Genomic DNA, 65,828 nt, shown 5'->3' with positions numbered 1-65,828 from the left:
AGAGAGGCACCCATCCAGGAAGAAGAGACACCCTCAAATAAAGACCACACAGGCTTCAAGAGCTGGAGATAAGCTGACCAGGCCCTGGAGTCACCTCAGTTTTTGATGTCTTCCTTTCTGTATTTAGCCTTCCTATATCCTTCTAATAAGGAGCAAGCCCTTCTTATATCCTTCTAATAAGGGTCAAGCCCTTTTCCCTTAAGGAGTCTGGGATGAGACTTTGCAATTGCGGGAGCTGCACATGCACAGAGAAGATGCCTGTAAAGTTGCCAGCCCAGAGCTTGGCACATAATAGATCCTTAGCCACTGGTGGCTACTGTTCACTAATCAGGGATCTGCTTAAGAGCAAGGGCAGTGTCTCATTCACCGGGAGTTTTCAAAAAGCCTCTCACATAGAAGATGTTCATCAAATGTTTACTGGATAGGTGAGCAAATGAGTGAATGTCTGTGTCTAAGCCTCTAAGGACAGACATCCAAATGGCATTCATTCATTTATCTATACAGCAAACATTTACTGAACATTGACTTGTGCCAAGATCTCGGGCAAGATGCTAAGGATACATCCATGAACACGACAATGTCCCTACTCTCATGGAGCTTACATCTGGTGGGGAAAAAGACGATAAAAAAGTAAGAGGATACATACATAATGTCAGGTGGGGAAAGTGTTACGACAAAAAATAAAGCAAAGCAAGGAGAAAGTGATTGGAGGGGGTGGGACTATTTTTAGAATTCTTCACCATACCTCCAGTAGGTGCTGACTCACTGTGTGGCCCTTGGTTTGCTTGCCTTACAATGGGGGTGCTGTTGGAGCGAACGGTCCGGGAGGGCCCCTCCTTACCTAGTGTTCCCAGTTTCTGCGGTTATGCAAGGCAGTGGCTGGACATTCCACGGCCTCTGGAAACTCCAGGCTGTCATTATCGGGAACTGGAGAAAAGATTTGCATGGAGTGAGGAAGACCAAAGAGGGTTGGCACCATTCTGGGAGAGACACCCCCACGCCCACTCTCTCAGCTGTTCTGAAAATAGTGACATGATTACCTGTTACTTACTTTGTGTGAGGAGCTTTTGGAGAGAAAGCTCCCCAACTCAGGACTCTTAGAGGGAGACGTCTGTGATCATAAAAATGGATATCATTTATGCACTGGGTGTTGTGCTTAAGCACCCTCCTCTCAACATGTGTGGCTCCCAAGTTACTAAAGAGAAACTGAGGCATAGAATAGTTAAGTGTCTTGTCTCCGTCACACAGCCAGGATGATAGCCCAGATCTCTCTGACCCTGAAGCCCGTGCCCATTAATCTCCAACATAAGAGGGAAAGGGATGTTTGCCCAAGGAGAGAGACAGATGGAGTGACAGGGGTCTCAGAGGAAGGAGAGAGGAGAGCTAGAAGGAGAAGGTGAGGAGGTTTTGAGAAGCCTTCCAGGAGAGGAGGCATTTGAGCTGGGCCATTAAGGGCAGAATTAGTTGTAGTTTCTTGGGCTGGTCACCTCTGGATGCTCCGGGTATGCACTTAGCCTGGGTTACGTCCAGCCTAGGAGGCCTAAAAAAGGGGGGAGGGGCAGCTTCACCCCAGTTATAGCCAGATCTCAGCTCCTTTTTGAGCCACCTGCTCCCTGTTGACTTCCCGAATCCCTTCTCTCTGCTTGAAAGGAAGCTGGTGGGAGAATCTGTATATGGCCCATGCCACCCCCAGACTCCTTCCACCTCAGGGGTAGAAAATAAGCAGGTGGCATAATGTAGGGCAGGCATGGACTTGGTGCCCAGTGCTTCACCTCATTTCATCCTCCCAACTGCCCCAAAGAGGTTGGTCTTGGGACACAGGTCCCCATGTCACTGAAGAGCAAAATGACTTTCAAACTTTCCTCCAACTGGCAAGTGTTGGAAACAGGATTTTAATCAAGAACTTCCAGCCCTAAAACCCTTGTGGATTGTGTTTACTTGGTTATCATTTTGTTTTGTTTTGTTTTGTTTTGTTTTACTTCAGTCCCATGTAGGGAATTGGGGACTTCGGTTAAATTCACCAAACCTTTGACTAGTACATTTTGTTTTGTGGGAGCCAGAGAAGAATCCATTGAGATGTTTTAAAGGGCCTCAGGATCTGTTCAAATTGTTTTTAACCTCTTGGTGGGTCAGGAAGAGAGAACCTGAAGTTTCTTACCCCAGAAATTTGCATAGAGACACAAACCCTATGACAGTAGTAACCATCCATGCTCCCCTTGTCCCCAATCCACAAAGCACAGGTTAAAGCCCCACAAATCTACAAATAACTACATTCAAATGTGTTTCATGACTTCAGAGAGATTCTTAGAACTTGGAGGAAGTGAAATAATTCCTTCATTTCAGAAGGTCAGGATAGCTTTTTATTTATTTATTTTATTATTATTTTTTTTTAGGATAGCTTTATAGAAGAGCTTCTGTTGCCTAAACTGGCACTACTCAATCTTTTTTGTTAGCGTGCTCTCCAAATGATTGTTGAAAACTATGTACTTCCTGGCACGTTTTTTAGTTGAGAGCTAATATTTTTCATCCAAAGTTTAAAGAGTTGCAAAGGTTCTAATTTTTGACATATTGTAAATTCATATACTCAGAAATAAATGTCTATGTCATTCTTTTAAGTGTATCCAGTTGAATGAAATACCCTAGCAATTTGATACCTATAATTATCTGTTAAAAAAATACATGAACAGGGGCATCTGGCTGACTTAGTGGGTAAAGCATGTGATTCTTGATCTCGGAGTTGTGAGTCTGAGCCCCATGTTGGATATAAACAAACAAACAAACAAACAAACATGAATAGGCTCTTCTCTAATGGAAATTTTACATCACTTTTTTTCTATTCAAACTCACATTTCCATTCCATGTTTCAGAACATAAAAGTTTTACAGTACGGGGCACCCGGGTGGCTCAGTAGGTTAAGCATTGGACTCTTGATTTTGGTTCAGGTCATGATCTCGCCATTTGTGAGATCAAGCCCCAAGATAGGCTCTGTGCTGATGTGTAGAGCCTGCTTGGGATTCTCTCCCTCCGTCTCTGTCTCTGTCTCTCTGTCTCTCTCTCTCTCTCTCTGTCTCTCTTCTCTCTCTCTGTCCTCCCTTGCGCTCTCTCTCTCTCTCTCAAAATAAATAAACTTAAAAAAAATTTTGCCATCAATTTTTTTTTTTTAAAAGTAGGCTCCTTGCCCAACATGGGGCTTGAACTCATGACCCTGAGATTAAGAATCACATGCTCTATAGACTGAGCCAGCCAGGTGCCCCACCATAATGTTCTTTTTTTTTTTAATGATTAAATAGCTTATTAATAGCTCTATCATATTTCCCTGCCTAAAAATATATATATGTAAATTGGATTATTTTTTTTTAATTTTTTTTTTAACATTTATTTATTTTTGAGACAGAGAGAGACAGAGCATGAACGGGGGAGGGTCAGAGAGAGAGGGAGACACAGAATCTGAAACAGGCTCCAGGCTCTGAGCTGTCAGCCCAGAGCCCGACGCGGGGCTTGAACTCACGGACCGCGAGATCATGACCTGAGCCGAAGTCAGACGCTTAACCGACTGAGCCACCCAGGCGCCCCTGGATCATTATTTTACCTCCTATGACCATAAGACTAGGTATTAAAAATTTATATCATTACAATTATCATAAGGATGCATTTGATTGGGATGCTGGATGGCTCAGTCTTGATCTCAGGATCCCAAATTCAAGCCCTGCTTTGGGCTCTGCAGTGGGTGTGGAGCCTACTTAAAATTAAAAAAAAATTCAATTGATCAAAACAATGTAAATATATTACAATTTTTTAAAGTCCTAAAAATGGGGCACCTGGCTGGCTCAGTTGGTTGAGCATCTGGCTCTTGATCTCAGCTCAGGTCATAATCTTTGTTTGTGGGTTTGAGCTCAGCATCAAGCTCTGCACGGGGCCTGCCTGGGATTCTGTCTCTCTCTCCCTCACTGCCCCTCCCCTGCTTTCTCTCTCTCTGTCTCTCTCTCTCTCTCAAACTAAATCAACTTAAAAAGGGAGATATATACCCGACCCAAAAAAGAAAAAAGTCCTAAAAATATTTTTAACCGTTTGATTAAAATATAACTGAAATAAAATAAATTACACAGAAAGTGTGCAATTTGACATATGTACACACTTGTGAAACCAGTTCTACAAATTATGATAAATAATTATTAAACAGGGGCAACGTTTCCTTACCAAATAGTCACGTGTCCCTAGATGAATATTGCATGTACTAAAGTGAGATAGGTTTTAGCAATAATTTTATTCCTACTTTAATTTTTTTATAGCTGTTAAGCAGTGGTGTGCCAAAGCTAGTTTGTACTGGTTCAATGTTTAGGAATTTTGTGGGTGGTTTAGGCATCCACAAAAGCTAGGCACCTTTGGTAACATGACCATTACTACAAATTAAATTATATAAACTCACAATTATATAAACTATATTAAAAACAAAGGAAATATGTACTCAAAACTCATCATTTCCTAATTATTTCACTACCTTTTATTGTTATCTATGCCCTTGATATTATTTGCACCTATTATTTTGCACTCTGTGTGGTACAAGTATTGCTCATCTCTAACCAGCGCTATGTTTAGTGACGTCACATTGGGAGCTTGAAATCCGCTATGGTGGGAGTATTTATACCACAGAAATTGGCAAATGGTACAGATTAGCACTTCCTGCTTTCCCCAACTTATTGTTGAACACTTACCAGCACACTACCGGCTGTAAGAAGTTGCTGGGAATGAAAAGAGTTTTGTTATAGTGATGTGTTGACAGATAACCAAAATCGCATAGTGATCTATCATCAAAAATTATTTTTAATGATCTATGTACTGACAATTAGATTAGGCCCTCCTTCAATTGTGTGGAAAGCAAAGATTGCAAAACCCATCTGACTTGCAAAAGGATTTCTTATTCTGACATAAAATTCACTCATTTGCTCAGTTTATTTCTCAATCCTAAGGAAGGGTAATGAGAGTAGCTGGAAAAAATTGCTTATCTTTAAATCCGTGGGGAAAAATATGATCGGCATTTGAAGCTTGCTTGACCGCCAAGGATCTCTGCCCTACATGAGATTTTCATCCTTTGATAATAATTAAGGGAGGAAAGAGGAGAAATCACTCCCAACTCTCTACTCCACAAAGTATATGAATTCACAGTATCCCAACAGAAGCCAAACACCCTGGTTATGAAGCCATGCTTCTGCCCTAGAAAGATACATAGAGAAATCAACCAGGGCAAGAGATAAATCTAGGTACCTTTGGTAATTTGATTGATTATCATAGGATGCTTCCCCCTAATAATTCCAACAGTATCTGCAGTATCTGTACTTGGGGTCTGTACTTGGGGGCCTGAGAGGATTTGCACACCCAACCCTACCCTCCCTTCTTGGGAGGATACCGGGGTAAGGCAGACACATAACTTTACAACTTTCATTATTTTTTTTTTAAGTTTGTTTATTTATTTTAAGGGGAGAGAGAGAGAGAGAAAATAAATCCCAAGCTGGCTCTGCACTGTCAGTGCAGAGCCTGACACGGGGCTGAACTCACGAACTGGGAAAGCATGATCTGAGCGGAGACCAAGAGTGGGGCATTTAACTAATTTAGCCACCCAGGCGCCCCACAACTTTCTTTTAAAATTTTTTTTTTTTTAACATTTATTTATTTTTGAGACAGAGGGAGACAGAGCATGAACGGGGGAGGGTCAGAGAGAGAGGGAGACACAGAATCTGAAACAGGCTCCAGGCTCTGAGCAGTCAGCACAGAGCCCTACGCGGGGCTTGAACTCACATACCGCGAGATCGTGACCTGAGCCGAAGTCGGACGCTTAACCGACTGAGCCACCCAGGCGCCCCCACAACTTTCTTTTAAAAAGGGTGGAAGTAGATCTGAGGCAGACTTGCAGACTAGTTCTCAGATCAAACTTTTTTGAAATTCAAAATCAGGAAAACGAATCCTTTAAAACAGGTCAGCCATCCTCAAGCCAAAAAGTTTGCCCATCGGTTGTTTTTGTTCAGCTTGCTGCTAAGAATGGTTTTTACATTTTTGAATCGTTGGGGAAAAAAATCAAAACAAGAATGATATTTCGTGACACGTGAAAATTATATGAAATACAAATTTCACTGTTCCATAAATAGTGTTTTAGTAGAACACAGCCACTCTCTTTCTTGCAAGTATTTGTAGCTGATTTTGAGCTACTGTGTTAGAGTTTGAGCATGACACGAGACCGAATGGGCCGCAAAGACTAAAACATTTAGCTCTTTACAGAAAAATTGTGCTGACCCCTTAAGGCTACGCAAGTCCACGTCCCATTTGGAATGTCTTCCTTATCCTCGGAAGGAAGTGTACCCGGTTCGAGGAGCGCGGGTCTAAACTGAAGACCCTGGGCAAGTCCTTCCCATCGAAGGTCTCAGTTTCCCCCAAGTATGAAATGGGGTTAGACACAGTGATCTCTGGGGGCCTGTCTGGGGGGAAAGCAAAGAAATAAAGGAGACAGGAACTCGGGGTAGATCGGGAGCCGGTCCCTCGGGGTTTCCAGCCGCGTGGGCGGGCCCAGTGCCCCGAGGCCCAGCTTTCGCAGGGGAATTCCGGGCGGGGTGCGGCGACGGGGCGGGGCCGGGGGCGGGGCCGGCCGCCGCCTATAAGAGGGGCCGCGCGCCCGGCCAGACCACTTGCCTGCGCGCCCTCTGCGGACCGCCGTGCCATGGCCTCCGCCCGCCTGCTCGCGCTGCTGTTGCTCCTCGTGGGCGTCCCCGCCGCTGCCACCGAGTCGGTAGGTGCTTGGGGATCCCTGGAGGGCGGCCTGGTGCCTCCTTTGTTCCTGGGGGCCCGGGCTAGGGGGGGCCTCAGGGGTCTGCAACGCCCCCAACCAGACGCCGAGGCCGGGGAAACTTTGCTGGAAAACTTGGCTCCCGGGTCACAGGGAGGCTCCGGGCCGGGGTGGTTCCCGCGCGCGAACGTGCGCCCCAGCCTGTTGCTCTTCCCGCCTCCCCTGGCCTCGGCCCCGCCGCGCGCTCCAGGCTCGGACGTGACTAAGCCGGTGTCACCTCTTCTCTCCCCGACACTCTCGCCCTCCCCTGGTGATCTTGGAGCCCTGGATCCCCCTGCACGCCCTCCGTAAGCGCCCAGAGCGGCGGCTCTAGAATCTGATAGGGCCTGGGCACGAGGGGCAGCGTACTCGGAAGGGGGAAGGAGGAGGGTTGTGCGGAACCTTGTTTCACACACCGGGGAATGAAGGACTGAACCCTGACCTCAGGTCTGGCCCCAACCCCGCCACTGGGCTTGTAACTTTGGGTAAAGCCCTGCCCCTTCTGAGTCTCAGTTTCCCCATCTGTACAACGGCAGGAGGGAGCCCGGCAGGAGATGGCCAGTGCCTCTGTAGGGCCACTCCAAAGTTGGGACTCTGATCTTCCAAGGGCAGACGGGAAGGATGGTTTGGGGTCAGCACTTCGCCAAGAGTTGAGCCTCTGCTTTCTTCGGGAATGCTGTTTATTTCTGCTGAACTGCAGAAGGGAAATTGGAGTACCCACCTTGAGTAGGGTGAAGGGGGGTGGGGGACAGAGGGCCTCAGTGAGCCCAGAGAAGCCCTCCTTCTCACTGCTCTCTGGTCCCTGTCCTAGTTTACAAAGTCCTGGGCCACCAGAACCTCCATTCATCCCCTGCCACCAGTGTGGGGGAGGAGGATGGCAATCTCATCTGGGAAGTTGGGGGAGCAGGAATTGCTTGGAGGGTCTGTCTGTCCTCCAAGAACCCCATTTTTTGCCCCCTTCATTCCCTTAATTAAACCCCCCTTTTTAGAAGGAGCAAGTCTGTGGAGTTTAATCATTACAGATTTTTTAATGGGGCTTCTGTTTCTCTGGGCTTGGGCAAGGGAAGTCTTTTCTGCCTGGCAGGCTTCTTTTGGGGAATCTGTGAGATCCTAATAATAACCCACCAGCACGATTGCAGGCATTTAGTGGTGATAGCAAACATTTAGTGCTTATGGTGTGCCTTATGATGTTCTAATAGCTTTCTAATGGCTGTTCCAATGTCCTATCAACTTGCTTAATTCTGACAACAACCCTGCTGTTTACTGTTCTTAAATTGGTCCTGAGGCTGAGGAGGTTAGCTAACTTACCCAAGGTCACACAGCTAATCAGGGGCTGAGTCATTCAAATTTAGGCAGCCAGGTGTCCAAGTTCCTGCTCTTACGATAAGCTGCAGTGTGATGCTTTCTGAGTGGCGGCCCTGAATCTGTTGAGATTTGGGGCTGGCCGGCCTCAACGAATTCTGAGGTGGAAGGAAACAGGAGACCAGAGTGAGGTGATGACTTCCCCAAACTGAGGGCAGCCAGACCAAAAGGTTAGTGTCTGAGCCAAGACTCCAACCTACACCTGCTGCTCCCTGGTACAGTGCTCTAAATTAGGCCCTGAAAGATGTGTTGAGTCCAGCAACTGGGGAGACCTCCAGAGGAATGCCATGTTGGGTCCTGTTGGCCTGGACAGTGTGGGGAAAAAAGAAAGACCCAGGAGGTCGTGAGGTCACTGCATGGGCAGTCACATGGCAGTCTCAGTTCAGAGGCTGCTGAGTCTGCAGGTGCTTCAGAGTGAGGAGCAGACAGCTGTGTCCTGGGGGCAGTCAGAAGGATATGGTTTGGGGGAGGGTGACCCATCAGCTGGGGGAGAAGTAGGCCCTGAGCAGCTGCTTCCTGAGAGAGGTATCTGGCTCTCATCCTGACCTCAGCACTCCCCTTCCTGGTGAATGTCAGGGACCTTCCACCTCTAATTGGGTCACAGGGCTTCCCCTTTTGCCTCCGCCACCCCCTTCCTTCCAAGATTGTGGCCGGAAAAATCAGACCTAGTCATAGTTGGATAGATGTAATGGAGGCCCGCCTTTTTCTTTTTGCAGGTGGAGAAAACAGGCCCTGGGAGAAGGGATTTGCTAATTGCGGTTATGATTTGTTGAGTTTTCCACATGCTAGGTCTGGGGCATTTTATCCTCACAAAAAAACCCAGCATCTCGGGGTTATATTATGCCCACTTTACAGATGAGGGAACTGAGGTCCGTCTCCAATAGTGCTGTTGAGGCCCCTCTCCAAGTTTAGGTTTAAGCCAAAGGCCTGCCTTCCCCTTGGGTGATACCCTACCCCCACCCTAAGGGCTTGGTGCCACAAGTTTTGGGAAGGGAACCCAGGCTGAGCAGACAGCCTCTTCCCTGGCTGTGGGACTTGCCATCCCAAACCAGTTCTTCCTGTCCAGCTGGGAGCATTCCCCTGAACTGCCTTCCTGCCACTCCTTCCCTAGCCAATTAAAGGCAGCCCTGTTTGGGGAGCTGGACCGCTCCAGAGGGGTTGCTGCCCAGAGGCACAGCCTTCTGATGTGGCACCAGGCCCAGTGGGTTCTGGGGAAATGTACTTTAGCTTAGAGATGTTTTCGGTCTCCTTGAAAATTCTCTCCTTGATTGCCCTGAGGTAGGAGTGGGGCAGAAGCCCAGAGGGTCTAGGACCCTTGAGTGGTCAGTGAGAGCTCTGTGGAATTCTTAAAAGCCTAGAGAGCTACTAAAGAGCCTATTTTGGGCCATGGTTTAGAGGGTTCTGTGAGCTTGATGTCCCCCATCTGTAAAATGGGGTTTGAAACAAATGACCTTGATTGCCCTTTTCAGCTCAAGTATTCTATTCATATCCATCCCCCCAAACCTACCACACACACCACTTCCACCCACACACACCCAGGGGGGAATTCTGCCCTATTCATCTTCAGCGAAATACTTAACCCCTTACTTAGTATGCAGGAAATATTTGCATGAATGAATAAATTCATGTGTGTAACTTCATTCGAAAGGGTGCATTGAGGTAATTTATCACTAACATGAATGCCTTCCAGGGAAACCGTGAGGTAGGTTTTATTATCTCCATTTATACAGGAAACTGATGCTCAGAGGAAGGTAGTGGCTTGCCAAGGTCAGAACCAGGTCTCTGATAATACAAGGTGTCTGGTTTGAGCGTCCTCTGAGAACTTTCCAGATGAGAAATTCCGGCTGGCTTTGAAGGAAGATACCTTGGGTTCTACTGCCTGAATTGGAAGCACGTATGCCCTATCTCTGGGTCTCAGTGTCCCCAACTCTATAGTAAGGAGGTAGGACCAAAACCCTCCCAAGGGTCCTCCCTGCCCTGAAAACACACTGATGGGGGGAGGGGAGCTTTCTTGGCCCCCTTGGTAAAGAACTCAAGAGGAGAAGAGCTGGGGGGTGGAGACATTCAGCTCCTGCCATCCCCAGCTCCTGGAAACAGAAGGCTTTTGCAAGGACTTGGAGTGCAGGGCCGCCCTGAATGAGGAGCTGGGAGAGCCAGGCTGGGCTCCCCGCCCCAGTTCCTTCTTGGGAGGAATTGGCTGCTAGTTGTTCTCAGCCTCCTGGACTGGTGGGTGTGATTTCCAAATGACCATTTAAAATTGGGGGAAGGGGCTGGACTGGGCCTGTGAGTCACTGGAGGAGAGCGGTGGCTGGCCTGAGTTACCCATTTCCTTTCAGCCTCTTGGCTAGTAGGATGGCTCTGATGAGGGTGTTGGAATGGGTTCCAGAGTTTTACCTTGTCCCCTGAGAGCCTATTAAAGATAGTCAGCGTCTCAATGTCCAGGGCCTTTGAGGGGATGCCCAGGAAATGTTAATACTAGGGCCTCAGACCTTCCCAGTGCCCCGTCCGTGTGGACTTTGACAGGGTGTGAATTCAGCCAGTTGTTTGTTTCCCTTGAAGCAGAACTGAAGCTGCCACTGCTCTGAGCTCCTAGAGCAGAGCTGGTATACAGTCCAGATGGGGTTGGACCCCAGGAGTCTCTGACTTGTCTGATGTCCTCCTCTCCCCTTACTTCCTGGAACTGGCAGGAGGGCACTGGAACAGTGGCTTGGGGTTAGGCAGACCTAACTTCAGACGTGTGAAGGCCACCTCTTCCTAGCTACATGGCTTTGGACATGTCACCCAGTCTCCCCAGCCTCTGCTTCCTGGTGGGTAAGAAGATCAGGGTTTTGGTGGGGCTGGTAGGAGGGGACAAGGCTGCAGTGAGTGCCTGGTAGGGAGGCCGCATTCCGTGTGATAGACATGTCAGCCATGCCAGGTGGCCCTGTGCCTTTGAGGATTCTACTCCCCGCCCCCGCCCCCCCCCCCCCCCATGGCCCCTGGAACACTTTCTTCCCTCCCACTCCCCAACAGCTGCAGGGTGGTAAGGGAGGAGTCGAGGGTGGGGCTGATGGAGTTCAAATCTCCTGTTTGTTTGTTTTAGAAGTGGGCTGTTTGCTAATTATCAGATGGGTTCATATTTAAACAAGAACCAGTTCTCAGCGGCCCCACCCCTCCTGCCAGGATTTGTAGGAACCCTTTGCTGAGCAGTTTGCAGCCTGCTGGGTGATGGCAGGGTTTGCTAAGGGTATGGGACCACCTAGACACTGTCCAGAAGGGGGTCACCCTTCCTGAGCTGGAGGGGCAGAGTTTCTAGTCCTACGGAGGCTGAGTGAATTGCAAGCTGCGCTCTGGGCTAGGAGAGGGGGTGTGGTAGTGGGCAGGAAGGTACAGTGTCTGAAAAGCCAGTTTTCATACACTTTCAGTGCACAGTGCCTAGAGAGGGAGGTGAAGGCCCGTGTCAACAGTTGGGGCCTGATTTAACTCCAGAAGGACTAGAAACCTGGCTTCTTGAGCTGGTTTGTTATTAACTCACTAGTGACCTTCAGGCGTGTTCCTGCACCTGGCCAGGCCCTTTGGCCCTGTCTGCTGGAGGCAGGGTGACTGGAAGTGGGTGCATTTCACAGCCACAAAAACCTGAGTCACCATCCCAGCTCTGCTGCTCACCCCGGGACATGCAGTTAGTTAATAAGTCACTTCACCGATGTGTCCTCTACAAAACACCTGTGTCACTCAACTTGTAAAGTGTTTGGCAAACTTGTAAAGTGCTGGCTTGATTTGGGTTTATCATTAGCGGCTAGACCAGGGTTCTTAACCTGGCTGGACGTTGGCTTCAGGGAGACGGTATCTGCGTGCACACTGAAAAATGTAGACTGATGGTTACAGTTCTCGGGGTTCAAAACTTTTTATCCTTACCGGAGAGCTCCAGGAGTCCCCAGGAGATGACTCTGTGATTTGAACACTTCTTCCCAGCTTTGGCCTTCTGCAGTCCCCTGCCCAGTCTATCCCTGCTACTTTTCACCACCTCTGTGCCCCTGGTTACTCACCACCCCCACCCTCTGGCCAGTCCCTCCTGCTCAGCGCACCCCCCCCCTCCTTATTCTGCCTCTCTCCTCCCCCACCCTGCAGGCCCAGAACTCTGCTGCCCCAGTTTTCTCTGGCACAGTAGAGGAGGCTGGTAGTCAGGTGACACCTGGGGTAATGGAAAGGGGAGGCAGGGAGAGGCTGGTATGTGTGGAAACAGTGACTTGGTGGAGCTGCCGGTTGCAGCCAGGCCTGTGGGACTGGCTGTACCACTGGAACCTCAGGGCGTGGGGGCAGGGATGACCCATGGCCGGTCACAGGCAGTGGGGACACTCCTTGCCTGGGGTAGGGGGGCGGGGTAGGGACTGGCTGGGAAACGTCTGTGGGACGGACCCACTAGGTCTGGAGCAGTGGCTTCTCCGAGTGGGGGGCGGGAGGTGGGGGGGTGCACAGCAGGGAGTCTGGGAAGGGGCAGGAAGCCAGCACCTAGTGCTGATCTAATCAGCCTAGACTAGAGGCTATCGACTCTGCTCCTGAGAACACGGGAGGCTTGTTTATGTCCCCGCCCGCAGATCCAGCAGGGACTTCGGATCTGCTGCCTAGATTACAAGCCCCAGCTTCAATGCACCTCTGTCTCTGCAGCCCTCAGGGAGCCAGCCCCCTCCCGCCTGTCTCCAGCGGTAATCGGAGCAGTGCCCGGCTTGGTTACCGGGCCTCGAGACAGAGGGAGGCTTGTCTGTTCCAGAACCGTCTTTTACAGGTGGGGAAACTGAGGCCCAGGGAGGGAATCTCCCAAGATCCACAAAGGAGTTAGTGGCAAGGGTGCTGCATCAGCTGCCGTCAGGGGGATGTCCAGAGCTGCAGAAGCTCCCACCTCTGCCCCCATTCCTAGCTGCACCCCAGGATCCTGGAGCCCTCGCTGTGGAATGGGCTGCCCTGGGGGGGTTGGTGAAAAGTTGGCCGCTGGCTGTGCCAGGCCTGGCTTGTCTCCTGTGTGATTGTGTTCAGAGTAACCTGACCTTGGAGTGGGCAGAGCTGACATTCGAACCCCCACCCTAGCCCCACCCCTACTCCCAGACCTGGCTTAACCCTTCAGTTACCAGAGTGCCAGGCTGTGGATTGGTGTGTGGTTTCTTATTGCCTTCTGGATATTTTTTTTCATCCTCAGGGCAGGTCAGGAAATACTCTGCGATCCCCAAGTAGAATGTCAGGCATCTCTGGTCACTGCCATTTACTCCTTTTGGAAAAATACAACACAGTTTCCTCTGCCTCTATCTTCTTAAGACAGGTGCTCCAAGTTGTGTGACCTTGAGCAGGTCTCTGCCTATCTCTGGGTCCTTTGCAGTCTCCAGGGACCTGATTGGTTGTTGAAAAGTCTCTGGTCTCAGAAGCAAAATGAATACTCATTACAGGGTTATGTCCCTTCATGATTTGCAAACCACCCCCCCCCCCACCGCCATCCACTGACCACCTTTCTAGCAATGGAACTGCTTCTATAGCTTTTTCCAGGTCTCTCTGACCCTTTGACCACTAATCCCTTTAGCCAGAAGGAAGGCAGGTGGGGATTAATAATAGCTACTACTCAATGAGCACCTGCTGTGTACTGGGCCATATGCCGGGTCCCTCGCACACACTAATGCATTTCACTTAATCGTCATCGTCCTGCAGGGTGCTCCTAGCCCTGGTTACCAAAAGAGAAAACTAAGGGTTCAGGGTTCAGTATACCCCAAGGTTCCTGGAGTTAGGAAGTGGCCATGGCCAGACTGTGCTTTGCTTGTGAGTAACCACTCTTCTGGTGGGGATCCTTTGTTTCTGGCGAGGTGTAGAGCTCTGATTGTGGCTTCTGGGTTTGCTCACCCTGGGGGATATCTGGCCCTTCAAAAAGGCAGGGTGGGGGAAAGCAGTGACTAACCAACGGCCCCTTCTGGGGATCTCCTGTCCGGATAACAGGTGGCTTCAGTAGTTGGAGTCCAGTGTCCTTGCCACTCCCTGTTGAATTTGGCTTGCCCAGTTGTCCTTCTGGTCTCACCTCCTGAAAGAAGGGTCAAATGTGTCCCTGACCCTGCCTCTGCTGGGGAGGAGCCTGGGGGCAGGAGGTGGGTGTGGGGGGCTCTCCTCCCTCTTTTCCTCCCACCAGCTCTTGGTTAACCAGGCCTTGACCCTGCACTCCCTGGTGCCCCAGCCAAGTTTTTGTTCTTTTGTTGAATATCGCTTTCACCTTTGTTTGCTCCTTGGTGGAGCCTGGCCCGGCACTGTGGGGTTTGGGTGGAGAGGTGACTCGGGGGCGGCAGTGAGAAGTCTGGTTGTAGCTGAGGCGTGGTCTTGAGAAAGATCTAGGTTCAAATCTCAGCTCTGTTGCTTTCCAGTTGTGTGACTTCGGATAAATGACTCCCCCGCACCTCAATTTCCTGCAAACATGTTACAAGACTCGTGCCAGTAAAATGAGTTCATAGAGAAGAGCACCGCGTGGTGCCTGGCACGTCGTGGATACTTGAGCTAGTCACCCCAGCCCCTGTGCTTTTCCCTGGTGACGGAAGCTGTAGGACTTTGGGGTGGGGTTGGCGACCTTTTCCTAGCTTCTTTTCATGCTTATAGCATAAGGACTGGATGCGGAATACATCTGGAGTGACAGCTGCAGCCTGTGGGTTTGCTGAGACCCTTACTTTTGCAGCCCAAACCCTTGAAGCAGGGAGGGAGGACAACTCCAGCCTGGAGCCAGAAGACCTAGCTTCTAAGTCCAGCCCTGCTGCCAACAGTTTGGGTGACCTTGGCAAAGTCCCTTGTCTTTTAATTTGTTTGCTGGGTTATAAAATGAGACCATTGGGCTCAGTGGCCTCAGATACTTTCTACTGGCAGGTGTTAGTTCCTTTAGAACAAAACAGCACCTGCCCCCTCTTCTGGGGATAATCTGGGGAGGCGTCCAGCATCTCAGCCCCCAGGCACTCACCCCAGGTGTCCACCAGCCCTGGGGTAGACAGGGTCTGTGAGACCCAGGCCCACTGCCTTATTCTGCTGGTGATTTCTGTTGTGCTCTGGGAGAAGGGAGGCCTGAGGGCCCAGAGAGGGTGCCTGTGCGTGCACACACACGTGAACACACATTCCCCCGGCAGGGATGGGGTGAGTGGAGAACAGGTGGGGTAAGCTTGGCTGGGATCAGGGTGGGGTCCCTCTCTGGTCAGGGCTGGGCTTGGCTACTGGGTGGCCTGGTGGCTTCTTCAAAGCCACCCTGACTGAATGGGCCTTGTCTGCAAAGTGGGTGAGGCAAGGGAAGGGCTGTTGGCATTCCCTCCCCTCTGCCCCTCTGCACATGAAGGGATGCTTGCCCACAGTCTCATGGAGCTTGGGCCTCTCTTGCTGGCCTCGTCTTAAAGGGTTCCCACTGGGGAATTTCTCTCTTGTCAGGAGTCAGGGGCAGAGAAGATGCTTCTGGAGTTGAAGGTTTTGTTTTCTTGTGTCCTTCCCTGAGCATGCCCCCTGCCCCCCGGGCCTCGTGACTTGTGACTTGCTGGAGAAGGAAGCGTTGGCTCCTCTAATGCAGTCTTGAGCCCTGGAATAGGTATCTGACAACAGGGTCTGATGCCTCCTGTGCCCCTGGTGCAACCTTAGACAAGTGTATCCTCTCCAGGAACCTGGTATAAAAAGGAAGGGTGAGGGCTGAACTGGGAGTGAATCTGGGTTTCAGTGCTGACGGGGCCTGCCTCCTCTCTTAGCCTTCCTTTAGCTACTGTGAAACTGAAGTGGTAACTCTGAGCCAGGCAGCATGCTAATCCCAGGAGTTGTTTCGAAGCACCCCTTAGCACTTTCACACACCCAAAGAAAGGCAAGATGTAGAAACAACATTCTGTGACTCCTGGGGACCAGCGGTGGGGAAGGTCTCTGCCTGAAGCCACCCAGTGCTGGGACCCCAGCCCCTGACTTGACTTGGAGCTCAGACTCCCACAGCCAGTCTGGTCTCCAGGCTTGGTTGACCACTGGCTGAAGTACCTTCTTTCTCTCCTGGGCTGGATTTGACCTCCACGCAGCAGGGCTCCCTCCTAGCTCAGGTGGTCAGGCACTCTATAGACGCGTATGTTCATGCAGGTGTTCTTGTGTGTGTGGTTAAAAGCTCAGGTGACCCATGCCTGGGTTCTGGTCCGTTGTGGCCACTTTTTACCAATGTGACCTTGGGCAAAAATCTATCAGGAGGACCTACTTTAGGCTAAGTGCTTAGGAGGTCCTGCTCTCAGAATCTGGGCCTGGGGGAATTTGCTTTGCGGCAGGGACCTCGCCCTAGGGACAGTTTCGTAACCACCTCGGAGCCCTCCCGGAGGAGCTGCCAAACTAAAGCCACAGGCACGGGGCTGTGGGGCTGTGTGCGGGGGCTGGGCTGGAGTTCCAGCACTAGTAGCTCAGCAGCTCCTGATTCCCGAGTCATGAAGTCATCCCGACCAGGGCTTAACCCCTTCTGGCTCCCCACCCCCGTGTGTGCCAAGTATTCAGCGAAGATTCTCCCATCCGGTGGAAGAGGGCTGCGTGCCCGCCGCCTTCCCCCTGGTCTGACCCTGCTCCTTTCCGGGAATCTAGCACATGCCCTCGCGGTGGGTGGAAGAGGGTATGACAGTCAGGTTCTGCCCTCCTCTCCCCAGAAGCCCCCGGAGGAAGTACAGGAGGAGCCCGGGCCTCACCTGCAATGGTTACCTTGTCCTGGGAACAGATATTCCTTCTCAGGCTCCCCTGAGTCACTGGCAGTCTCCCTCAGGTGAAGGACAGCCTGGGGCAGTCAAAGACAGACCTGACCTGACTTCTCTCCATTCTGAGCTGTGCAGCTAACTCAGCCACGTGACCTTGGGCAAGTCACTGCCCTGTTCAGCATTCGAATTCTGTCCAATTCTGTGAGATGGAAGGGACAGGACCTCCCTGGCTTCTGTGGTTCTGAGCAGAGCCCCAGTTTCCTACAGGCAGGGGCTCTGGGAAAGAAGAGAATGTTCTGAGGAGGGGTGTGTATGGAACTTCATGAAACCCTATCTCTTTTGGCAAAAGTAGGGACTTTAATATTTGAGTTAATTAGCAAAAAAAACAAAAAACAAAAAACAAAAAAACTTTGCCCAGGACTGCTGTTCTGTGGGAAGCCTTTGCCCCAGAGCTAAGGAGAACGGCAGTAAGAATTCAGAAGGCTTCCTACCCTTGTGAGCTCTAGGAGATGGGAACAGAGAGAGTAGCTGACGTACTTGTAGGACCCTGGAAAAGTCTTTGCCTCCCTGGACCTTGATACTTTCCTTTGGAAAACTTCTCAGTGGAAGTAGGCTTAAGATCCTGCTGTGATGTCCTAGACTGGGTCCCCGTGGGTAGGGGCCAAGGACATTTGTGGGTGATGGAGTGGATGGTGCCCCACTCTGTGCTGGTACAGAACAGATCCTGTGGGAGATGCTTATAAAGCTGGATATGAGAGTGTGCTCGTGTATTTGTGAGTCACTAGGTCTGTCCAGCACCTGGACTGAGGCCTCCCTGAGGTGTGGGTGAGCCAGCCCTGTCTGTCCCAGCCCAGTCTGACTCAGCTGGGAAAGGTGTCCTGGACTGGGAAAGACCAGGGCCAGCAGCCCTCTCCCTGCCACAGGCGAATCAGTGGTGACTATGTCTGCGCCCTAGAACCCTAGAGTGTCCTACCCTCCAGCCTGTGTGGCTCCTGCAGTCAGGCAGCCTGATGCGGACGCCTCCTTCTTCCACCCGCTACTTGTGTCAGAGGGAAACGCCCAGTTTCCTTGGTTGTAAAATGAGGTTAAAGACATGCCTTTGGAGTTAATAAGAACAGGGGCTGGCACGTAGTAATTGCTTATAGTAAATAGTACCTAGTAATGTTTAACGTTCTGATTATTACCAACTTTATTATTTTTATTAGCCCAGGATGAGAAAGAGATTTGCCTAAGGTCACACAGCAAGTTAGGGGGCCAGGAGGAGAGCAGGACCCAGGTCTCCAGGTCCTGGCCTGCTTATTTTCCAGCACCCCAGGTTACCTTACCGAATGCCCACTTCATTGCCTTTTGGGGCTCTGGGGCTGTTGTCAAGCGCCAGGGGGCTACTGATGTGTCTTCAGAAGTGGCTGACGTAACTCCTTGTTTCACTCTAGATCCGAGAGACCGAAGTCATCGACCCCCAAGACCTCCTAGAAGGCCGATACTTTTCTGGAGCCCTCCCAGATGATGAGGATGTCGGGGGGCCCGGGCAGGAGCCCGATGACTTTGAGCTGTCTGGCTCTGGAGATCTGGGTATGGAGGGTGTGGTGGGCAGGCTTGAGGTCATGGGGCTGGAGGGAAAGTGGCCTCACAGACCATAGGGGGGTGAGCATGTCTTGAGACTTGGATTTGTATGGGGGTTTTCCAGCAGAGCTCCTCCCCTCTCAAAGGGGAAACAAAAGTAACTATCAAGCCTTTCCACCCCTTGGCAACCCTCCTTGGGCGGGTTATTTGTTGCTTTGAGTTCATTTGTAGCTGTAGGTTTTCTGAGCACCAGCCTGGACCTGTCTGCCTGTGGCTGGGGGCCTGGTGGGGGTGGGGCTGGAAAGAACCGATAGTGTTTTCTTGTGAAAAGGAGAAGGGCCAGCTCCAAAGCCTGGGAGCATGTGTGGGCAGAAGTATGGGTGGAGAACAAGCCCCTGCTTCAGAGGGGGATGGGAGTGTGTCAAGGGGCCCAGGCCTCTGGGGGCTGGACCAGGGGCCAGGCCGGTTCATGGTCTTCAGTGACTCCTATGTACAGGATGGTGTGATCTTTGAAGTTTGAGCTTTGGAGTCCCATAGTCTTGAGTTCAAACTGCCTCTCGGTGACCTGAGACTTGGTTTCCGAATCTGTAAAATAGTGAATCAGTGAGTTGGGGATGGGACTCTTGGCACATGCTAAGCACTCAGTGAATATTTTAATGTTGCGATTTCTAACATTTAATGTTACAATCTAGAGTCGGCTCAAAGGAATCCCTTGGGGCTCTTGTTCAAATGTAGACTGATTCTATGAGCCCTGAAATTCTGCCTTTCTAACCAGCTCTTGGTCCCTGATCCAGACATTTTAGAGCAAGGGTTTGGAGCTGACAGAGCATCTGCTCAGCCACCTGCCTGGCATCCTTGTGAAAGGACCGGGGAGTAAGGTCTTGAGAGCCCCATTTTATAGATGAGGTGACTGAAGCTGGGGTGGGAATGGTCACTTACTGTATACTAAGCATTTGAGGGCTGCTTGTAAGGTAGGACTCCCTCCAGCCATGGCTGAAGAAGGGGGAGGTACTTTAAAGACAAATGTTCACACAGCTTTTCTGACTTTACAGATGACTCAGAGGACCCCCAGATCTTCCCGGAAGTAATCCAACCCTTGGTGAGTAGTTAACATGCTTTTGCCTCTCCTCATTTGCTCCACTGTGACACCTGTTGAGAGGAGCCCATAAGTGAGGGTCTGACCTCACTCTGCAAGAAAGCTTGTATTTGTGGCCCTGGCTCCTTAGGGACAGGCACGACTGGGTAGGCCATCCTTCCTGCAGGGATAATCACTGTCAACACTTAGATGTGTTTCCAGCACCTTTTCTATGCATTTCTAGGTATTTCCCAGCATTAATATCAAATAATATATATAGTCTTGTGTGCTGCACTTTTCACTTAAAGTGGGCACGAGTTTGCTTCCTCACATAATTAAGTGTTCTTTTTCATTTTTATAGGCTGCATAATCATCGTTCATTATTTTCCCCTTATTGATGGAAAAGTTGTTTATGATTTTTTGATACTCTAAAATCATACCACCACAGCAAGCATCTTTCACTCAAGTCTCTGATTAGCTCCTTGGGATAGAGTCCCAGAGGCAAAGTTGCTGCCTTAAAGGGCAAGCACTTTCTGCAGTTTTGCCCAGCCGCCCTCCAGGGTGGTGATTCTAGAATCCCCACTGACCGGCAGTGAGTGGTAACACCTGCTTTCCTGTACCCTCGGCCACATTCATTCCTCTTTTGGGACAGATCCACTAGAAGGGTTGAGGGTAAGCCTTTGATGGCATAATTGTTGGAAGATTGGTGCTGAATTCAGCTCCAGGACCACACGGTTCATCCGGCAAGATGGCGGAAGCAGATTCCCTCCCTGGCTGAATGTTCCTGTCCCTGCCCTGGGTCCCTCCCCAAAGCACACTGAGCCTTCATCTGTCCTCCTTCTGCCCCATCCAGGTGCCTCTAGATAACCATATCCCTGAGAGGGCAGGGCCTGGGAGCTGGGTCCCCACCGAAGCCAAGGACCTGGAGGAGAATGAGGTCATCCCCAAGAGGATCTCACCCTTTGAAGGGGACGGGGATGTGTCTAACAAGGTGTCAATGTCCAGTGCCACACAGAGCGGCAACATCTTTGAGAGGACAGAGGTTCTGGCGGGTAAGGTCCTCACGAGATACTTTGAAGGGGGAGAGGACTGGGAGGCAGTGTTGCATACAGGGATGCCTCTGGCACATTGGGCTTCTTGGTACCCCTTCCTTCTAGCCACAGGGTGCCCTGGAGCCTCAAGGACTACACCGTCATAAGGGGTGGCTCTGACTGGGTGAGCAGCCCGGTGGAGGGGGAGGAGAATTGCATATCAGAGTCTTTTAAAGAACAGCTAGGAGTCAGTCACTGGCCGTAAGTCCTTCTGTCTTGTTTTCAAAGCATTTTCGTAGCCTGGGATTGGTATCTAGGGAGTTTATTCAAGGTTAACTTCCCTCGAAAGCACAGAGACTCCTTTGGATTGGGGTGGTTTCCCTCCCTCCTGCTCTGTCACTTGACAGCCTCGTGATCTTGGCTGAGAAGCTTTCCAGCCTCAGTTGAGGATGTGAGCCTCCATTTCTTCCTCTGTAAATGGGTACAGTGCTACCTCCTCAGGTTGGTGTAATAACTCCATGACAATGAGAATGTGAAATAATTTGGCAAACCGTAAAGGGCTTTTCTGATTTGTTGGTGTAATCTGTCGCTGAGTCTTCATGGGGCTTTAGGAGTGGCTCTTTCAAGCCTGGCTGTGGGGCCTTCGGCTGGGGCAGTGCCTGCTGGCTCTCTCCTTCCCTGGCAGCTTGGGGGTCTCCAAAGCTGCGGGCAGGGGTGGGCTGTCAGAGAGAACTCTCTTTCTGGCCAAATGTTATAGGCCAAGGGCAGGTCTTCATGAAGCAGCCTGTCGAGTGGCTGCCCTGGGCCCAGTCTGGGTTACTCCTGTCTCCGGACAGCCACAGCCAGTTGGGCCAACACCTTCGCGGAGTCTTGAGGTACAGGGAGGAGCCCTGTGTCCTGCCTCCATCCAGGACAGATAAGGGTCTTGCCTACATCTTGCAGATAAGGCTGGCTGGGAATGTAACCCTAGGTGACTTTGGGCCCAGCTCAGCCTTGACCCTGACCTCCTGGGACCCGAGTATTTATTCTTTCTGCTTTTCCTTCGCTACTTTTTGTGTGATGTGAGGGGGTGGTGGTGCTATCAGAACTAGAGGGGCCCTTAGAGACCTTGTGATCTTCTAAGCTTCAAAATCTTCGGTAAAACCTCCCCCCATCTTTTTTCAACCACAGAGTTTCACTTTTAGCTGGCATATGTGGGATTAGCATAAGGTTTTGCTTTCACCAACAAAGGGTTCTGCTGCTTTTAAAGAAAAGTTTAAAAACCGCTGATCTAGGCCAAGCATGTCTTATAACTCGGGGAGACTGAGGCCCAGAGAAAGCAGACCACTTGCTTGGGTCACATAAGCAAGAGACAGAACCAAAGCTAAGTCGTCTCTTAAATCTTGCGGTTGAGAATTATCCAAGCATAAGATCTTCATGTGAGAAGTTCCGTTGCTGTGTTAGTTGGCATCTGAATGGCACCTGGGAGTTTCTCAAGTGCTTGCCAGGTGCTACCTGCTGCGTATGCCCCCCTGAATCTCCACGACCCTATCAGACAGTTATGGCTGTCTGTACTCTTATAAGTAAGGAAACCGAGGCTCAGAGAAGCCAAATCACTTTCCAAACTCACAAAACTAGGCATTAGTATTGAAACCTAGGGCCGCAGTCACTTTTGAGACTGCCCTTGAACCTTCTGACCCTGTGGGGTCAAGGTTCCAGCACAGACCAAGGTCCCAGTAGAGGAGCTGGGGGTCATCAGAGGGAAGGGTGATAAAAACAGGAATGGGGTTGATACCTTATTCCGTTGTGCTTTTTCTGGTATTTCCTGGGGGCACTTTGTGGCCGTTGTTTCATGAGTTTTAGCTAAGAAGGAACCTTACTGGACTCCCCTGTGCCACTCTGCCCTCATTCTGTGCATAGATTCAGAGTGTGTGCAGGGATGGAAAATTAATCTTCTTAGCCCTAGTAAGACCGAATTAGGGGACTCAGTCTGCTGCAGCAAGGATTCTGTGAGATATCCCTGCCCCCTCAACAAACAGGAATGAGCCCTTCAGGCGACCTGGCATGATGCAGAACAGCTGCCCACCTGAGGTTAGCAGCGCGCACCGGCCTGATGCTAGCAGGTGCCCGTAGGCAGTGCTCCTCTCTGAGCTGAACTGTGAGTGTCATTTATTAAGCACTCACTGTTGTGCCAGGCCCAATTCAGGGTGCTAGGGACACGGATCATAAAGCCACAAAGGTTTACAATCCATGAGGACTGAGCATACGCTGTGCATTGTTCTAAGCACTTTGGGTGGATTAATTTATTTAATCCTAGGACAAATGTGTGAGAAAGGTACTTTAATTTCCAGTTTGCAATGAGCGAGATGAAGGCACTTGCCTGATGACACAGCCAGTGCTGAGTAACGGGAGTGGGACCTAGGCCTTAACCACCGAGCTGGAAACACGGGAACGTAAACCACTGTCTGTAACTGTCAGTGACGTAGCAGTCTGGCCGTGTCACCGTGTTAGAGCTGTGTCTGGTAGGACACACCGGTGTGTATAGAGGATGTGCACACCTGTCTGTGGAAGCGGAGGCCTGTGTAGGTGTGCGTACCCAGAGCCAGCTAGACTGCGATGCTCTGAGGCCTGCACTGTCTAGGCTGGTTTTCAGGCCTGCGGGTTTGCTTGCTCCTGGCCCAGTTAGTGCTAAGCTGTTGCTACGGTGTCAGGCTGGTGTTTGGAAGGTGCTGTGGGCTCCAGCAGGCGTGGGTTGGAAGGGTAGCTTTGCCACTCCAGTGCTGTGGTCTTCAGTGACCTCCGATGACCCCCTGTCTTGTTCACGAGGTCATGCCTAGCACAAGTGACAGCAGGGGTGAAGATGTCTAGTTGTAAGAGAGCCGACTAGGGGGAAGTGGCAATGTGCCCGAGGTCCTGACCCACAGCTCTCCCGTCTCTTCCTCCGCAGCTTTGATCGTGGGCGGCGGCGTGGGCGTCCTGTTTGCTGTTTTCCTGGTCCTGCTGCTGGTATACCGCATGAAGAAGAAGGACGAAGGCACCTACGACCTGGGCAAGAAACCTATCTACAAAAAAGCCCCCACCAACGAGTTCTATGCTTGAAGCAGCCTCCTGGGCACACTGGCTTGGACCTCAGCAGGGAGGGAAGCAGAAGGATTTTGAAGGGTGGACATTAGGGTAGGGGGAGGGCAAACTAATACTGACCTGTCAGCATCTCCAGCTGTGATTATGTTTTAAGTGTCAGAAGAGGCATCATCTTCTGTTCCTGCCTGCCTCTTCTTGATTCTCTGGGCCTCGACTGTCCCGGCTGAAAAATGGGGTTACGCCTGGCCTTGCTGAAGGCAGGTCTGGGATTGGATCATTTCTTAATTTTCCACTTTAGAATGTGGGCCCAGGTTAGAGCCTATATTAAACATGCCTCATCCAGAGCCCCTCTGAAGCTGGAGCTCGGCCCCCAGCGGCCTTCTCCTTCCCTCTTGTGAAAAGGAGCTGGGAGAAGGAACTAGAACCACCTGCACCTTGATGTGTCCGTCAAAGGGCACTTGTGACCACACTACAGGAGTCTGTGGTATACCTTGGGCCATTCTCGGCTCTCTCAAGTGACTTTTGGAAATCAGCCTTTTTTATGAGGGGGAGGGGGTGGGGAGAAGAGCTGAAAGTTACATACTGAAATGGATTTGCAAAGTATTTGTAAATCTACTCTTAGCGGGGTATTTTTTTCTAATGGTTCATTCCTTGGTGCAGAGCCTCTGCCTGGGCAAGAGTGTGCCGATATCAAGATGTTCTCCGCTCTCTTGCACTTTCCACAGTACCTGCTAAGTTTGTATTTAATGGTTTTTTGTTTTTGTTTCTCGGAAATGAGAGAAGAGACGGAGATATGATTTTTATTAATTGTTTTTTTTTTGTTTTTTTTTTTTTTTACTATTTATAGCTTCAGACAGGGCCTCTTTCTCTCTTTCCTCTTTTAAATATCCTCCCCATTTTTTTTTTTATACTTAACACTCTCCCACTCATGACCTTGGCCCTTTCTGAAGCTGCTTCCTCTAAGAAGTGGCTATTGCCGAAACATAGTTTTCTAGCAGATCCCAAAATATAATGTAGGGGATGGTGGGATATTTGTGTCTCTTTTCTTGTAATATATTATTATTCATGGTTCTAGAAAAATAGATAAATATATTTTTTCAGGAAATAGCATGATATGTCCCATTTGACGTTGGCTGTATGGTTGAGTGAGTGGAGTTTTGTGTGGCTGAGTGGGTTTTTGCCTTTCTCTCACTCTGTTCGTGGTGCCTTCTCCTGATTGGGCCGGAATAGTTGAGGGTAGACAATTCTGCCTTCTTTCTAGCTTCTGCTTTGAGCCCAACTGGTGTTCCTTTGTTTGTCTTCTCCAAATTTAAGAGAACATTGGAGAGCCATCCTATCCATTATGGTAAGCACTAGCCACGCGTGGCTATTCAAATCAATTAAAATCACATAAAGTTAAAAAATTCATTCCTCATTTACACTAACCACATTTCAAGTGCTCATTTGCCACATGTGGCTCGTGGCTGCTCTGGTGAGCACGCAGGTAGAGCCCGTGTCCACCTGTCGAACCACAGTGCTAGAAAACTGAACTGGTATAACAAGTCCCAGCCCCAGCCTTGCTGGGGTGATCTTTGTCTCCCTGGGCAAAGGGGGCATGGGGGAGGGCTGACTGGCTCCTGGCTTTGGAGCTCATCTGTGATCCTTCCTTCACAAAGAGGAGGCCCGGTGGGTTAGTTAGCCCGTGCAGGCTGCGTCTTCTCCTGACCCCACTGGCTGGGGAGGGGGGAGTCGCCCTTGCCTCCCGCACCCTTCACCACCTCAAGCCAGGGGCCCCAGCTGGCTGGGTCCTCTGGGCTCCCCTCCCCCACCCCTGCCATGTCCTTTCCCTCTGGCTATGTTGGGAGTGAGCACCTCTTCTTGTAGCCACCTCACACTGTTGTCTGTTACTGATTTTTTTCTTTTTGATAAGAAGATAATAAAACCTGGTACTTTCTAGATTGCTTGTCTCTGTCATTTCAAAGTTTGTAAGAAGTCCTTTCTGGGTTCTGTATCCTTTGATCTTCGCGGAGCCTGAGATCATTGCCCTGACCAAATGCCCTTTGGGGCGCCAGACACTGGAGGCAGAGAAGAAGCCAAGAAAGGGCCTGGAGAGGAGGAAAGAAAGAATGTGCCCCTGGCAGCCTGTGGGGCACGTCATGCCTAACTTGGTGTGGCGCTTAGATGGCACCTGGTTAAAAAACAAACAAGGTGGGTGGTGGGGGCTCCTGGGTGGCTCAGTCAGTTGAGCGTCTGACTCCTGGTTTAGGCTCAAGTCATGATCTCCTGGTTCGTGGGATTGAGCCTCGTGTTGGGGCTTGGGATTCTCCCTTTCTCTTTGCCCCTCCCCTGCTCACTCAATCTCTCCCTCAAAATAAATAAACTTTAAAAGAAACCCACAAAAATCCTTGGATTAGATGCTAACCATAGAAGTGAGGATGTTCCCCATGTAAATCCAGATTCCCTGCTTCTTTTGGGAAAAACTCAAGATTTGGCTCCTCTCCGGCTGCATGGCAACAATTGAAAGTTGCTGACAGGGAGGATCCTGTCTGGATGTGGGTTTTCTGCTTTGCCACAGTCTTTACCTGCTTCACTCGTGTCACCTGCGTGGCTTCTACAAGCACTACAGTAGTCGGGTCTGGACAAACCCCATTGATGCCTCTCTCAATCCTGGTAAGAGCCTTTTTGCCAAGGGGGGAACCTGCCCTTAGCTCATCTGCAGGGTTAAACCTTAATTCCAAGGCCTTGGGCTTTGGTCATCTTCCTTTGGTATCACATCACCCAGTGCTTGGCTGGGGTTGGGGGAAGGATACAGAGGAATTAGTAGAAGCAAATCCTCGTGTCACATGCATGTGCCAGAACCCATGCCGTCTCTGCTTCATACCTGAACCCACTTAATCGGCACAACAGTTCCACAGAGTAGGGTCTGTTAGTATCCCCGTTATATGGATGGGGACACCACAGCTAAGAGGTTACTTGTCCCAAGTGACACAGCTTACCAACAGTAGAGGTGGGGTTTGAACCCAGGCATTTGGGCTCCAGAGGCTGCTCGGGACCTACAAACACCCCCCGAAGCAGCAAGTCTGGTCTCCGGGGGCCCCCGCCACACCTTGTTTGCCTGAGCTCCGTGAAGCTTGAGTGGGGCTCCCTGTTCTTTATAACCTGATTCTTGCAGAAGGTCCTTCCTTGCATCTGTTAGACCTGGGCCGTCCAGTATAGTAGCTGTCGGCCACAGGTGACTCTTTCCATTTAAACACATTTTCAGAAACGAAATTTCAGTTCCTCAGTTGTGCTAGTCACATCTCAAGCGGTCAGTAGCCACATGCAGCTGCTGACTACTCTCTCAGTCAGTGCAGATACAGAGCATTTCCATTGTCGCAGAAATTTCTGTTAGGTCTGTGTTGGGTGATGAAGACTGTGGGTCATGACCTTTCGACTTGGGATTTCAGCTTTTAATAGCTGCTACCTTGTGCTCCAACAGCCTACAGGGAGGTAGGTCGGAGCCTAGAGTACTGTAAGTGCTCACTAAAAGCACTTCATTCTCATCAGCGCCATCTTTGGGTGAGACAGAAGCTCCACAAGGCCCCTGGGTTATCTATTGTGTAAAATTATCCCCAAATTTCAGGGCTTCTGACCACTGTCTCACATAGTGTCTGCAGGCCAGGAAGGTGGGAGCAACTGAGCTAGGTAGTTGTCTCATGAAGTTGTAGTCAAAATGTTGACCTGGGCCAGAGCATCGAGAAGCTTGAGTGGGCTGGAGGGTCCACGTCCAGGATGGCTCACTTATATGTCTGGCAGGTTGATGCTGGCTGTTGACAGGAGGCCTCAGTTCCTTGGCATGTGGACCCTCAGAGGGCTAATGTCCTCATTACATAGCGGCTGGCTTTTCCCAGAAAGCGATCCTAGAGAGCCAGGTGGAAGCTACAATGCCTTTTATGGCCAAGCCTTTGGTCACTCACTGTTACTTCCACACTATCCTATTGGTCACACAGGTCAGCCATATTCATCGCGAAAGGAGACTGCAGAAGGGAAGGGCAGGAATACCTTCAGGAGGCAAGACTCCTCAGAAGCCATCTCAAAGGCTGGTTACTATAGCCTTGTTTCTGGTCAACTCTGCACAGGACTTAATTTATCTAGAGAGTGGACTCTGAGTGGGACTTGGTATAATATTATTTCTGAGAATTGGGCACAGGATGCAAAGTGGATTTAGACAATATTGAGCCTTTTTTGCTCATGATCCTGCCATCTTTTCTGAAACCAGAGAAGCACTGACCCCTATATGGGGCCATTCTTCATGGGGCATTGGGAGGCCTACAGGCCAAATAGATTCCTCCTTGGAAATCATTTGCTATGTAGTTTTGGGGGATGGGATGGTCAGAATTCTAAGATGGCCCCCAAGATTTTTACCTCCTGTTGTATACACCAGTATATTCCTTCCCCTTGAATGTGGGCAGGATCTGTAACCATGATGGATGCCACTCCTATGATTGGGTTACATCAGACGGGAAAGACAAAGGGGTTTTGCAGATGTAATTGAGGTCCCAAATTAGTTGATTTTTTTAGTTATTAAAAGGGGAGATTACCCTGGGTGGGCCAAGCTTAATCAGTTGAAAGCGATAATAAGAGGATCCGGAACCTTCTTGGTAAGAGAGATGCTCTCCTGTTGGCCTTGAAGAAGCAAGCTTCCATGAGTTCTACAGCTACAAGGATGTGAATTTTGCCAACAACTCTGTGAGCCTGGAGTAGGACCCTTTGCCTCAGAGAGACCGCCCTGTCAGCCCCGGCTCACACCTTGATTATGGCCTTGGGAGACCCATAGCAGAAAACCCAGCTAAGCTGTGCTTGGGCTCCCGATCCATGGAAACCGTAAGGGTAATAAATGGGTGTTATTTTAACTGCTGTGTTTGTGGTAGTCTGTTACACAACATAGACAACCGATACAGGCAGGTCACTTACTCCCTCTGGACAATCAATTTCTCCATCTGCCAAATGGAGGGGAGTGCAGAGTCTGGATCATCTGTAAAAATATTTCTGGAGTAACGACAATGACAGCAACTGTCCCACAGAAAGTGGTTACAGTGGGCCAGGCCCTGTTGCTTTACATATATTGGCTATTTTATTCCTCACGACATCCCGTGAAACAAATACTTCCCCTTTTACAGAAGGAGGAACTGAAGCACAGAGAGGTTAAGTGACTTGAACTTGCCAAATGTGCCTGGCTTAAACACACAACTTTGTTTCCAAGATGGGTTGTTGTCTGGAAAGCCACTGTTTGAGCTGCATTCCTGGATCTTAAGGTGATTCTTCTGAAAATACATATGAGTAATTAGTGTGGGAAGAAGAAGTGTGCGCACACACACACACACACACACAATCAGGACAAAATCAGCCAAGCCTAGGACACCCCTAGCCTGGATGAGGCAGAGATGCACTCTTCCAGGCACCAGCCAGCGTTGGGGAGGAGGATGTTTTGAACCAGATGAAGGCTTGGGAATGAGCTTGGTAGAGTGGGCTCTACCTCAGCACTCTATAATCGAACCCATTTAGAGCCCATGTAATGAAACCATAAAGACCTTGGCCACAAGGCTCTGCCTCCCCCTAGAACTCTGCCTGCCTCTGGGGCGATCAGCCAGCTATGGCAGGTGTCGACCACTTTGCCCACTGAAAGCATTATTATGCCAATACTGCCCCGCCTGCCTTTGTCCCTTGGGGTCAGGAAGAGAGCCAAGCCTGCCTGGAGGGCCTTTTTTTTGGTAAGTATGGTCAGGGATGACTCTTGGAAAACTTAGTGGATATTATCTTATTGGTTTTATTCCCATCAAATAAGGCTGCTTCCTCCCTCCCTCTCTGTCTTCTGGGTCTGTGCACTCAGCAGTCTACATCCTAACCCAGGGAGGAAGGTGTCTGAGAATTTTACCCACACTGTGGTTAATGTGAGACTCTTTGGGGAAGCCCCACTTAAAAGAAACAAATGAAAGCGAGAAACCGAAAAGTCAATGCTTAAGCATGTAGACTAGTAGTTCATGGTGGAAACTCAGGCAACATGAGAGCTGGTAAGCTAGGAGATTTTAGAACAGAGATTTTGGCTTTATTCTCACTCTGTGAGAACCTCAGAGTCCCAGATTTAGCATTAGGAGTATAGGACTTAAATTAGGCTCTGCTATCAATGTGCTCTTGGAGCTTCATGGGCCTTCTCTCTGAGCCTGAGTTTCCCCGTCTGTAAAACGAGTGGGGAATATGGGCTAGAGCAATGATTCTCAACCCTAGGGTTCCCATCCTGACAGTGTGAAAATGTGAAGATTATCTTTTAATACCCTCACAGTTCTCTAAGGATACGCGAAAACTTAATTCTTGGGAGGGAAACAGTGCCACCTGCTGGTCTCACTTTACACTCGCAAATATACAAACTGCCAAGGCAATGAATGCTTGGCAATTTGGTATTTATTGAGCCCCGCTCAAAGTTCAAGGTCTGGTAATGCACCCTCTAGGACACACACCCATGAGCCTCTTTCCCCATGAGCTCACAGTCTAGAGGGGACAATTGACATATACATAAAGCCCTTTCATCCAGGGTGGGTGGTGACATGGTCCCAGGGAAGTTCCAGGGGAATACGGGGGTGGGTCCAGGGCATGTGAATTGTGCACTCAAGGCTTAGAAGGGCCTTTCTTGATTTTATGCTCTGTTGTCACGGTCTTGAAATTCTAAATAGTTTTTGCACAAGGGGGCCATACATTTTCATTTTCTTCTTTTTTTTCCCATACATTTTAGTTTTGCACTGGGTCCCCTAAAGTATGTAGCTGGTCCTGCCTTGGGGAAATCTTGAAAGAGGTGACATTTGAGCTGGATTTGGAGATCAGGGCAGTAGGTGGAGGGAGAGGAAAGAAGGAAGTTTATTCTAGTGCGGAAGGCAAGGTGAAGGCCTCTGTGGCTGGATGGCGTGAGGAAAGGACACAGACAGTGGGTTGCTGCAAGGGGGTGGAGTGGGAAGGGACTGGATGTCAGATTCAGGTTCAGGGCTAAGAGGACCTCTGAGCACAGTACTGCAGCTGGAACTTAGAAGACAGGCCAAGGCTTTGAGGTCACAGACTTCCACGTGGGTGCATACGTGGGACTGAGGGTCCTATGGTGCCCCGAGGGGTGTGCAAAAGAAGACAGGGCTGCATGGAGGGGCCTGGGCTTTCAGGCCAACCTAGGATCTTGGCTTCCAGGACTCCCGCCTTGTGAAGTGGTAGAGGAAGTCCTCGAGCACAGGGCTGAATGGGCCCTTGTGCCCTAACACCCTGCTGTGAAACTCATTCTAAGTGGCTTCGTGCTTCAACAGTATCACGGGGCAGTGAGAGCAAACTCTTCTGAAGCAGGCACTCACGTAGGGGACATTTCCCATTCAACTTGTCCCCTGCATTCCTCAGCCAGGATTCACTCTCAGGGGCCATGAAGGGCCCTTAAACAAGCTTCTCTTTCCTGATCATAGTGAGTTTCAGCCTGCTGATGGCAGATGACAGATCTTCACTATAATTTGGGGAAGTTTAAAGAGCAAAGGTCACTTCCTCCCCTTGGGAAATGTCAGCTTCTTCCTCACGGGCTTCCCACCCCCCCTCCCTCTGGGAGAGAAACTTCCTGGGGAATGAGCCCTTCTCAGAATTCCAGGAAGGGCCCAGAGGAGTGAGAGCCTTGAACCCACATTTTAGAGCAGTTGTCCCCATGGGGCACCACAGGGACTGGACCAGGTAGCTGGCACCCACATATATCTATATCCATGGCTCCAACGGCCTGAGCCAGGACCCTGCCTGGTTCTTCTGCTTCCCTGTAAAGCACAGACTTGACAGGGGGTGGGCAGGTTGATCAGGGTAGACTGTCATTTGGTTCCTGGTTCCCATGCTGAGAAGCTCCTCTCTCAGCTGGGTTACTGTCCAGCTGATCCCAGGAGTTCTGCCTGGAACTGTCCTGTGTTTTGTATCTTACGTTTGCCCCTGAGCCTGGGGTGCATCTTTGCTTAGACTGGGGGGATAGCTAGTAGGGAACTCAACCCCAGAGCCAACAGGTGGGCCCCAGGACAGGGACAGGAGTTCAAGAATGCTAGCTGCTTCTGAACCTCATTCCTTCTCCAGAAAGGGTCAAAATGGCAGGCTCTCTGCTCCATTGGACTCATGGTCCCTTCTTGTGTGTGCGAGTGGGGGGAACTACACTGAGCGCCTCCCTCCTTGGGGAGGTGGGTCATTCAGATCAGACTCTGCCTTGGGATGGCAGAGGAATCCCTGACCTGCAGGATCTGTTGGGCCTGCAAGAGAAGTGCCTGGGTGGACAGTGAAGATGGCAAGACCTGACCACTGTCCCGGGCACAAAGCAAGCACAGGCAAGGGTCCTACGCCTGGCCGCAGCCATTGGGAGCACCAGGAGGGGCAGGTCTTGTCTTCCAGGGCGGAACCCAGTACTCCAGGGCAGGCCTCTCATGCTCCAGGAGGGACTCAGTGTTTCCAGTGGAACCCAGTGTTCACATGGGACCTGGTGCTCCAGCAAGATCCCCTGCACTGGGTGGGATCTGGCGTCCTAGGTGAGTCCAGTGCTCCAGGTGAGACCCAGTGCTCTAGGAGTGACCCGGTGCTCCAAGTGGAACCCAGTGCTCCGGGCAGTGCCGGGTGCTGCAGGTGAGAGCCAGCACTTTAGGCCCGACCTGGGGATCTAGGTGGAAGCTGGCATTCGGGGTCAGAGCTAGCAGTCCATGCAGGACATGGTGCTCCAGGCCTGGGTGTGTGGAACTGTGTGGGTCCTCTTCAAGAGGAGACACAACTGCACAGAAGGTAAATGTCCCAGGCCTGGCTCTTAAGAGTGTGTGAAATCCTACTGAGACACAGGGAGAAACAGACAAAGTTGGAGGCATGGGGACACACAAATGGGGAGATATGCAAAGGTACTGTGGCGGGGAGAGAGAGAGAGAGAGACTGCTTGATTTAGAGAGTGAGACAGACAAACACGGGGAGAGCCACGCTGGTGACTGGACAGCATCACTCAGGTGGACGAGTGAGTGGCAGTTTCTCCAGCGAGGGCCTTCTGCCGCCCAGGCTCTGGCCTTGACTTCCCAGCAAAGGGGCAGGGGGCGGGGCCCGGGCCCCAGGGAGGCCCCGGCCGGCCGGGCGTGGGCGCGGACCTAAGTCTGGATGAAGAGGTGGAAGTTGCTGCGCGTGAACTCGTGGTGGATGCTCTCGAGCAGCGCGTCGGCGTCGGCGGCGGGCTCGGGGGCGCCCGGGGGGCCGGGCCGCGCGCTGTACTCGGGGGTGTAGGTGAAGGAGAAGGCGCTGGGGTAGAAGAGGCCGTCGGCGCGCACCAGGCTCACGGGCACTGTGATGGGTGTGCGCAGCCAGCGCCAGTCGCTGCCGAAGGCGGCGATGTCGGGCACCACGCACACCAGGGACCGCGGGCTCCTGGGGTGGCACCGAGGTTAGGGCTGCAGTGCCGCCGACGGCACGCACCCGTCCCGTTCCCCGCGGCCCAAGGGAGACTCCCCCTATACCTGTACATGGTTTCGGCCTCCACGTCCCCGAACCACACCTTGAGCCCCGCGTGGAAGTTCTCGCCGTGGAGCTCGAGCGTGGCCACGTCTCCCCCACCACTCAGCTGGGGGCGGGAGGGAGCGGGGGCGGTGGCCGAGAGCCTGCTGCTCTCCCTCGCCAGCACCCCATCCCCCCCCCCCCCACACCCTGAGCCAGATCTCCGCTCGCCCACGCCCCCTGCACCCGCCAGCGCCCCGGATTCACCTCCAGGGTGTTGATGAGGGGCACTGGGGTGACGGGTTCCCGGGTCCACGCCAGGCTGGTGCTGAAGGAGAACTCCACCGACTCGGTACCGATGATGGTCCAACAAGAGCTGTCATTGAGCAGCGCCCTGTTCGCCTCTTTGGGGCAGGGGGAGGCCTGGGAGGAGACCCAAGGGGATGGTGGCCACCAGCATGGGTGGCATGGGTCAGCATAATGCCGGGGCTCCTGCATCCTGGGGTCCAGTCCTAGGCTCTGAGCTTTCCCTGCCCTGTGAGCTTGGACAAGGCCCTTAAGTTCCCTGAACTAGCTGGTTTCCAAGGGTCTATTTTCTTAGGATTCTGAAACTCTATTTTTTAACATTGTGCAATTCTATTCTACAGGTTTGAAATGCTTGGGGAGGCAATATAGCTCAATAATAATGTTATTTTCTATATATTATGATTTTATCTCAACATTCCATGATCATATTCTTTTGGGAGTTGTACTGCTTAATAATAATTTTCCACATTCTACAGTTCTGTGGCTTAACATTTTATGATTCTTTTTTAAAAAATGTTTATTTATTTGGGGGGGGGGCGCAGAGTGAGAGAGGGGGAGAGAGAATCCCAAGTAGGCTCCACGCTGTTAGCACAGAGCCTGACACAGGGCTCGATCTCATGAGCCCTTGAGATCTTGACCCAAGCCGAAATCAAGAGTCTGATGCTCAGCCAACTGAGCACCCCCAGGTGCCCCTGCACATTCTATGATTCTAATTCTCTTTGCACAATAATACTCAATTCTATTACTTATTTTTATTTTCATTCTAAAATCTTATCTCCCAACATTCTATGACTCTAACATTCCTTGGGAAGGAGTATTGCTCAATTAATATTGTTACTATTTTTTCTACATCCTTGGATTCTGTCCTGATAGTCTATGATTTTAACATTCCATGGGAGGTAGTGTCGCTCAGTAAGCAGCAGTCATTATGATGATGACCATCTTACATTCTCCGGTTCTCTATGTTCTGACCTTCTAGGACGCTTGGTGCCATTACTCATTCCCTCTCACCTGGAATTGCACCACCTTGTCTGCGGCGAGGCATAAGTAAGTGCCACCCTCTCCGGCAGGCTCACCGGGGAACTGGAACGCACACTTGTGCAGCTGGGAGATGGGCTCGTCCACGTCGAGGAGTGCGTACTGTTTGGCCACTTTGCGGATGATCTACAACAGAAGGGGTGGTAGGAAGTATGGCGGCAAGGTGCCTGGGTGCACAAAGGCTGCCCTCCCAGCTAGCTTTCTGCTATGCTGTAGCCATATGGGCTCTGGCAGGTCCCCCTAACCCCCGCCCTTTGCCTCCATCCAGCCCCACAAAGCACTGAGTATCCAGAGTGAGAATGGGTGTCTTTTTGCCTTGGGCCTTCACCTTCCAGCCCTGCCCTTGTGGGTCAGACTTTCTGCATGGATCTGGGGGGACCCCCCAGGTATGCCCTCCCTTCTCATACCATTGGAGGTAGTGTGATGCCCGTGACAGTGCAGACGAGTTGCACTAGGGAGCCATAGCGGACGTAGCCCTCTCGAGGCGGGAAGTCCCCCTGGGAACAGTGTTCATCAGCTGGCGTGAAAAGAGGGAGGGGAAGGAAGGAAGGTTTTCAGGGGTCCCAAGTTTCTCCCCTGAACCCTGCCTTCCCTGCCTCTGGCCCCACCCCACATCACACTTGGATCCTGCGGGGAGGGTCGGCATGCAGGGAGACAGCTAAGGCTGAAGGTTCTCATTCTGGAGGGGTCATCTGTGGCCATCCTTGAAAGTGTCTGCTCCCAGGGTGGGGTTTGAGAGGAACAGAGAGGGCTGGACATTAGAGTCAGAATGGCTTGGACTAGTCACAGACTCACTGGGACTTTTGGCAAGCCTCAGTTCCTTGGGCAAAGTTTACTTTTCTCGAGGAGTTGTACTGAAGATGAAATAAGCTGATGCATGTGAAGCTCCCAGCCCCGGGCCGGCTGGTGTGGTTACCCAGGTGGAGCGTGAAGGCAGCCCACTGGCGCGCGCTGGCCACGAAGGCGCCGTCCTCCACGGACAGGTAGCGCGTGGAGACCGTCTGGGAGCGCAGGCGGTTGAAGAGGGAGACCTTTGAGCCCGAGGATATGCACACTGTGAGGGGAGGTGAAATCAGCGTCCAAGCCTGCCTTGGTTCCTTGTACTTCCAGGCAGTTTCTGGCCCTCTGTCCCCTGGGTCAGTCCCCTCGTATGCTCACTGGCCTAGACACACTGGGCATTCCTAGTTCACGGCCCCTTTACCAAGTACCGGCTGGAGTCCTGCTTTTTTGTATCCTTGCCTGTTCCTTTTTGCTGCCTGGACGCCCTTCAGTTCGATAAACAATATTATCAAGTATTCACTAAGTGCCTCCTTTGGGGCAGGCACTGTGCTGGGTACTGGGCACAGTGACTTAGACCCAGTTTCACTCTGGAGGAGTTCACAGTCTCAGAGAGGTGGGACATACATATAAAGTTTCAAAATGAGGTGGTAAGGGCTGGGTGAAAGAGGGCTTCCTGGAGGAGGTTACACTCTCAGCTGGGGAGCAGGAAGTAGGTAGGAGTTGCTCAGGGGGCTGCATAAGCAAATACCATGTGGTGTGAAACAGCAGTGTGGTATTTCTAGGGTTTGACACCGATCTCTTCCAGCTTATCACACTCGCAACCATGGTTTTGTTTTCTGACGGAGCTTTGACCACTTGGGGAGAAAGCACTAGGTCATCTTCTCTCCCCTCCCAGTGCTAGGCATATTGTAAATGCTCAATTTATACGTAGCCTAAGTTCCCATCCATTGGATAATAATGAAAGCTAATGTTTGTTGTATGTCAGATACTGTTTTAAATGCTCTATATGCATTAGCTCATTTGATTCTCCCAACCCTGCTCTGGGGTAGATACTATCTCTGTTTAAGAGAGCAACTTGGGGTGTCTGGGTGGCTCAGTTGGTTGAGCATCTGACTTCGGCTGAAGTCACGATCTCATGGTTCATGAGTTTGAGCCCCACATCAGGGCTGCCCTCCTCTCTCTCTCTTCCCCTCCCCTGCTCGTGCTCTTTCCCTCTCAAACAAAACAAAACAAAACAAAACAAACATTGAAAGAGAGAGAGAGAGAGAGAAACTTGCTCCAGATAGCACAGCCAGCCAGTAGCAGCCAGGATTCAAACCTAGGCCACCTAGCTCCAGAATCTGAACTCCTAACCACCACACTATACCACTTACCTGATACCAAGGGCCAGACAGAGCACTGCCTGGGTCTGAGACGTTCTACAGGGCTTTTAACAGACAGAAAGTAAGTATGGGCTTTGGAGTGACACTGACTCGAGTTCAAATCCTGGCTGGGTCTCTTCCTAGCCGGGCAATCTTAGGCAAGTCACCTGGATTGTGACAGGCCCAACTATTTCATTAAATGAGTGGATGAATGTTCCAGACCTCGTTTCCCTCATGCCCTCCTATCACTCGAACAATGATAGTACCTACTTCAGAGGGATGCAGTGAACATCCAATAGGACGATTCTTGTTAATGTTAGCAAGGGAAGTCCACCTTCTCCTATGCCTTCCCCCACCTCACTTCGTGGGTAGCGACAACAGTGTTGTCACTGTTCTTCAGGCCCCGTGCCCCTTGGGATTTGTCACTTGGCACCCAGGGCAGTCCTTATGTCAAACTGTCTCTCTGATGAGCGATGCGTGTCTATCTCCCGTGCTAGGCTGTGGGTTCCTCCAGAACAGGCACTTGTCTTTATTTTACAGGGATCCAGCGTCTAGCACAGAGCCAGGCATACATCAAGCACTGAATAGATATTTTTGACTGCCCTTTTGTTGTCACTTTTGTCTTTAGTTCAGCACCTGCTGGCCATTTTTGTCCGCGCTGGACTCCCCACCCCCCACCCCACCCCCGGTCCCTTTCCCCAGGGTCTGGCGTCTGTCCCCTTCCCTCTGCTCTTGCTGCTCTAGTTCCTCATTCCCAGACCTGAGCCAGACCCCGCCCCTCTCTCGGCTCAGACTCCACCTCTCCCACTCTGGCCCGACCCTTCCAGTCTAGGTCTCCTCCCTCCCCAGTTCGGCAGCTCTGGACCCGGTGGCACCTGACCGCCCCGCCCAGCCCTCGCGCCCCGCCCGGCTCACGGTCGGTGTTCTTCAGCGACTGCTTCTTCTGCGAGGGCTTCGAGATGACCTTGATGAGGCGGCTGTGGAAGGTGCCTAGCTCCCGGCCCCCCCGGTGCACCAGCCGCAGCACCAGCCGGAAGTGCTTCCTCTTGTCTGCGTCCGAGATGTACAGGGTCTTGGCGCAACCGAATTCCTACGGGGTGCGCGGGCACCGGGCCGTCTCATCCCAGCCCTCCGCCACCAGTTTTCTGACGTCTGCCCCATCGGACGTGACAGGAAGCAGCACGATCCCAGCTCTCAGGCTCACCCTCGAGGCAGAACCCCGGTCCCCCCGCCTCTTCACCTATCTTTTGGCTTCTGCGGGGGGCGGGGGGGTTGTGGGCAGGGGGTAGATGAGCCCTCCTCGCCAAGGAAGGGGCAAGGATGGAAACAGGAATCAGAGCCCGTCCCTCGCCCTCTCACCCTGGAGTCTGGCTGCTCTTCGAAATTCAACTTCTGCGTCTCGGCGGCGCTGCCGGACGCGCCATCCAGTCCCATGTAACCGCAGACCGTGGGTCCGGTTTCCCCTGGCTGGTGGGCTGGAAAGGGACGCGAGGCGGCTCGGGAAGGACTCGGGTGCCAGGCAAGCGGAGTTCTCGCCGCCAGAGGGCGCGGCGAGACAGCGCATGCGACCCCGCCAGGCTCCCAGGCCGCACTGTGCTGTCCCCCCGCAGGGAGGCGCCCGGCAGCCCAGGAGTCCACCCTCACCTTGGCCTTGCACTGGCTTCACCCTCCAGCCGGGACCTGCGAGGTAGACACACGGCGGGGGGCAGAAGAACCTGCGGAGACATAGAAACGCCGGACTCGCACATCCATTCTCCACTCGGCTGTCTCTAGACGTCTCAAAGGCAGCATAAATCGGGCAGAATCTTTTTTTGCTCCTCCTCCTTTCCCAGTGCCCTCCCCAGGCTTCTCTGTGACCGTGGACCCCAGATGTTAATACATCTGAACTTGCTTTTATCACTCCTTTCACTCAACCCATTAGAAAGTCCTGTCCCCTCCGCATTCAAAACACATCCAGAATCCATGGGTTTCCTATCACCTCCACCTCAGTCCCAACTCCCATCACTTGTGCCTGGACCACAGCATCAGCCTTCTCCCCTGCTCTCTCTGCCTCCACGCCTCCCCTCTACGACCTGCTTAGAGCAAAGTGGGCACACTGCCTTTTCGTTTCTTTAAAAGCAGGGGTCAATCATGTTGTCTTCCTAAAACCCTCTAGCGGTTGATGTGGTCCCTGCTTACTTCTCCGACTTTATTTCCTACAAAGTCCCCCCTCCTTTTCTAATTCCAGCCCTTCTGACTTCTTTTGTACCAGAAAAGGCCAAGTCTGTACAACCTCAAGGTGTCTGCATTTTCTTTTCTTTCTAATTGGCACACGCTTCCCCCAGATTTTCTCCTGTCTGGCTCCCTTTTAACATTCAAATCTCAATTCAGATGTCACCTCCTTAAAAGGCCTGTCCGCCATCTTGACCTTTCTAGCTAAAGTGCCCCCACCTCTGTTTGCTGTCCTATAATTCTGCTCTAACAGGTGTCATCACAGTCTGGAATTTCTTGTTCACTGATTTGTGCGGAGTTTGTTGTCTGTCTCTTCCACACCACAGTGAAGATGCCATGAAAGCAGGGGCTGGATCTGTCTTCTGGAGTCGTATGTCCAGGGCCCGGCACTGTCCAGAGAGCCTGACACCTGATAAGCACCCAGTAAGTAGTTGTTGAATGAAAGAAGGAATGAATGGGTGGATGATGAGTGAATGGGGATACTGTAGATTCACAAGGAGGTTCTGTTATACACCAAAGTGGAGGCCAGTGGGGCAGAGGGAAAAGGCTCCTGATGGGCCAATAGTCGAGCTCTGTGTCCTCCCCAGGTTCTAAAAGACACTGAACTGGTGGGGTGCCTGGGTGGCTCAGTCAGTTGAGCGTCTGACTTTGGTGTCTGGCTTCGGCTCAAGTCATGATCTCGCGGTTCGTGGGTTCAAGCCCTGCATCGGGTTTTGTTCTGACAGCTCAGATCCTGGAGCCTGTTTCAGATTCTGTGTCTCCCTCGCTCTTTGCCCCTCCCCCACTAGTGCTCTGTGTCTCTCTGTCTCATAAATAAACATTAAAAAATAAAAAAAAATTTAAAAGACACTGAACTGGGGGCGCCTTGGGTGGCTCAGTTGGTTAAGTGTCCAACTCTTGATCTCAGCTCAGGTCATGATCTCACGGTTCCTGAGACAGAGGCCCCTGGCTGTCAGCACAGAACCTGCTTGAGATTCTTTCTCCCTCTCTCTCTCTGCCCTGTCCCCACTTGCTTGTGCGTGCTCTCTCTCTCTCTCTCTCTCAAAATAAACTTAAAAAAAAAAAAAGATTGCCTTAAAACAAAAATAAAAAATACAATAAATAAAAGACAAGGCAAGCATAGAGCAGAAAGTGGCTGCAGGGACCTCCAAGGGGCCAGCGAGGCACCTACCGCTTCTCATTTCCATATGATTTTTGAGCCACCTTGGCATGCAGGATCCACACCGTCTGCTCACACTGTTGCTGTAGGCACTGGCGCACGCCTTCCCTCAGGACCGCGACATGCTCTGGGGGTGACCCGGGGGTGGGTGCAGGCTGGCAGCTGGGCAGGAATGAGCGTTAAGGGGAGAGGTGGCCTGGAGCCCAGCAAGGAGGTTGAATGAAATGCATGGGGGGTCAGGGACGGAAAGCATTGGGTAAGAGAGGGGATTCCGGGTTTAAGTTGTGGGTTAAATATTTAGGCTGCCCATACTCAATGAGGCCTGAAGGGAGTCCACCGGGACCACCCAGGCGCCACTCTGCAGGTCTGGCTCCATGCCCATCACAGCCTGAAGCACTGGGGAGAGGCCCCAGCGGCACAAAGGCCACACTTGTGCCGGTCTTGGGACGGAGACAGAGTATGTGAGGGTGCATGATTTCCTTACACTTTGAGGGGACCCACCCCGGCGAAATCTGGATGCCGGGGCGAAGAGCTTTGCTGGACCCTGGACTAGAGCGCTCTCTTGCCTGCCCCCAGAAGCCTGTAAACACCCAAAACGGTGTCCCCGGGATCCTAAAGGAACATTTGCGGTCTTCCAGGGTCAAAGCAACCCTCCTCACCCCCTTCCTCCCAAGCGAAGGGGCCTGTTCCTGTCCTAGCTTTCCTTCCCTTGATTTCAGGGCCTCCAGAATCAAGGGAGTGGGCCAGTCAGAGCCTAGGGGCCTGGTGGCTTGTCGGCCTCGGAGTTTTGACGAGGGAGGGCGGTGGGTGGGCCCAAGACTTAAGGAATTGCAGAGACGGGGCGAAGGAGTCCGAGATGGCAGAGATTTGAGGGGCCGCCAGGTGGGGCCTGGGGGAGAGTCGGGAGCCCTGCGGCTACCCTTCTGAACCCTTTTGCCCGTCGCGCAGGACCAGAGTCCCGGGCCTCTCACTCCTGGAGGGGGCAGCGGAGGGCAGGAGCCCGGCCGAGCCAGGGCCCGCTCCGCCCCTTGGGGCTCTCCTCGGGGAAGGGCCTCGGAGGCATCCGACGCATTCCGGCGGCGGAGAGCGGGGCCGCCCAGCCTCCCGCCGGGAGCCGAATTCCGGCCCCGCAGCTCGCGCCGGCGGCTCCCGGGGCGGCAGGGGCAGGGGCGCCGCGCTGGCCCCGCCCCAGCCCTGCGAGGAAAGGGGATCGCTCCCGGCCGGTGGGAGGGGTCGCAGCCCGCGCTCCCCCTCCCCACCGCCTGCCCCGGGTTAAATGCGGCCGCCCCCGCCGCTCGCTCCAGCCGCCTGGCAGTCCCCACCTCGGGCGCGCTGCCTGCGCCGTTACCTGGTCCAGCTGCCCGGGAGGCTCCGCCCGTCGGCTCCGCTCCGCGGCCGCGCCTCCGAGCTGTCCGGCGGGCTCAGGTGAGTCAAAGGGCCTGGGGGCGCGGAGGGGTCTGCGGGGGAGCAGGCGTCAAGCCAGGCCAGACGACCGTGTCTAACCGCCGCCGCACCGCTTACGGTGCCCCCATCTGACCTGCAGTGCCCTTCTCCACTTCTGTGGGGTCCTTTCCAAGTTGAGCCTCCACCAACAAGGCCACCAAAGGGGGGGGGGGGGGGTTGCTTGCCTCCTAATCTCCTCCCTCGAGGAACCGCCAGGAATGTCCCCAGGTGTTTATTCATCAGCCAATTCTTGAGGAGTTATTTGCAGACCTCTCCTTCCTTTTGAGCCCAGTCTCCCCACCCTAAGGCATTTCCGAATCTTTTAACGGGAGGATTAACCCCTCAGAGGAGCTCGGGGTTCTAGTATCAGACCTGTCACCACGTTGCTGTGTGACTTAGGGCAAGACACTAGTCTCTGGACCTAGTTTCTCCCTCTGTAGAATAAGAGGGTTGGGAAGGTGATGCACTTCGAGGCAGTCGATGTTTTGACTTTCTAGGATTACTGGGCAGGGGGAAGGGGGTGCCAGGGGAGATGTTGGCTCAGGCCAAGAGCAGGATAAGGGGGATCTTAGGGGGCCCAGAGGCTTCTGCAGGTGGGAAAGAATGGGAGGTGGCAAGGGCCCCTTGTTTCTTCCGTCCCTCCCCCCATGCTCCGCAGAGGTGGCCCTGGCTATGGCCCAAGCTAGAGAAGGCATTCTGCACCCTCCCGTTTGCAGCGGCAACTGGCACATCTGGCTTAGCAACTGGCACATCTGGCTTAGTCAACCTCCCACGACGGGCCCTGCCAGAGGGATTTTTGTTCTTCTAGCAGGCCTGGAAAGCGAAGGCAGAGAGGATCCGGGCCGGGAAGGCCGCCTGGAGTGAGCTGCACGCACCCGACCTTACTCAGAATAGGCCCATTCACGGAATTGGGGGAGGGGGCCAGAGGGGCTGCGGTTGGGTTGGGGCAGCTGGCCCCCTCTGCCAGGAAACAAGCAACAGAAAAATGACTAACGCAGCTTCAGCATGGGGCGTCGGGGGCAGGGTATAGAGTAGGGGGAGTGAATGGAAGGAAAAGAGGTTTAGTGACTCCTCGGCGCCAGGTTGCTAGGCAGCCAGGCAGCCCAGAAGGGAGAACGGGAACCAGGAGTCCCAGGTTCCTTTGCAGCTCAGCGGGCAGCCTTCCTGGGCCTCAATTTCCCCATCTGTACAACGGGAACCCTTCGGGATTATCAAGGGGCGTCGTCAAGGGCGGTGGAAGAGTGAGCGCTCACCTGCTGCCGGTACAGGGTCCATGGGCGCGCTGGGGCCTCACTCACCACCTTCCGGGTGCATCCAATGCCGCTGTCCCAGGAACCCTGCGCTCCCCTGCTTCTTGGCCCTGGTGTCGGATATATCCTGACCCGGGCTTATCTCCAAGGCCTCGGGGCTCTCGGCCACTGTTTGCTCTGGGCAGGGGCACCTGCTAGGCAGATGTGGTCTTCCCACGGCCACCTAACCAACGCAGCCAGATTCGGGAAGACGCCCCCTGGCGGTGTCTCCTGAGAGCAGGCGGGAAGTGGAGGCTCCAAGCCTGCGTAGCGCTTTTTGGCGGTCGCGCTGCGGGTCCCTACCCCCCACCGGGTGAAAGGGTGCGGCTCTCCCCAGGGGCCAGAGGCTGGGCCCTGCATGTCTGGGTGTGTGCGCGCGTGCGTACGTGTGTGTTGGAAGGACAGCCACACAGAAGCGCCTTGTGTGGGGAGGGAGGGGGCCCGGGTGGGGAATGACGGCTTTGTTCTTGCAGAGGTTCTCCCGGCAGGAGAGGCCGCGGAACGCGTCGCTGGTCTTTGGAACCACTTAGGCGTAGGACTGTATCCTGGCGAACCACTTTCTTGCCGAGTGACTTTGGGCATCAGCGCTTCTCTTTTCTGAGACGGTTTCCTCATCCGTACGATGGGAAGAGTAACAGTTTTAGTCTCATAGAATTGCCGAGATTAAATGTCCCAATGCATGAAGAACATTTAACACTGTGCTTGGCGTTTAGAAAGGCCTTTTTCTTTTTCATTTATTTTTGTGGATGTTTTCTTTTCGAGGGGCATTTTATTTTTAAATGATAGGTTTCTAAATCTGCTTTCTGTTTATCTAAATACTCTGCAATTCTGCAAAGTAGGATTCCCTGTGTTTCCCAGCACTGTACTGCAATTTTTTTATTATGAAAATTTTCAAACATACACAAAGGTAGAGACATTAGTAAAGTAAATCCATGATCCTTCCCCCCGCTCCAAGTGCCCATCACCCAGAGTACGAGCTCTGTAAATATTACCGCGTTGCTATTTTCCTTGCACCCTCCAGGCTCTGGCACTTCCGTTCTCTGTCCCCCAAGCACCATGAGGGGCCTTCTATGCTCGCCACTGCCTATGTTGCTGCTGCTTCTCCGGCCCTGGGAAAGCCAGCTCCAGTTCGCAGGTGAGCAAGGCTCAGCCCTCACCAGCAGAGGGAAGGGAACAAAAGCTGGTTCTCCGTCTGCAGCCAGCTAGGTCTGCTGGGGAGAGAAAAAACAAAGGCTCTGAAATCATAACGGGCTAGGTTCTATCTAGTTCACAGCTTCGCCTCTCTGGGACTCAGTTTCCATATCTGTAGGATGTGGCTTAGAGGTAACAAAGTTGGCGGTAACATGCAAAAGTGCCCATTTGGGCGTTTAATTTTTAAAAGTGAACTGAAAAATCAGGAGACTTCACGTAACAATTCTGGTTTGGGACCTCCCTTGAAAAATCCAAGGATCTGTTAACATGGCGTCCGCGTGGCAACATTTGGCCGGGGGAGGGATATGGGTGTCAGTCAGCGTAACCCAAGTTCACTCATTCATGTTGCCTGCCTGGTCTCTGTAGTCGTTTCAGTTTGCGCCATCCCTTCGCCCACTCCCGAATGGGGAATGCCTCCTCAGAATAGCTCTAAGAGCCGTAGGATAGAGAATTGGTGAAATCTGGCCTCAGCAAATGCTGGATGAGTGGAGATATCTAGCTCGCATTTGCTAGGTTAATTCTGCGCTACGCGCTGTTACGCCGGAAAAGCACCATTTCGCCTTGGGTTTCCTGGGGATCTCCTCCGAGATGAGGTTTTGCAGACCTAGGAAAGTCCTTCTCGATCTCCTCGAAGGTCCCAGGTGTCGAACGGGGCCCCTGGATTTGGTGTTCGTGATTGACAGCTCGCGCAGCGTGCGCCCCTTTGAGTTCGAAACCATGCGGCAGTTCCTGGTGGGCCTCCTCCGCGGCCTGGACGTGGGGCCCAACGCTACGCGCGTCGGAGTGATCCAGTACTCGAGTCAAGTGCAGAGCGTCTTCCGGCTCGGCGCCTTCTCGCGCCGCGAGGATATGGAGCGCGCCATTCGCGCGCTGGTGCCGCTAGCTCAGGGCACCATGACCGGGCTGGCGATCCAGTACGCCATGAACGTGGCTTTCAGCGTGGCCGAGGGCGCGCGCCCGCCGGAGGCGCGCGTGCCGCGCATCGCTGTCATTGTGACCGACGGGCGACCCCAGGATCGCGTGGCTGAGGTGGCGGCTCAGGCGCGCGCCCGCGGCATCGAGATCTACGCCGTGGGGGTGCAGCGCGCCGACGTGGGCTCCCTGCGCGCCATGGCGTCTCCCCCGCTGGACGAGCACGTCTTCCTCGTTGAGTCCTTCGATCTTATCCAGGAGTTTGGCCTACAGTTCCAGGGTCGGCTGTGTGGTGAGTTAGGGGTGCTCTGGAATGATTTCTCATCGAGTAAATACCGGCTGGTCCCGGGAGGCACCGCCCACTCTAGCTTCAGCCCCACCCACCAGATGGCTAAGTGGCGCTGGGCTACCGCAGGCTCTCACATTCCAGGTCTGCCCACTTTTGCTTAGGCTTAGCCCACAAGGAGCACATTTAGCATGCCTGCTCACCCGATGAGCTGTTGTGGTTTACCACTGGTCTGAGGTCAAACTCCAAAATCCCCTCTCGACACAAGAAGCACCGCCTGTCACAGCTGAGAGCAATCGCCCACCCGGAAACTGTCATGCCCCGCCCACATGGGCATGGCTCCGCCTCTCTGTTTAGTTCCTCCCACAATGCTGCCCATCTATTCTGCACCTTGAATTATTCCGCCCACCTTGATTTAACACCTCTCCACCTCCTCTACCTTACCCCTCTGCAGTCCTGCCCCATCCCATTGACACATGTAGCCCGGTGGTGACCTCCTGTTCTGAGATTATTCATAGTGACTACTCAGGCACTTTCTTTCCCCAAGCCCTCCCATCTAGATCCTCCCTCTCACCTGAGGCTGGTCCCATCTAAAGCCGTACTTGAACTTGGTGACTGCCTCTGACCCCACCCAGTTTTTTTCTTGTTGGAGGGTTCTTCCCATCTGTCCCTCGCTGATTCTATACTTGTGTGTCCTCAGGAAAGGACCTGTGTGTTGAGGGGGGACACGGCTGCCAGCACCAATGTGTCAGCGCCCCGGGCACGTTCCACTGTGCCTGCAACCCTGGCTACCAGCTAGCTGCAGATAACAAGAGCTGTTTGGGTGAGAGCTGCCTCTGCCTTTGCAGTCTCACTGCTCCTGAATCTTCTGTGGCTCCCTATTGCCCCAGCATCAGACCAGTGAGTCTGGAAAGGCCTTTGGAAGTAAAGGTTCAGCACCTTTACGGGTCTAAAAAAGGGAAGCTATTGCCTGCGGTCACACAATTCCTTGGTGAAATCTTGACCCCACAGTTAAGTGTGCTTTCTACATCATTCTCTCCCTTATTTCAGGCTTGCCTCCTCCCTGGCTCCAATACGCCTCCCAAACTTGTTTGTGAATGCTCCCATGCACATCTTCTTACTGTTTCTGTTATGCAGACACTCACTTTTGGGGTCTTCAGTTAGGGTCTCCATACCCCTGCCCCCCGATATATGGTGGGGGGCATTCCTGCTTCTGCATCTCAGCTCTTTCTGGGCTGCCCTTGCTGCTTCTCTCTGCACCTGCAAATCCTTCAAGGCCTGGTTCTTCATTTTTGTCTTCTGAAAAGGTATGCCACACTATGCCTTCCTTATACAATTATGGTTTGCTTTTTCGCGTGTACGTGTGTCCACTCCTTTGAACATGATGGCAGCTACCACTCACCGAGTGCCGATTTGGTATTAGACGGTGCACTTCAACATTCACATACGTTATCTCTCAACCTCATAACGACTGGGGAAAAGAAGTCATGTGTTTCCAACAATGCAGATGTCAGCTGGGGTCTTCTTGTTTCTAGAACTTAGAAGAGGCTGGCTTGAAGCCATTTGAATCTTTCCCCAAGACCTCTGGGGATTCCCCAAGTGCTTACCTTCTGCGGTCACCTCTTGCTCTGAGCTTCTGCTGAATTCATTCAACTTATGGGTCCTCGCTCAATTTCTCAACCTGCACATGCTGTTCCTCCGTGTATGTAAATCAGCCTCTTCCTTGGTTTACACGCTTGTGTGCACAAGGCCATGTGTGTGTATATGTAAGTGGTGCGTATATCTGTTTTACTAACGATGGGGGTGAACAGAGTGTGCATCACATTTAAAATTCTTTTTTAATGTTTTTATTTGTTTTTGAAGGAGAGAGAGAGACAGAGCATGAGTGGGGGAGGAACAGAGAGAGACAGAGACACAGAATTCGAAGCAGGCTCCAGTCTCTAAGCTGTCAGCACAGAGCCTGATGTGGGGCTCGAACTCACAAACTGTGAGATCATGACCTGAGCTGAAGTCGGACGCTTAACCGACTGAGCCACTCAGGCGCCCTGAGTGTGCATCACATTTAAGTAAAGTCAAACATACACACACAAAAGAAACACCTGCTGATTATAATTGAATATTAGACACCATTGATCCCCAAAGTCCTCTGTCACCCCATTACAGGTGATTTTTCATGGGCAACTTCAGCCCACACAGGTACTCGTGCTCACATCATCTCTCTTGTTCTTCACTCCCATCTCCTTTCTAGGAACCCCAAGTTCTCACTCTTTTGTACAGGGCAATCTACACCTCTCCAGTCCCTACTTCCCAGCTCAGCTCTGGCTGTCTTTGTACATCTAAACCATCAAGATACTCAGCAGGCAATAGTTCACCCTCTTTAGAAGGAAGTTAGAAATAGCAGTTGCATTCTTCCATTATATTCCCATTTTGTGGATGGGGAAATGGAGGCTCAGATAGGTAAAGTGGCAGAACCTGGTCCTCCTCTGTGCGTCAGTGACCATCTTGAGAGCAGGGGCCCTTCTACACTTGTGGATTCTTGTTCTTATGCCTGGCTTAGTAGTGGGCACGCTGGGCTGCAGCTGGGCCTTGAGTTGGGGGAGCCACTTGGCCCACTAGGAAGGTGACCTGTGCTTATAGAAATCACAGATGCCTGGGGACCACCCCGGGCTAATTAGGTCAGGATCTTTGGGGGTTGCGGCCCAGGCGTAGGTCTTTTTTAAAAAGCTCCTCAGATGATTGTTCTGTCAGGGCTGAGAAGTGCAGGCCCAGGGCAGATGCTGAGCTCACCTCTTCCTCAGCCATTGACCTGTGCGCTGAAGGGACCCATGGCTGTGAGCACCACTGCATCAGCTCCCCAGGCTCCTATTCCTGCCGCTGCCGAGCTGGCTTTGTACTCCAGCAGGACCAGAGAAGCTGCAGGGGTGAGTGAGCCCCACCACCCGCCTCCTGGACTGAGGTCCCTGATGGCTCCAGTCAGAGGTGACACCTTGCTCTCTCTTCCCTCCCACCAGCCATTGACCACTGCAGCTTTGGGAACCACAGCTGCCAGCACGAGTGTGTTAGCACCTTTCGTGGGCCCCGGTGCCACTGCAGAGAGGGCCACGACCTGCTGCCCGACGGGAGGAGCTGTCAGGGTGAGGAGGGCTCTCTTGTGTTTGTGTCGAGGGGCAAGGAATCTTGGCTGGTGGAGTCCACCCTGACTCATCCTGATCTGTCTCTCCTTTAAGCCCGGGACCTTTGCAATGGTGTAGACCATGGATGTGAGTTCCAGTGTGTGAGTGAGGGCCTCTCTTACCGCTGCCTGTGCCCTGAGGGCCAGCAACTGCAGGCAGATGGCAAGAGCTGCAACCGTGAGTGCCGGGCGGGAGGGTGTTCTGTCGGCCTCTGCCCCACTGCCCTCATTCCGAGCGTGCTTGGCTCTGCCCTCGCTGTGGCCCAAGGGTGTGCTGTGAGTGTGTGTGTGTGTGTGTGTGTGTGTGTCCGTGACAGTGGGGTGGGGGCATGCAGAGGGCGTGCCATGTCCTGCCTCCATGTCTTTCCCCCTCTTCCTCTACCCTGCTGCCAAGGTTCATATCAAAAGTACACACTTGATCACATTTCTCCCTTTTCGAGAGTCTTCTGGGCTTACTAGTGCCTATCCCTGGGTTCAGATGCCTTACCCCTGAGTTTTTTGCATGGTGGGTACAGCCACATTAGTGGGTAGTGAAATCAAATTAGTGGATTACGACTAGCCTTTTTGGTTTTTTTTTTTTGTTTTTTAAAAAGAGAAAACAGAGTTACTGCCTATAGAAAGAGTAAGTGAGGTTTCACGAAACTTAATTACATGCAAGCATACCAAGTGTGTCATTTGTTATTGTTATTTTTTACTGTGGGGTGTGGTCAACATTTTGAAACCAGCAGCTTAGCTCATCATAGACAAGGTTTCCCACCACGCGCGTTTCCCACCATGCCTGCACACTTCATCCAGGCTGGCCGGCCCATTCCGGAAGGTGTCGAGAGCTGCCAGCTTCCGTGCCTCTGCACGTGCTGCTCCCACCATCCAGCATGTCCCTTCTCGCCTTGAAGAACTCCTGCCCATCCCTGAAGAACAAGTCAGATGTCACCACCTCCATGCAGCCTTCCTCACCAACGCTGGGAAGAATTAATTATTCCTACCTGGGGCTCCCTATCTGCCCCTCTTCCCTCGGCTGCAGCAGATAGCATGTCTGACCGGCTCTGTTCTATCCTGATTTCGTTAGGATCAGGATTATGTTCCTTTATTATTGAACCCCCTTCAGGGCCTCGCAAAGTCCCTGATTCAGAACAGGGGAGGCAACGCTGTAGAGTGATTTAGGAGCAGGGGTGTTGGGGTCAGACAGACCTGGCTTCAAATCTGGCTCAGCCACTACCAGCTATGGAGTCTGGAGCAAATCACTACCCTTCAGAACCTCAGGCTATATCAATGGGGATAATAACCCAAGATTATTGGAAGGATTGAGAAAAAATACATAAAGCACTTAGCCCAGGACTTGGCACAAGGTAAGCTGTCAAATAATAACATTTTTGTTCTTATTTGTCATTTTTATAGCTTATATATTAACAATATATATTCTTTCGATATATTATTGATAAATTTATTATTATAAAATTATATTCTTTTATTATTATTGCTATTATCACTTAGTACAGTGCCTGGCACAGGAAGGACTTCACACGTGGTACCTGTTATATAATAACTGTTTGCGAATGAATGACCCGGGGGGGTGGGGGTGGGGTGGGGCAGGGGGGTAGAAGGCTGCCACCAGCCAAGGGTCTGGCCCCCAATCCAAGTTCTTCTCACTACCTAGGGTGCCGGGAAGGCCACGTGGACCTGGTTCTGCTCGTTGATGGCTCCAAGAGCGTGCGCCCGCAGAACTTCGAGCTGGTGAAGCGCTTTGTGAACCAGATCGTGGACTTCCTGGACGTGTCCCCCGAGGGCACGCGCGTGGGGCTGGTGCAGTTCTCCAGCCGCGTGCGCACCGAGTTCCCGCTGGGCCGCTACGGCACCGCGGCCGAGGTCAAGCAGGCGGTCCTGGCCGTGGAGTACATGGAGCGCGGTACCATGACAGGGCTGGCGCTGCGCCACATGGTGGAGCACAGCTTCTCCGAGGCGCAGGGCGCACGGCCCCGCGCCCTCAACGTGCCTCGCGTGGGCCTGGTGTTCACAGACGGCCGCTCCCAGGATGACATCTCGGTGTGGGCGGCGCGTGCCAAGGAGGAAGGTGGGCTTGGCGCGGGACGCACTGGGCTGGGGTTGGGTGGGACGCGGAAGGGGTCCTTCCTGAGGCCTGGGGCACCCGCTGCGTCCTCCTGCCCTACAGGCATCGTCATGTACGCCGTGGGCGTGGGCAAGGCAGTGGAGGAGGAGCTGCGCCAGATCGCCTCCGAGCCTGCCGAGCTGCACGTGTCCTACTCCCCCGACTTCGGCTCCATGACGCACCTGCTGGAGAACCTCAGAGGCAGCATCTGCCCTGGTGAGCACATCTGACCCGGGACCCGTCCCCTCCAGCCAGTGCCCCGCCTCGGATCTTGCCCCTTCCTATGCAACGCCGTCCTGGATAGAGTTATAACCCGGCGACGGACCCACTAGACAGAGCCTTGTTACTCAAAGTGTGGTCCGCGGACCAGTGGCAGGGCTGTCGCCTGGTGGCTTGTTAGAACAAGCAGCCCACAGCTGCCCAGGCCTAATGAATCCGATTTTGTCCTTTAACAAGACCCTCGGGTGATTCCGAAGGACGTGGAAGTTAAAGAGCACTAGACTAGGCTGGCTCCTGCCCCTCAGATTAGCGGGTGCTCAGAGTAATTTCTTTCCCAAAGGCATGCCAAACTCCTTGTTCACGGAGTCACGTCATAAATCCCTTTAACTTGTTGGAATTCAACTATACAGATCTGGCAAAGTGGCAGGACCGAGAGTGTTCCAAGGACACAAAAACGTGTGCTTTTTGGACACTATAGCCTCCCAATTCAGTTCATCTACTTCATCTGGTGTGCAGTTGAGGAATAAGGGACCCAGTCTATCTGTGGAGGAGAAGAGGGCTGTTGACCCTTGTGTCCTGTACTTTGTAGGTCGTGTAGGGAACTTCTCGGGGGGAATTTTTACCATGGAGTCTTTGCATTCCAACCCAGAGATGTGGCTTTTCTTTCCCGTTACCGGGCCCCTCCAGAGCTAGGTTCGGTAGAGCTGGGCTGGCCTGCGGAGTCTGCAGTTTTGAGAAAGAGTTTAAAAATATATGTACATAAACATAGGTGTGTGCATACATACATGTACATACATGAATATGTATACACGCGTGTGTATGTATATACACACACACCCCTACCTCTCTCCCTGTCCCTCTCCCTCTCTCCACGCTAATCTAATAATTAGCTAGGGTATTGTGGAGGCACCGGAATAGATGCTCTTTCATGGCCCTCCTGTCCTGACTCGTATGTCCCCTGCAGTGTGTCTTTGAGCAAGTCACTTAACCTCCACCCCTACCTTAACTTCTCTCTTCTGTAACAGGGGAAGGTGCTGGCTGCCCAAGCTTGCTTCCAGCTCTAAAATTCTTTTTTTTAATGTTTATTTATTTTTGAGAGAGAGAGAGAGAGAGAGAGAGCAAGTGGAGGAGGAGCACAGAAAGAGGGAGACACAGAATCCGAAGCAGGCTCCAGGCTCTGAGTTGTGAGCACAGAGCCCGATGCGGGGCTCAGACCTACAGACTGCAAGATCATGACCTGAGCCAAAGTCAGCTGCTTAACTGACTGAGCCACCCAGGTGCCCCTCCAGCTCTAAAATTCTAAGAGAAATCTGGGCTCTGTGGTTGAAGCTCTTCACCAATTGGCTGTACAACTTTGAGCAGATCTTTCTCCCTCTCTGGCCCTTGGTTTCCCCAGCTGTGAAGTTAGGAGTCTTTGCAGGACTGTTATCAGTCCCATTGATGACATGACATACAGCAATTCACTAAGGGTCCAACAAGACTAAGAAATCACTCTTCAGTCATAAAAGCAATTCTTTTGTGAAGGCCACGCACCAGGCACTGTGCTGTAATATTAAAAAGGGCACATGTTTACAAAATTTCAGTGAATCTAAGACCATCCATTGTAAGATTCCCCATTTTATATACTTCTGAGAAAAAACAGGTGCCGAATTTAATCGTAAGACATGTATTTTGATTTCAGAAATGTTGAAATGTGCGTGGAGATAGACTTGGATCAGTGGGTTTTAAAATTTTTTTTAATGTTTATTTTATTTTTGAGAGAGAGAGAGAGAGGGAGAGAAACGGGGGTGGGGGGGCAACAAGAGAGGGAGACAGAATCCAAAGCAGGCTCCAGGTTCTGAGCTGTCAGCACAGAGCCCCACGCGGGGCTCGAACTCACGAAGTGCGAGATCATGACCTGAGCCGAAGTCGGATGCTTAACCGACTGAGCCACCCAGGTGCCCCATGGATCAGTGTTTTTGTTTGTTTGTTTGTTTTGTTTGTTTATTTTTTGATCAGTGGTTTTTAAACATCAATGTGTGACAGATTCACCTTGAGGGTTTGTTAAAACACAAATTGTTGGGCTCGAACCCCAGAGTTTCTGATTTAGTAGGTCTGAGGTGGAGTCTGATAGTTTGCATTTCTTTTTTTTTTTTTTAACGTTTATTTATTTACTTAGAGAGAGAGAGAGCAAGCAGGAGAGGGGCAGAGAGAGAGGGAGAGAGAGAATCCCAAGCAAGCTCCTCAGTATGGAGCCTGAAGCGGAGCTCGAACACATGAACCCTGATACCATGACCTGAGTCGAAATCAAGAGTTGGACGCACACTGGCCACCCAGGGACTCCTGATAATTTGCATTTCTAATAACTTCCTAGGTGCTAACTGATGGTGGTGGTCCAAGGACCACACTTTAAGAACTACTAGTCTCATTGAAACACACAAATAAAGTGTATACTTAAGCTGGGCAGTGTTCTAGATATTCCCTCTCTAATAAAATAGTCACTAGCCACATGAGCCCACTTAATTTACATAACTTTAAAAAGTTAGAATTTTTAGTTCTTCAATCACACTAGCCACATTTCCAATGTTAAACAGCTGCACGTGGCTGGTGGCTACAGCACTGGACGGAGTGCAAACAGAACACTTCCATCGTTGCATGAAGTTTCATTTGGAGAGTGCTGCCGTGTGGACTCTTGCTACTCAAAGTGTGGTCCGTGCACCAGCAGCATAGGCATTGCTCGGTCTTAGAAGCGTGGAGTCTCCTCTCTCTCTCCTTTGCCATTCCAAATCAGAATCTGTATTTTAACAAGATCTGGTGATTCCAATGAGCATTAAAGCTTGAAAAGCACTGTTCTAAGATGTACGCACACACGCACACACGCACACATGCACACACGCCGTAGAATCCTCAGCACCACCCAATGAATAGATTTTCTCCTTGTATCCGTTTTTTACAGACAAGGAAACTCAGGCTTAGAAAGGTTGGGTGAGTTTTCCATATCTCACAGCTACCTAGCTGGTATTCATCCCAGGCCTGTTTGAATCCAAAGCCCACATACTCAGCCACAGGCGAGCGGAGCCGCCAGGGCCGGCTCGTCTTCCTGCAGATTCTCATTCCCCTGACTCTCTGTGCCCGGCTGGCAGAGGAGGGCATCGGCGCGGGTACAGAGCTTCGGAGCCCGTGCGAATGCGAAAGCCTCGTGGAGTTCCAGGGTCGCACGCTGGGGGCGCTCGAGAAGCTAACGCAGAACCATATCCTTTGGGGCAGAGCCCGGGCTGGAGGGGAGGGGATGGGACCCCCGACCCCCCATCGGCTTCCTTAACTGCTCACTGGCCCAGCTGGCGGCGCGCCTGGAGGATCTGGAGAACCAGTTGGCCAGCCAGAAGTGAGGGCCGCCGGTGGCTCGGAGCCGGGCAGGGACGCGGCCCTGCGGACTGGGTCCCCCGTGTGCCGTCGGGGCGCCGGGGCCGGGCAGCACCGGGGCCCCGGGGGCTTGGGCTGGCGGGGAGGGGGCGCTGGCGGGCTCCCAGCGCTGCGCTCGAGCTGGCCTCGCCTGGACCAGAAGCCGGACTGCGGCGGACGGAGGCGCGAGCTAGCTCCGCACGCCGTCGCTTTGTGCTGTGCTCAGTTCTTTGTTGGGTTTCCTTTTGTTTTCTTTTTCTTAAAAAAAAAAAAAAAATTTTTTTTTTCCACGGGGTCGGTTTGTGGGTCTTGCTCTGCCGCCAGAGGGAGGGGAGGACAGACGGAGCGCGCTCCGGAGGCGCCTGGGCGGCGTCTCCTCGGAGAAAGGCGCTTTGTGCGGGGGGTCGGCCTGGGGGGCAGGGGGCCGGGCGCTGCTTCCCCCTCCTTGTTTATTCAGCCGCGAACAGACGGCTCCTTATGCGCGCTGCGGGAAGGGAGGGGGCTCGGCGCGAACCCTCGGGGTCTGAACGAGACTGCGCCCCTCCATCCCCCCCCCTCCGCCCCCGAGGGTCCAGCGCTTCGCTCTCTGGTCTTGCGTATCTCATGGTGCCCCCAGATCGGGCTGAAAAGCTGCTACAGTTGGGCCAGGGGGTTGGCGAGGAAGCGAGAGGCAGTCATTGAACCCCCTAAATGGACGGGGAGGGGGCGTATAGGTGAGTTTCACCTGGATTTTCTCTCCCTCCTGCACTACTTTGGGAGAAGAGGAGGTGTCAGCCAGGACCCCTGGCCAAGAGCTGCCTGTTCAGGGCTTCCTCTGCCCACCACTTCCAAAAATAAAACAAACAAAAACAAACAAACAAAAAAACAAAACAAAAGCCAACCCTCAATCAGGAAAGAACACAAAGCCTGCCGTTTCCCAAGTGCATGTGAGAAACTGATTAAAATACTTCAGTCCTGGGTGCTTGTGGCCAATTACTCTTGGTTTGTTTCCTTACCTGTAAAATGGGTCCTGAAATTGTTACCCCCAAGGGTGGGGGTGAGAATGGAGGAAATTATTCTAAAGCATCTGACATTGTGCCTGGTACATGTTAGGCCCTCAATTAATGGTAGCTATTAATCTTATGTTAATACTATTGTATTTAGTCTTGGGCATTATTCTAAGTGATTTGCAGGTGTTTTCATTTTACCCTCACAACAACCTTATGAGGTAGGAATTATTGCCTTTATCATCCCCATTTTATAGATAAGGAAACTGGGGCATAGAGAGGTTAAGTTTCCCAAAGTCACAAAACTAGTAAGAAGCAGAATCAGGGTGTATTAGTTTCCTGTGGCTGCTGTAACAATTACCAAATTCAGTGGCTTTACACATTTATTACCTTATATATTTTTTAGTTTATTTTGAGAGAGCACTTGCATGCGCATGAGTGGGAGAGGGGCAGAGAGAGAGAGAGAGAGAGAGAGAGAATCCCAAGCAGACTCCAAGCTGTTAGGATCCCACAAACTGTGAGATCATGACCTGAGCCAAAATCAAGAGTCCGGTGTTTAACTGAGTCACCGACACCCCCAAATTTATTACCTTATGGTTCGGGAGGCCAGAAGTCTAAAATTGGCTGGCAGGGCTGCATTTCTTCTGAAGGCTTCTGTTTTCATGCAGCTTCTAGAGGCTGCATGATTTCCTTGGCTTGTGGCTTCGTGTCACCTCCACCGCTCCTTCTGGCGTCACATCTCCTTCTCTGACTCTGACCCTCCTGTCTCCATTTTACAAGGACCCTTGGGATTATATTGGGCTGCCTCAGATACTCCACACCAGCCTCCCCATCTCCAGCTCAAACTTCGTCACATCTGCAAAATCCCTTGCCACATCAGGTGACAGATTCACATGTTCCAGAGACTGGAATGTGGACATCTTTGGGGGTCCATTATTGGGCCTTACACACAGGTCTGAAGCCCCACAGATTGGCCTCAGAGCAGAGCTCCGAAGCACTTCTGTGCCTGACACCTTGCTAGGCTTGAAGAAGGAGAAATGTAATTGAGAAAAACCCCTGAGGTTTTTATCGCCTCTGAGGTGGGAGAGCTCAGGGCTGAGGGGGTGAGGTGCACCTGGCTATAACCGCCACAGGAAGAGGGACCTTCAGGTGAGAAAGGAGTAGGTGGGTAAGGGGCAGGTAAGCAGGGAGAAATCCTAGAGGAGGAGACCTTTGAGCCTAGACTTAAAGCATGGCTGGAGTTTCTGCGTGGCGTGTGTGTGGCCAGGAGTGACTGGAGTATCGGGGAGCAGGATGATTGAGCTCTTACCCACACATGAGCCCAAGTGCCAAGCACAGTGCCTGGCATGCTACCTCATCGGCCCGCCAGGCCTGGAGGACAGATTTGCCCGCCCAGGATCCCGCAGTGAGAGAACCCCAGTTGGATCAGGCAGCAGCCTGGGGGGGGATCTGATTAAGACCGGGTCCTCAACTGATGCGGGGAGCTCTGAAGGCAAAGGGCGCCTTCCTGCTTCCCTCCTCCCCAGCATGGCAGGTACTGACAGCTCTGGCCTTTTTTTCTCACCAGCTCTTTCCTCCCGCAGTCTCCCCAGCTGCCACTGGATGGCGCCTGGAGCCCTGATTTGGAGTTGGGTTCCAGAGCCCTAACAGGCACTTGGCACCCAGCATTTGGACTGATGAGCCAGGCCTGTCCTTCCCCATAAGATCCTCCTTTCCTATCATGCCCCTACCCCACTCTGGAAGACCCGGCACCCTAGCCTAGAAGCCGCTTCTATTCCTTAGGCATTGGCCATACACCCCTGGCTTTGCAGACCAGACCTGCTACTTACCAGCTGTGCGTCCATGTTGACAAGTGCTGGCTCCCTTGTCCATCTTCCAACTCGTTCCTTCTCTTATTTCCCTTTCCTCTTAGTCCTTTTGTCCTTTTGGATAAGAAAAATGTCCCACATGTGGGTAGCTTGCCCTTGTTTCTTTGTTGGCCTCCTTTTCCTTCAATGGACAGAAGACTTATAAAGGATTCATCAGTTCAGCAAAACAAACATCCATTAACCCAAGAACAGAAAGTAAGAAGCCAAGTTAACAGTGGAGGGAGGGGAACACTGCCAGGCAAGCTTAGGTCGAGAGAACACACGGAGACTGAGCAGAGCCTGGTCTTTCTGGAGTCTGGGCGAGCAGGGAAGTTGTGAATCTGGTAAGACTGGGCACAGGCAATTATGTTTTGGGGGACGCTTGAGCCCTGGTCTCCTGGAGGGAACTTGGCGCCCTCAGCCCCCTTGGTTCCCTGGAGATTTGAACATTTAAAAAGGACAGTATCTTCTGCAGTGGCTGACTGAGATGTGACTCAAGGAGCTGTTTCTTATCCTTGGTAACATGCACTAGACGTGGTCTGGGATGGGAAAGCCAAGGGCAGGAAGAGCCTGTAATCTCAGCCAGTCACCCTGACTCCTTTCTGAATTTCACCTCTCTGCGTTCTCTATTTCTCCATGATTTTTGGCATTTCCATCCTTCTATTCTGTCTCCAAGCTCTCTCTTCTCCGTGTCTTCAGTTGGCAAAGCTGCTCTTTCTGAGCGTTATCTCATCTTCTGGATCTTTAGACCCAAGATAGTCAGAAAAGGGAGAGAAGAAAATTATCGATCACAAAACACCTACAGTGTGCCAGGGACAATGCTACGCCTTACATCTTCTTGTTTAAACCCCTCAACCTATAGGAGGGAAAACAGGTTCGAAGAGGCCAGTTGTCAAGGTCACAGAGCTTCAACGCTAGGATTTGCACCCAGGGGTCCCTGATCCCAGAGTGGGCCCCTTTCTCGTTTCTACCCTTCAAGTTATCAGGGACAAGTTTGAACGTTTTCCAAGAAACTCTGACTGGGAAACTTAAGAGGCAGACAAAAGCAACACCCAAAGTGTGGAAGGGAAGAGGGGACAGGGTGGTGGCTCTTTGTTCAGGGGCATCTCAAACAAGTTTAAAACTCCCAGGTCTGTGAGGCAACTGTTCATTACGCTCTTCACCCTGCCCTGGGCAGCCCCCCACCCTCCACCTGCCCCCATGCCCCGCTCTGCCTTTCCCAAGTTGAAGGTGATTCTTTTTCCTGAGGTGAATATACCTTCTGGTGCTCCCCTGGGACTTCCCCCTCCCCGGCCAGGGGGCACAGGGCAGATGAAGTTTTCCCTGGCAGCTAAGCTGGGGGGTGAGGGTTCGTGGAGGGAACCAGCAGAGGAAAGTAATGATGGCATCACTAAAACACATCGAGGACAGCCAGATCCATTTTGTCCCAGAAGAACGAGAAAATCTCAGGGTGGCCTCTGTCCCCTGATAGAGGGCGACTATTCCTAATCTTGGCAGATGCTCAAAACATGCCTTCCCAGAGAGTATTTCTTGAATGTCTAGTTCAGAGACATGTTAGATATTATGCTAGGCACTGGGGGTGCAATGGTAAAAAAAAGAGGGTCACATTCCTTTGTCTGCAACTTATGTTGTAGGAGGGAAAGGCAGACAACAAGTAAGTGAATAAAGATTCAAATAGTGAAAAATACTAGAAAGATGCTAAAATAAAGGTAGGAACAGTGCCGTCCAAAAGAATTTCTGTGATGATGGGACTGTTCTGTATCTTCACTGTCCAATATTGGCGGCCAACATGTGGCTACCGAGCCCTGGAAATGTGGCTAATGCGGCCGAGGAACTGAATTTTACAAATCTCTCTCTCTTTTTTTTAATGTTTCTTTTTTAGAGGGAGAGAGAGCGGGGGAGGAGCAGAGAGAGGGAGACACAGAATCAGAAGCAGGCTCCAGGCTGTGAGCTGTCAGCACAGAGCCTGATGCGGGTCTGGAACTCATGAACCATGAGATCACGACCTGAGCCCAAGTCAGACGCTCAACCGACTGAGCCACCCAGGTGCCCCTGAGGAACTGACTTTTAAATATCATCTTATTTCATGAATTTGTGAATTAAGTAAAAGTTAAACAGCCCCCTGTGGTTATTGGCTATTGTACTGGAGAGCATGGGGGTTGAGGAGGACCTGGCAGGGGGAAGAGAGGTGAGGACTTCGGAAGGGGTGGTGGTCTTTCAGCTGAGGTCCTAGTGGGGAGAAGGGGCCAGCTTTGCAGCGTTCCAGGGAGAGAGTGTAAATCAGGGCTTCAGGCCCAACCAGCCAGGTGACCCCAGAGCCTTGGAACAGAAGGCCTGGGGGCTGGAACTCTGGGGGGACAGCAGGGTGGGAGTTGAAGGTGGGGGGAGAGATGACTGCTGAGCCGGGCAGGCCGTGGGGAGGGCGCTGGATGCGTTCCTGAAGGCCTCGCTCAGTCTGCACCTGTCAGGCCCCTCTGCTCCCCTGCCTTGCCCGCCCCCTTCTCTCTCAGGGCGGGCGAGGCTGCTGTGAGATCAGGTGATGTTCACTCGCTTCAGAAACTTAAAACACTGCCCGTGAGAGAAGGATGGACCCCCGGCTCTGAGTGTGGTCCCAGGCTCAGCATCACCTGGGAAGCTGCAGGAATGCACATTCTCAGGTCCCACTCTAGATCTGCCTCCCAGCTCCGGGGGTGGGCCCAGCACTCTGTGTTTCCACGAGCCCCCCGGGGGGCAGTGATGCACACCCGAGTTTGCCGGCAGCTGTGGAAGAGGGACGGCCTTCACTTCCTCTTCCTCGGCCTCGTTCATGGCTCCTCCACCAGGTGCCCCACAGTGTCCCCCACCCCCAGCCCTGACAGAGCTCCAGGAGGGCAGGTGTCCGTGCTCACCAGTCCTCCTACAGGACTGGCTCAGTTTTCAGCTCCACATACACAGATTAAAAAAGCAAAACAAACACAAAACCAGCATGGGGCGCCTGGGTGGCCCAGTCGGTTAAGCATCTGACTCTTGATTTTAGCTCAGGTCACGATCTTGCAGTTCATGGGATCGAGCCCTGTGTCAGGCTCCTTGCTGACATCTTGGAGCCTGCTCGGAATTCTCTCTCTCTCCCTCCCTCTCTGCCCTTTCCCAGTTCATGCTGTCTCTCTCTCTCTCTCTCTCTCTCTCTCTCTCTCTCTCTCTCAAAACAAATAAACATTAAAAACAAAAAACAGGGCACCTGGGTGGCTCAGTCAATTGAGCGTCTGACTTTCAGTTTCAGCTCATGTCATGACCTCACAGTTCTTGAGTTCAGACCCCACATCGGGCTCCGTGCTGACAAGGCAGAGCCTGCTTGGGATTCTCTCTATGCCTCTCTCTCCCCCCCCCTCCTACTCTGTCTCTCAATAATAAATAAATAAACTTAAAAAACCCCAAATAACCGGTAAATAAATTCTTTGTATTAAAAACAATTTTTGATTATAAGAGGAATTCAGGCTCATTGTTAAAATAAAACATGAATAGCGCAGAGTAGCCAGTGAAAAAAAAAATCGCCTGGCTCTCCAAATCCCATTCCCCAGAGGTAACCACAGAACAATGGTTTCTTGGGATTCTTTCCAGATGTTTCCTGTGCCCACAGAGGCAGCCAGGGTAGTGCTCTGAAGCCAGTCTGCTTGCTTTGGAATCCTAAGTTTGTTTCTTATTTGCTGAGTATGTTGGACCCCTCATCTTAGTTTCCTCATTCATAAAATGGAGCTGATAATAGTTCCAACCTCATGGAATTGTTGTGAGTGTTCAATAAGTGAATTCTAGCAAACTTATCAGTGCTCAGCATCCAGGAAGCACTACCTAAGTGATTTCAGTATGTATTTTTATAAGCCTTTTTTTCTTTTCTTTTTTTAAGTTTATTTATTTTTGAGAGAGAGAGAGAGAGAGAGAGAGAGAGGATGAAGTGGTGGAGGGGCAGAGAGAGGGGGAGAGAGAGAGAATACCAAGCAGGCTCTGTGCTATCAGTGCAGAACCCGACTCAGGACTCGACCCCACAAACCACGAGATCATGACCTGAGCCGAAACCAAGAGTTGGATGCTTAACCAACTGAGCCACCCAGGCGCCCCTCTTTTTTTTTAAGTTTATTTTTATTTTTATTTTTTCCAAACCAAACTGTATGCAGCTTTATTAAAGATATTTTTGGGGTGCTTGGGTGGCTCAGTCGGTTAAGCGGCCGACTTCGGCTCGGGTCATGATCTCACAGTCCGTGAGTTTGAGCCCCGCGTCGGGCTCTGTGCTGACAGCTCGGAGCCTGGAGCCTGTTTCAGATTCTGTGCCTCCTTCTCTCTCTGACCCTCCCCTGTTCATGCTCTGTCTCTGTCTCAAAAATAAATAAACATAAAAAAAATTTAAAAAAAAACAAAAAAAAGATATTTTTCATAGAAAATCATGGTATTTCAGGCAGGACACGGACAGATGATTGTTAACAGGGTACGACAATTTCCAAACTCCCTTCTTCAATGAACCACCAATATCAGAAAGCCAATGAAGTCTTCATGGGATGCTCCGAACAGGGAAAGTATAGAGTGAGGTTGACAGTTCATATTTAGCATGTTGTGGAACAACTTTTCACAAGCCGACCCGGACTTCCAAGAAATGAAATGAAAATGGCAGCATTACCCATCTGAAGATCCACAGCTAGAAAAGGAGCTCTTTGGAGGTATGCTATCTCCATGGTGACACTGTAAACTCCAGATCACCTGATGTACTGGGGACCATGTTTTGGTGTCAGACTCCAGTAGGTCTCTGGGTTTAAGGGGGTCAAGTCTAAGTTGAAGGTGGAGGGAGAAGAGGACATAAAAAATGAATTTTAGTTTTTCCACACCACAAGACGTCTGTGCCAAGGTGGCTAATGTGTGTCAACATCAAGGAATCCCTCCTCCTGGGAAGCAAGAGGAAGTTTCTCAAAACTGGAAGGGAAAGGTGTTTTTCCCCTTGTCGCAATCTAGCTTTGGAGATATTCGAGTCATGACATATGCCCTTCCTCCAAAACAATGAAGTGTTCTGTGTGCTAACAACAGAGCTTAAAAAAAAAGTGAAACAATTCTGCGTTTTTATAAAATTGGATAAAAAATCGTATTTCAAACTGTATATTCATCAGAAGTGCACACTTATCAAAAATGCACACACTTCAGTTGGTATCTCCTACAAACCTCTTTTTATTTACTTTATTTTATTTTTAGAGAGAGAGCGAGAGAGAGCATGTACATAGGGGAGGGGCCAAGGAGGGAGAGAGAGAGAGAATCTTAAGCAAGCTCCACACTCAGTGTGGGGCTTGATCCCATGACCTGGGATCATGATCTGAGTTGAAATCAAGAGCCGGACACTCAATTGACTGAGCCACCCAGGTGCCCCTTTATGACTTTTTTTTTAAGTTTATTTCTTTATTTTGAGAAAGACAGAGACAGCGCAAGTGGGGGAGGGGCAGAGAAGGAGGGAGAGAATCCCAAGCAGACTCCTTGCTGCCTGCGCAGAGACTGGCTCGGGGCTCAAACCAATGAAATGTGAGATCATGACCTGGGCTGAAACCAAGAGTCTGACGCTTAACCGATTGAGCCACACAGGCACCCTTATAACTTTAATTTTAAGAAACGAGGTGCTGTGTTTCCTTTCCTAACCTCTCTTGTTGCACAAATGACTGGCTATGGCCAGACCTGTTTTCATTCCCCGACTGCCCTTGAGGCAGGTTCCATGGGCACATCCCTCTCTGCTCTGCAACATTAAACAAATCAGTCAGCTGTCACAGTGTTTGCCCAGAGAAACTTCTCGTGGTTGTAATCATTTCATGTTCTATTTGTTGCTACATGTAAAATTTATATTTCTGAGGACTGGGCAAGGATCTTGGTATGATTGCTTAACTGTTATACTCTATTAATTTTTAAAAATTAATCACTAAATTGAATTTAAGTAATTAGAAATTCTTTTTTTTGTTTGTTTTTAGGTTTAATTTATTTTGAAAGAGAGAGGGAGAGAGAGAGCAGGGAAGTGGCAAAGAGAGAAGGAGAGAGAGAATCCCAAGCAGGTTCTATGCTCAGTGTGGAGCCCAAAACATGGCTTGATCTCACACTGTGAGATCATGACCTGAGCTGAAATCAAGAGTCAGACGCTTAACCAACTGAGCCACCCAGGCGCTCCTCTATTAATTTATTTTTAAACCAATAGAGATAAAGATAGTTTTATTGTGAGTGTTGCAGGGTCTCCGACTTATTTATACAAGGCATTTTGATGAAGGTTCTCTTGAAAAAACAGCCAACAAATTTAAAATTAGTAGATGAGGTCACTAATGGCAAAATGCAAATAACAGCCTTATCCCCCCAAATAACTTTGAAATAAGAATTTTATGACCCTTGGGAGGATGATAAAAGGAATAACATTCGCAAAAAGAGAGCAAGAGATTGTAAAATAAAAATAGGAGGATATGAATCAAGAACTGATTGATATGGAAAAAGAAAGAAAAAATTAGAAAAAAATACATACAGCTCAAGTTCTAGAATGAGAGGAAACAAAGTCAGAAGAAATATGCAAAGAAGCAATGGGAGAGCATTTTTCCGGAATCGAAAGAGGTTGTGAGTGTTCACACTGAAAGCATAGATCAAGTATAGAGCAGAGTGAATACATTAACATCTAGGCAACAAGATACATGGCTTTGGTTACAAGTCCACGGCATTGACTGGAAGCAAATGGGCCAGAAACCGATGAAAGTTATGGGTTGTATCGGGAACAGTCCAACAATGGCCAAGGGCATTGCTTATTCTGGAAGGCAATCCTCAGGATCTATTGTACCTATAGGAGAGGTGGGGAAGACCTACAGAGATGAGGATCACCTTTGGCCTTGTTCTTTCCTATTGTGATGAAGGAAGGCTGGATATACCCAGAGGGGTGTATGTGATACTCGGACCCCCTCACAGCTGTGAGATGAAAGGCCAGGGCTGCAAGGCTGTGTCTGGACAGGCGTGTGCTCCCATTTTGAAAAGATCCAGAAGAGGGTGGCCTCATGCGACCCACTTATGACTGCAGCCTTTGGCGCCCTGGGCCATGGATAAGGGATCCTCTGCCTGTGTTTACCTCTTAGGGAAGCACCTGTCTGGCATTTCTATCTTCAACACTTTCTTCCATCACCTCAACAATTTTGCACAAGAAGCTGTGGTGTAAGACATCAAATTAAGACTCAATATTATGTGTTGCCTCGACATCTGGTAAGACTGGAGGAGCTCTGGAATGTCCTAATCTCAGCCTCCCCTCACCCCCACTCTGCACCCACTAATAAAGTCTCCTAGCTAAACAACCCCCTTATCAAAGAACCAGGCACAGTTCCTGCTTATCCCTAAGTTGCCTGTTTCAGTTCCCTGTAGTGATGGAATTATTCAAACCAGCCAATTATATCCTCCCATGGGAACCAGAGGACATCCTACCTTCTCGATACTACAAACCCATCTTCCCACAACCCATTGAACCCAGTGTCCGCTCTGTTTTCAAGCGCTACCTCCATGTTCCACTGTGCGGTATGTGGGTCTTCCCTCAAGCTGTGAGTGTATGTCACGGTAAACTGCTCTTGATATCATCTGTCCAGCGTTGAGGGTCATGTGTGGCCATCCTCAACCCCTAGGGCAGGAATCCCTCCCTCACCAACAAGGTCTGCCCTAGAAGTGTCTCTACCCCAGTCCCTTCTGATCAGGGTTCTGGGGCTTAAGGCTGCTCGGGGCTGGGGAACAGGGGGCCACATCTTACAGAGTCTTGGATTGGAACTTCAGCTCTGCCATCGACTGGCTGATTGACCTCAGGCAAGCCCTGTACCTCTCTTATTGTCAATATTGGTTAAGGGTTGGTTGCAAAACCAGGAACCACTGTGGCTAAGTTTAAGCGGAGAGCGATTTATTGTCAGAAACTGGCATTCTACCGAATTGCTCAGGGGGGCTGGAGGAGGCTGTAAGCTGAGTTTCTGGGAAAATTTCCTTCCCTGAGTCATGCTGGTTTGGCACAGTTCAGGAAGCTACCTACTGGAGAACCATGCTGCCTCTGCCGCGGTCTGTGCCCTGCACTCCGCGTCCTTGCAGACTGAGTTCTGTGTCAGCGTTTTAGAGAGCGCATCTGATTGGTGAAACTCAAATCGCAGCCAGAACCCTCGCTCTGACAGGTCAGGAAATGTAGCTTTAACTTTCTCCAGCCTCTGTGCTATAGAGAGTTACACCGGAAAGAAAGAGGTCGGAGTGGATGTTGAGTGAGTCAATCCACAGGTTCTGCCTTAGCTTCGGCTCTCCACCTCTGAAGTGGTTTGCTGGGGTCCCTGGGTGGGTTGGGAATGAATGTGGGGGTGCTGCCTCAAGTCAAACCTAAACTTATTTCATAGAGTCCTTCTGGAGGGATCTAAATAAGTGTTTTTCAACCCTATGGACCCAATGTTCATCCCCCCCAACCCTTTTAACAACAAATCTTTTGTTACATCCCCTTTATTAATCTACACCTGTTATATCAGAAACAGGTCACTATCACATACTAACTGTAATGATAGAAATGAAGTAAAAGGAAAGTATAATTTATAGTAAAAGGATATGTGTTTATATACATATACATATACATACATATATACATATGTGTATATATATATATATATATACATATATATGTATATATATATATATGTATTAGAGAGAGAGAGAGAGAAAGCACAAGCAGAGGAGGGGCAGAGAGAAAAGGAGAGAGAGAGAGAGAGAGAGAGGAGAGAGAGAATCCCAAGCAGGCTTTGCACTGAGCCTGATGCAGGGCTCGAACCCATGAACTGTGAGACCATGACCTGAGCCGAAGTTATGTGTTCCAATGTTTCAGTGCTCCACCAGGGCTACTTGAAGATGTGATCAAGTTGCCAAGAGCTCTCGAACTGTGGGGATGTGATAGACACAGTTGTAGTTACAACTCAAAGATTATGGAAGTGTTTCTCTTGGGGATATCATGTTGTAAAATGGCCAACAGCTCTTGATAAAGTTCTGAACAAAAGGTAATCTTCCCTGGGGCATCTGGGTGGCTCAGTCAGTTAAGCATCTGACTCTTGATTTGAGCTCAGGTCATGAGCTCACAGTTTATGAGC

The 65,828-nt window shown here is 51.3% G+C and overlaps 3 protein-coding genes across 7 annotated transcripts; 2 read left to right on the top strand and 1 right to left on the bottom strand.

Annotated features, from left to right (window-relative positions):
• Nucleotides 1-6,645: 6,645 nt before the first annotated feature.
• On the top strand, nucleotides 6,646-25,509 carry SDC4 (syndecan 4). The gene is made up of 5 exons (XM_060619049.3): nucleotides 6,646-6,775; nucleotides 18,279-18,417; nucleotides 19,461-19,507; nucleotides 20,337-20,535; nucleotides 23,441-25,509. The coding sequence occupies exons 1-5, from the start codon at nucleotides 6,707-6,709 to the stop codon at nucleotides 23,590-23,592; spliced, it is 606 nt and encodes a 201-aa protein (XP_060475032.1). The 5' UTR covers nucleotides 6,646-6,706; the 3' UTR covers nucleotides 23,593-25,509.
• A 7,069-nt stretch (nucleotides 25,510-32,578) lies between these two features.
• On the bottom strand, nucleotides 32,579-44,449 carry RBPJL (recombination signal binding protein for immunoglobulin kappa J region like). Of its 3 annotated transcripts, XM_060619030.3 has the most exons (12): nucleotides 42,588-44,449; nucleotides 41,240-41,348; nucleotides 39,904-40,053; nucleotides 38,166-38,236; nucleotides 37,881-37,996; nucleotides 37,437-37,611; nucleotides 35,297-35,434; nucleotides 34,788-34,897; nucleotides 34,354-34,506; nucleotides 33,304-33,459; nucleotides 33,060-33,163; nucleotides 32,579-32,970 (listed from the first exon to the last, which is right to left on the bottom strand). In XM_060619030.3, the coding sequence occupies exons 1-12, from the start codon at nucleotides 42,607-42,609 to the stop codon at nucleotides 32,697-32,699; spliced, it is 1,578 nt and encodes a 525-aa protein (XP_060475013.3). In that variant the 5' UTR covers nucleotides 42,610-44,449; the 3' UTR covers nucleotides 32,579-32,696. The 3 variants fall into 3 exon arrangements, with proteins under 3 accessions (XP_060475013.3, XP_081651479.1, XP_081651480.1); XM_081795353.1 differs by lacking the exon at nucleotides 42,588-44,449 and having other exon boundaries at nucleotides 41,240-41,977; XM_081795354.1 differs by lacking the exons at nucleotides 35,297-35,434; nucleotides 42,588-44,449 and having other exon boundaries at nucleotides 41,240-41,979.
• MATN4 (matrilin 4) lies at nucleotides 41,209-53,997 on the top strand. Of its 3 annotated transcripts, XM_081795352.1 has the most exons (11): nucleotides 41,209-41,316; nucleotides 43,645-43,758; nucleotides 44,449-45,018; nucleotides 45,713-45,835; nucleotides 47,811-47,933; nucleotides 48,024-48,146; nucleotides 48,240-48,362; nucleotides 49,839-50,252; nucleotides 50,352-50,504; nucleotides 53,630-53,737; nucleotides 53,817-53,997. In XM_081795352.1, the coding sequence occupies exons 2-11, from the start codon at nucleotides 43,680-43,682 to the stop codon at nucleotides 53,873-53,875; spliced, it is 1,875 nt and encodes a 624-aa protein (XP_081651478.1). In that variant the 5' UTR covers nucleotides 41,209-41,316; nucleotides 43,645-43,679; the 3' UTR covers nucleotides 53,876-53,997. The 3 variants fall into 3 exon arrangements, with proteins under 3 accessions (XP_081651478.1, XP_060475004.1, XP_060474996.1); XM_060619021.3 differs by lacking the exons at nucleotides 53,630-53,737; nucleotides 53,817-53,997 and adding an exon at nucleotides 53,443-53,569; XM_060619013.3 differs by lacking the exons at nucleotides 53,630-53,737; nucleotides 53,817-53,997 and adding an exon at nucleotides 52,666-52,949.
• Nucleotides 53,998-65,828: the final 11,831 nt, after the last annotated feature.

Source organism: Panthera onca, chromosome A3 (genome assembly GCF_046562875.1).
Source record: "Panthera onca isolate mPanOnc1 chromosome A3, mPanOnc1 haplotype 2, whole genome shotgun sequence".
Lineage (NCBI taxonomy): Eukaryota > Metazoa > Chordata > Mammalia > Carnivora > Felidae > Panthera > Panthera onca.
The sequence above is the reverse complement of the archived record's forward strand: the minus strand, read 5'-3'. Positions and strand labels throughout refer to the sequence as shown.

Bases quoted from the DNA above. Each gene is read 5' to 3' on its own strand.
- MATN4 (XM_081795352.1), top strand. From the start codon at position 43,680: ATGAGGGGCCTTCTATGCTCGCCACTGCCTATGTTGCTGCTGCTTCTC. The intron at 48,147-48,239 runs GTGAGGAGGGCT...CTCTCCTTTAAG, and splicing joins CGACGGGAGGAGCTGTCAGG to CCCGGGACCTTTGCAATGGT. The intron at 50,505-53,629 runs GTGAGCACATCT...CCCGGCTGGCAG, and splicing joins CAGAGGCAGCATCTGCCCTG to AGGAGGGCATCGGCGCGGGT.
- RBPJL (XM_081795353.1), bottom strand. From the start codon at position 41,574: ATGAATAAACACCTGGGGACATTCCTGGCGGTTCCTCGAGGGAGGAGA. The intron at 38,237-39,903 runs GTAGGTGCCTCG...ATGTCTCCGCAG, and splicing joins TCATATGGAAATGAGAAGCG to GTTCTTCTGCCCCCCGCCGT. The intron at 32,971-33,059 runs GTATAGGGGGAG...GTGCCACCCCAG, and splicing joins GAGGCCGAAACCATGTACAG to GAGCCCGCGGTCCCTGGTGT.
- SDC4 (XM_060619049.3), top strand. From the start codon at position 6,707: ATGGCCTCCGCCCGCCTGCTCGCGCTGCTGTTGCTCCTCGTGGGCGTC. The intron at 18,418-19,460 runs GTATGGAGGGTG...CTGACTTTACAG, and splicing joins GTCTGGCTCTGGAGATCTGG to ATGACTCAGAGGACCCCCAG. The intron at 20,536-23,440 runs GTAAGGTCCTCA...CTTCCTCCGCAG, and splicing joins GAGGACAGAGGTTCTGGCGG to CTTTGATCGTGGGCGGCGGC.